Raw genomic sequence first — 64,589 nt, forward strand, 5'->3', positions numbered from 1 at the left:
GGGAATCGGACGGGGGGTCTGGTCACTGTTCACACCTGTCACGGGGAATCGGACGAGGGGTCTGGTCACTGTTCACAGCTCCGTCACGGGGAATCGGACGGGAGGTCTGGTCACTGTTCACACCTGTCACAGGGAATCGGACGGGAGGTCTGGTCACTGTTCACACCTGTCACGGGGAATCGGACGGGAGGTCTGGTCACTGTTCACACCTGTCACAGGGAATCGGACGGGAGGTCTGCTCACTGTTCATACCTCCGTCACAGGGAATCGGACGGGGGGTCTGGTCACTGTTCACACCTGTCACAGGGAATCGGACGGGAGGTCTGGTCACTGTTCACACCTCCGTCACGGGGTATCGGACGGGAGGTCTGGTCACTGTTCACACCTGTCACGGGGAATCGGACGGGGGGGTCTGGTCACTGTTCACACCTGTCACGGGGAATCGGACGGGAGGTCTGGTCACTGTTCACACCTGTCACGGGGAATCGGACGGGAGGTCTGGTCACTGTTCACACCTGTCACAGGGAATCGGACGGGAGGTCTGGTCACTGTTCACACCTGTCACGGGGAATCGGACGGGAGGTCTGGTCACTGTTCACACCTGTCACGGGGAATCGGACGGGGGGGCTGGTCACTGTTCACACCTGTCACAGGGAATCGGACGGGAGGTCTGGTCACTGTTCACACCTGTCACAGGGAATCGGACGGGAGGTCTGGTCACTGTTCACACCTCCGTCACAGGGATTCGGACGGGAGGTCTGGTCACTGTTCACACATCCGTCACGGGGAATCGGACGGGGGCTCTGGTCACTGTTCACACCTGTCACGGGGAATCGGACGGGGAGGTCTGGTCACTGTTCACACCTGTCACGGGGAATCGGACGGGAGGTCTGGTCACTGTTCACACCTCCGTCACGGGGAATCGGACGGGAGGTCTGGTCACTGTTCACACCTGTCACAGGGAATCGGACGGGAGGTCTGGTCACTGTTCACACCTGTCACGGGGAATCGGACGGGGGGGTCTGGTCACTGTTCACACCTGTCACGGGGAATCGGACGGGAGGTCTGGTCACTGTTCACACCTGTCACGGGGAATCGGACGGGGGGGGTCTGGTCACTGTTCACACCTGTCACGGGGAATCGGACGGGGGCTCTGGTCACTGTTCACACCTGTCACAGGGAATCGGACGGGAGGTCTGGTCACTGTTCACACCTGTCACGGGGAATCGGACGGGAGGTCTGGTCACTGTTCACACCTCCGTCACGGGGAATCAGACGAGAGGTCTGGTCACTGTTCACACCTGTCACGGGGAATCGGACGGGAGGTCTGGTCACCATTCACACCTCCGTCACGGGGAATCGGACGGGAGGTCTGGTCACTGTTCACACCTGTCATGGGGAATCGGACGGGAGGTCTGGTCACTGTTCACACCTCCGTCACGGGGAATCGGACGGGAGGTCTGGTCACTGTTCACACCTCCGTCACGGGGTATCGGACGGGAAGTCTGATCACTGTTCACACCTGTCACAGGGAATCGGACGGGGCCTCTGGTCACTGTTCACACCTGTCACGGGGAATCGGACGGGGGGGTCTGGTCACTGTTCACACCTGTCACGGGGAATCGGACGGGAGGTCTGGTCACTGTTCACACCTCCGTCACGGGGAATCGGACGGGAGGTCTGGTCACTGTTCACACCTCCGTCACGGGGAATCGGACGGGGGGTCTGGTCACTGTTCACACCTCTGTCACAGGGAATCGGACGGGAGGTCTGGTCACTGTTCACACCTGTCACAGGGAATCGGACGGGAGGTCTGGTCACTGTTCACACCTGTCACAGGGAATCGGACGGGAGGTCTGGTCACTGTTCACACCTGTCACGGGGAATCGGACGGGAGGTCTGGTCACTGTTCACACCTCCGTCACGGGGAATCGGACGGGAGGTCTGGTCACTGTTCACACCTGTCACAGGGAATCGGACGGGAGGTCTGGTCACTGTTCACACCTGTCACGGGGAATCGGACGGGAGGTCTGGTCACTGTTCACACCTCCGTCACAGGGAATCGGACGGGGGGTCTGGTCACTGTTCACACATCCGTCACAGGGAATCGGACAAAGGGCAGGAGATCTGGTCACTGTTCACACCTCCGTCACAGGGAATCGGACGGGGGGTCTGGTCACTGTTCACACCTGTCACGGGGAATCGGACGGGAGGTCTGGTCACTGTTCACACCTGTCACGGGGAATCGGACGGGAGGTCTGGTCACTGTTCACACCTCCATCACTGGGAATCGGACAAAGGGCAGGAGATCTGGTCACTGTTCACACCTGTCACGGGGAATCGGACGGGAGGTCTGGTCACTGTTCACACCTCCGTCACGGGGAATCAGACGGGAGGTCTGGTCACTGTTCACACCTGTCACGGGGAATCGGACGGGGGGTCTGGTCACTGTTCACACCTGTCACAGGGAATCGGACGGGAGGTCTGGTCACTGTTCACACCTCCGTCACGGGGAATCGGACGGTGGGAGGGTTGCTATCCCCTTGTTCTGCGACAGACGGGCTCCACCCCTCTGCCAGCTCCTTGTCCAGATACACGGGGTTCGAATCTCCTTCACATACTCGCCGAGAAATAAAGAAAGAAATGAAAGACTGCGGGAGGGAAGTGAAGTACCATCTGCCTTGACCAAATCCACCTGCGATCCTCCATCCCGCTGTGGGAGAAGCTCTGAGATCAGAAGACAAGCAGCCTGACGAGAGCCAATGACCCAGGGGGTAGATCCCTACCTTGGTACAGGGGCCTCCGAGGTCAGTCCGTCCCAGCTTGGGGTCCGAGCCCCGTCCGGAACTCTTACAGAGATACAGAGCCGGTCTGAGCCTGGTCCGCTGCTCGATCCCAGGGAGAAACCTCACCCACCCTCAGCAGGGGGGTCTCTGCAGGGCCGTTTAAATAAACCACTCCTTGTGCTTTTTTTAAAAACTATACTCGTGTATAAAAAGAAACCAATTCGTCTTCTGGTTTGAAACTGCGATTCTTTTTTCTCTCTCTTGCTCTCTGTGTCTCTCAGTCGATGTCGACATGTTGTGACCCTATCACAGCATGGTGTCAGCAGTACAGCCACCGCCCAGCGAGGATCGGAAAGCCTGAAGCTGGGAAACTCCATGCAGGTGAACGACAGCAGCAGCTACGACCAACACGTGGAAAATCTGGTGAGAGTGGAACTGAAACAGAAAAGACAGGAGAAATGATAGAGGGACCTGTCACACTGTGCATTACACACTCAGTATGAGTGAGAGAGGACCTGTCACACTGTGCATTACACACTCAGTACTAGTGAGAGAGGACCTGTCACACTGTGCATTACACACTGAGTACTAGTGAGAGACGACCTGTCACACAGTGCATTACACACTCAGTATGAGTGAGAGACGACCTGTCACACAGTGCATTACACACTCAGTATGAGTGAGAGACGACCTGTCACACTGTGCATTACACACTCAGTATGAGTGAGAGACGACCTGTCACACTGTGCATTACACACTCAGTATGAGTGAGAGAGGACCTGTCACACTGTGCATTACACACTCAGTATGAGTGAGAGACGACCTGTCACACTGTGCATTACACACTCAGTATGAGTGAGAGAGGACCTGTCACACTGTGCATTACACACTCAGTATGAGTGAGAGACGACCTGTCACACTGTGCATTACACACTCAGTACTAGTGAGAGAGGACCTGTCACACTGTGCATTACACACTCAGTACTAGTGAGAGAGGACCTGTCACACTGTGCATTACACACTCAGTATGAGTGAGAGACGACCTGTCACACAGTGCATTACACACTCAGTATGAGTGAGAGAGGACCTGTCACACTGTGCATTACACACTCAGTACTAGTGAGAGAGGACCTGTCACACTGTGCATTACACACTCAGTATGAGTGAGAGAGGACCTGTCACACTGTGCATTACACACTCAGTACTAGTGAGAGAGGACCTGTCACACTGTGCATTACACACTCAGTATGAGTGAGAGACGACCTGTCACACTGTGCATTACACACTCAGTATGAGTGAGAGACGACCTGTCACACTGTGCATTACACACTCAGTATGAGTGAGAGACGACCTGTCACACAGTGCATTACACACTCAGTATGAGTGAGTGAGGACCTGTCACACTGTGCATTACACACTCAGTACTAGTGAGAGAGGACCTGTCGCACTGTGCATTACACACTCAGTATGAGTGAGAGAGGACCTGTCACACTGTGCATTACACACTCAGTATGAGTGAGTGAGGACCTGTCACACTGTGCATTACACACTCAGTACTAGTGAGAGAGGACCTGTCACACAGTGCATTACACACTCAGTATGAGTGAGAGAGGACCTGTCACACTGTGCATTACACACTCAGTATGAGTGAGAGACGACCTGTCACACAGTGCATTACACACTCAGTATGAGTGAGAGACGACCTGTCACACTGTGCATTACACACTCAGTATGAGTGAGAGACGACCTGCCGCACTGTGCATTACACGCTCAGTATGAGTGAGAGAGGACCTGTCACACAGTGCATTACACACTCAGTACTAGTGAGAGAGGACCTGACACACAGTGCATTACACACTCAGTACTAGTGAGAGACGACCTGACACACAGTGCATTACACACTCAGTATGAGTGAGAGAGGACCTGTCACACAGTGCATTACACACTCAGTATGAGTGAGAGAGGACCTGTCACACTGTGCATTACACACTCAGTACTAGTGAGAGAGGACCTGACACACAGTGCATTACACACTCAGTACTAGTGAGAGAGGACCTGTCGCACTGTGCATTACACACTCAGTACTAGTGAGAGGGACCTGTCACACTGTGCATTACACACTCAGTACTAGTGAGAGAGGACCTGTCACACTGTGCATTACACACTCGGTACAAGTGAGAGAGGACCTGTCACACTGTGCATTACACACTCTACTAGTGAGAGAGGACCTGTCACACTGTGCATTACACACTCAGTACTAGTGAGAGGACCTGTCACACTGTGCATTACACACTCAGTACTAGTGAGAGAGGACCTGTCACACTGTGCATTACACACTCAGTACTAGTGAGAGAGGACCTGTCACACTGTGCATTACACACTCAGTACTAGTGAGAGAGGACCTGTCGCACTGTGCATTACACACTCAGTACTAGTGAGAGGGACCTGTCACACTGTGCATTACACACTCAGTACTAGTGAGAGAGGACCTGTCACACTGTGCATTACACACTCAGTACTAGTGAGAGAGGACCTGTCACACTGTGCATTACACACTCAGTACTAGTGAGAGAGGACCTGTCACACTGTGCATTACACACTCAGTACTAGTGAGAGAGGACCTGTCGCACTGTGCATTACACACTCAGTACTAGTGAGAGGGACCTGTCACACTGTGCATTACACACTCAGTACTAGTGAGAGAGGACCTGTCACACTGTGCATTACACACTCAGTACTAGTGAGAGAAGACCTGTTGCACTGTGCATTACACACTCAGTACTAGTGAGAGAGGACCTGTCGCACTGTGCATTGCACACTCAGTACTAGTGAGAGGGACCTGTCACACTGTGCATTACACACTCAGTACTAGTGAGAGAAGACCTGTCGCACTGTGCATTACACACTCAGTACTAGTGAGAGTGACCTGTCACACTGTGCATTACACACTCAGTGCTAGTGAGAGAGGACCTGTCAAACTGTGCATTACACACTCAGTACTAGTGAGAGAGGCCAGTCACACTTGCATTACACACTCAGCACTAGTGAGAGGGACCTGTCACCCCGTGCATTAAACACTCAGTACAGTGTGCAATACACTAGGGAGAGAGGACCTGTCGCATGGTGCATTACACACTCGGTACCAGTGTCAGTAATAGTGAGAGGGGACAGTCTCCCTGTGCATTAAACACTCAGTACTAATGTCAGTAATATTGAGAGGGGATCAGTCACCCTGTGCACTAAACACTCGGTACTAGTGTCAGTAATAGTGAGAGGGGATCAGTCACTGTGCATTAAACACTTGGTACTAGTGTTAGTAATTGTGAGAGGGGAATGGTCACACTGTGCATTAAACACTCAGTACTAGAGTTGGAATAGTGAAAGGGGATCAGTCGCCCTGTGCATTAGACACTCAGTTCTAGTGTCAGTAATAGTGAGAGGGAATCAGTCATACTGTGCATTAACACTCGGTACTAGTGTCAATAATAGTGAGACGGGATCAGTCACCCTGTGCATTAAACACTCGCTACGAGTGTCAGTACTAGTGAGGGGGATCAGTCACACTCTGCATTAAACTCTCGGTACTAGTGTCAGTAATAGTGAGAGGGGACAAGTCACCCTGTGCATTAAACACTCAGTACTAGTGTTAGTAATAGTGAGAGGGGATCAGTCACCCTGTGCATTAAACACTCAGTACTAGTGTCACTAATAGTGAGAGGGGAACAGTCATGCTGGGCATTAAACACTCAGTACTAGTGTCAGTAATAGTGAGAGGGGAACAGTCACCCTGTGCACTAAACACTCGGTACTAGTGTCAGTAATAGTGAGAGGGGATCAGTCACCCTGTGCATTAAACACTCAGTACTAGTGTCAGTAATAGTGAGAGGGCAATAGTCACCCTGTGCATTAAATACTCAGTACTAGTGTTAGTAATAGTGAGAGGAGATCAGTCATACTGTGCATTAAACACTCAGTACAAGTGTTAGTAATAGTGAGAGGGGATCAGTCACCCTGTGCATTAAACACTCAGTACTAGTGTCAGTAATAGTGTGAGGGGATCGATCACACTGTGCATTAAACAAACGGTACTAGTGTTAGTAATAGTGAGAGGGGACAGTCACCCTGTGTATTAAACACTCGGTACTAGTGTTAGTAATAGTGAGAGGGGATCAGTCATATTGTGCATTAAACACTCAGTACTAGTGTCAGTAATAGTGAGAGGGGAACAGTCATACTGGGCATTAACCACTCAGTACTAGTGTCAGTAATAGTGAGAGGGGACAGTCACCCTGTGCATTAAACACTCAGTACTAATGTTAGTAATAGTGAGAGGGGATCAGTCACCCTGTGCATTAAACACTCGGTACTAGTGTCAGTAATAGTGAGAGGGGAACAGTCACCCTGTGCATTAAACACTCGGTACTAGTGTCAGTAATAGTGAGAGGGGAACAGTCACCCTGTGCATTAAACACTCGGTACTAGTGTCAGTAATAGTGAGAGGGGAACAGTCATACTGGGCATTAAACACTCAGTACCAGTGTCAGTAGTAGTGAGAGGGGAACAGTCACCCTGTGCATTAAACACTCGGTACTAGTGTCAGTAATAGTGAGAGGGGATCGATCACACTGTGCATTAAACACTCAGTACTAGTGTCAGTAATAGTGAGAGGGGATCAGTCACCCTGTGTATTAAACACTCGGTACTAGTGTCAATAATAGTGAGAACGGATCCTACAGTGCACACAGTGACATCCACCTCTGATGAACGGTCCCACTCCAACCACAGAACCACAACCATCACCTACCCCAGGGTTAAAGCACAGATGGTACAGGACCTACCCAGATATCGCACTTCCCCGGGAAAAAGCGCTCTGGGATGCGAGCAGCATAAAGGGCAACTCCCAGGATGTACAGAATCGCCATGAGAAATAACCAGCCCATCTGGCCAACAGTAGCAGCTTTAATGAATCCTTCTGCAATCATGAAATGAAGGGTGGGGACGAGCCCACTTAGTCCCAGGCCCAGGAACACACCTACAGAATGAAGGAATATGGTCAGGTTTACTGCTCCCAATATCCCATTCCCACATTCCCCAATATCCCATCCACAAATCCCCCAATATCCCATTCCCACATCCCCCAATATCCCATTCCCACATCCCCCAATATCCCATTCCCACATCCCCCAATATCCCATCCTCACATCCCCCAATATCCCATCCACAAATCCCCCAATATCCCATTCCCACATCCCCCAATATCCCATTCCCACATCCCCCAATATCCCATTCCCACATTCCCCAATATCCCATCCTCACATCCCCCAATATCCCATTCCCACATCCCCCAATATCCCATCCTCACATCCCTCAATATCCCATCCTCACATCCCCCAATATCCCATCCTCACATCCCCCAATATCCCATTCCCACATCCCCCAATATCCCATCCTCACATCCCCCAATATCCCATTCCCACATCCCCCAATATCCCATTCCCACATCCCCCAATATCCCATCCTCACATCCCCCAATATCCCATCCTCACATCCCCCAATATCCCATCCACACATCCCCCAATATCCCATCCTCACATCCCCCAATATCCCATCCTCACATCCCCCAATATCCCATCCTCACATCCCTCAATATCCCATCCTCACATCCCCCAATATCCCATTCCCACATCCCCCAATATCCCATTCCCACATCCCCCAATATCCCATTCACACATCCCCCAATATCCCATCCACACATCCCCCAATATCCCATTCACACATCCCCCAATATCCCATCCACACATCCCCCAATATCCCATTCACACATCCCCCAATATCCCATCCACACATCCCCCAATATCCCATTCCCACATCCTCCAATATCCCATCCACACATCCCCCAATATCCCATTCCCTCATCCCCCAATATCCCATTCCCACATCCCCCAATATCCCATTCCCACATCCCCCAATATCCCATCCTCACATCCCCCAATATCCCATTCCCACATCCCCCAATATCCCATCCTCACATCCCTCAATATCCCATCCTCACATCCCCCAATATCCCATCCTCACATCCCCCAATATCCCATTCCCACATCCCCCAATATCCCATCCTCACATCCCCCAATATCCCATCCTCACATCCCTCAATATCCCATTCACACATCCCCCAATATCCCATCCACACATCCCCCAATATCCCATTCACACATCCCCCAATATCCCATCCACACATCCCCCAATATCCCATTCCCACATCCTCCAATATCCCATCCACACATCCCCCAATATCCCATTCCCTCATCCCCCAATATCCCATTCCCACATCCCCCAATATCCCATCCTCACATCCCCCAATATCCCATTCCCACATCCCCCAATATCCCATCCTCACATCCCTCAATATCCCAACCTCACATCCCCCAATATCCCATCCTCACATCCCCCAATATCCCATTCCCACATCCCCCAATATCCCATCCTCACATCCCCCAATATCCCATTCCCTCATCCCCCAATATCCCATTCCCACATCCCCCAATATCCCATTCCCACATCCCCCAATATCCCATTCCCACATCCCCCAATATCCCATCCTCACATCCCCCAATATCCCATTCCCACATCCCCCAATATCCCATCCTCACATCCCTCAATATCCCATCCTCACATCCCCCAATATCCCATCCTCACATCCCCCAATATCCCATTCCCACATCCCCCAATATCCCATTCCCACATCCCCCAATATCCCATTCCCACATCCCCCAATATCCCATCCTCACATCCCCCAATATCCCATTCCCACATCCCCCAATATCCCATTCCCACATCCCCCAATATCCCATTCCCACATCCCCCAATATCCCATCCTCACATCCCCCAATATCCCATTCCCACATCCCCCAATATCCCATCCTCACATCCCCCAATATCCCATCCTCACATCCCCCAATATCCCATTCCCACATCCCCCAATATCCCATCCACACATCCCCCAATATCCCATTCCCACATCCCCCAAAGCCCATTCCCACATCCCCCAATATCCCATTCCCACATCCCCCAATATCCCATCCTCACATCCCCCAATATCCCATTCCCACATCCCCCAATATCCCATTCCCACATCCCCCAATATCCCATTCCCACATCCCCCAATATCCCATCCACAAATCCCCCAATATCCCATTCCCACATCCCCCAATATCCCATTCCCACATCCCCCAATATCCCATTCCCACATCCCCCAATATCCCATCCTCACATCCCCCAATATCCCATCCTCACATCCCCCAATATCCCATTCCCACATCCCCCAATATCCCATTCCCACATCCCCCAATATCCCATTCCCACATCCCCCAATATCCCATCCACAAATCCCCCAATATCCCATTCCCACATCCCCCAATATCCCATCCTCACATCCCCCAATATCCCATCCTCACATCCCCCAATATCCCATTCCCACATCCCCCAATATCCCATCCTCACTTCCCCCAATATCCCATTCCCACATCCCCCAATATCCCATCCTCACATCCCCCAATATCCCATTCCCACATCCCCCAATATCCCATTCCCACATCCCCCAATATCCCATCCTCACATCCCCCAATATCCCATCCTCACATCCCCCAATATCCCATTCCCACATCCCCCAATATCCCATCCTCACATCCCCCAATATCCCATTCCCACATCTCCTAATTTCTTCCTGTTCCGACCTCTGAACCCGTCTCTTCCCCTACCCGCACTGACTGACCTCTGAACCCATCTCTTCCCAGTACTCCCCGCCCTGTACTACCACCGTTACTCTGTACCCAGTACTCCCCGCCCTGTACTACCACCGTTACTCTGTGCCCAGTACTCCCCGCCCTGTACCACCACCGTTACTCTGTGCCCAGTACTCCCCGCCCTGTACTACCACCGTTACTCTGTGCCCAGTACTCCCCGCCCTGTACCACCACCGTTACTCTGTGCCCAGTACTCCCCGCCCTGTACTACCACCGTTACTCTGTGCCCAGTACTCCCCGCCCTGTACTACCACCGTTACTCTGTGCCCAGTACTCCCCGCCCTGTACCACCACCGTTACTCTGTGCCCAGTACTCCCCGCCCTGTACCACCACCGTTACTCTGTGCCCAGTACTCCCCGCCCTGTACCACCACCGTTACTCTGTGCCCAGTACTCCCCGCCCTGTACTACCACCGTTACTCTGTGCCCAGTACTCCCCGCCCTGTACTACCACCGTTACTCTGTGCCCAGTACTCCCCGCCCTGTACCACCACCGTTACTCTGTGCCCAGTACTCCCCGCCCTGTACTACCACCGTTACTCTGTGCCCAGTACTCCCCGCCCTGTACCACCACCGTGACTCTGTGCCCAGTACTCCCCGCCCTGTGCTACCACCGTTACTCTGTGCCCAGTACTCCCCGCCCTGTACCACCACCGTTACTCTGTGCCCAGTACTCCCCGCCCTGTACTACCACCGTTACTCTGTGCCCAGTACTCCCCGCCCTGTACTACCACCGTTACTCTGTACCCAGTACTCCCCGCCCTGTACTACCACCGTTACTCTGTACCCAGTACTCCCCGCCCTGTACTACCACCGTTACTCTGTGCCCAGTACTCCCCGCCCTGTACTACCACCGTTACTCTGTGCCCAGTACTCCCCGCCCTGTACTACCACCGTTACTCTGTGCCCAGTACTCCCCGCCCTGTACCACCACCGTTACTCTGTGCCCAGTACTCCCCGCCCTGTACTACCACCGTTACTCTGTGCCCAGTACTCCCCGCCCTGTACTACCACCGTTACTCTGTGCCCAGTACTCCCCGCCCTGTACCACCACCGTTACTCTGTGCCCAGTACTCCCCGCCCTGTACTACCACCGTTACTCTGTGCCCAGTACTCCCCGCCCTGTACTAGCACCGTTACTCTGTACCCAGTACTCCCCGCCCTGTACTACCACCGTTACTCTGTACCCAGTACTCCCCGCCCTGTACCACCACCGTTACTCTGTACCCAGTACTCCCCGCCCTGTGCTACCACCGTTACTCTGTACCCAGTACTCCCCGCCCTGTGCTACCACCGTTACTCTGTACCCAGTACTCCCCGCCCTGGACCACCACCGTTACTCTGTACCCAGTACTCCCCGCCCTGTACTACCACCGTTACTCTGTACCCAGTACTCCCCGCCCTGTACTACCACCGTTACTCTGTGCCCAGTACTCCCCGCCCTGTACTACCACCGTTACTCTGTACCCAGTACTCCCCGCCCTGTACTACCACCGTTACTCTGTACCCAGTACTCCCCGCCCTGTACTACCACCGTTACTCTGTGCCCAGTACTCCCCGCCCTGTACTACCACCGTTACTCTGTGCCCAGTACTCCCCGCCCTGTACTACCACCGTTACTCTGTACCCAGTACTCCCCGCCCTGTACTACCATCGTTACTCTGTGCCCAGTACTCCCCGCCCTGTACTACCACCGTTACTCTGTGCCCAGTACTCCCCGCCCTGTACTACCACCGTTACTCTGTGCCCAGTACTCCCCGCCCTGTACTACCACCGTTACTCTGTGCCCAGTACTCCCCGCCCTGTACTACCACCGTTACTCTGTGCCCAGTACTCCCCGCCCTGTACTACCACCGTTACTCTGTGCCCAGTACTCCCCGCCCTGTACTACCACCGTTACTCTGTGCCCAGTACTCCCCGCCCTGTACTACCACCGTTACTCTGTGCCCAGTACTCCCCGCACTGTACTACCACCGTTACTCTGTACCCAGTACTCCCCGCCCTGTACTACCACCGTTACTCTGTACCCAGTACTCCCCGCCCTGTACTACCACCGTTACTCTGTGCCCAGTTCTCCCCGCCCTGTACTACCACCGTTACTCTGTGCCCAGTACTCCCCGCCCTGTACTACCACCGTTACTCTGTGCCCAGTACTCCCCGCCCTGTACTACCACCGTTACTCTGTGCCCAGTACTCCCCGCCCTGTACTACCACCGTTACTCTGTACCCAGTACTCCCCGCCCTGTACTACCACCGTTACTCTGTGCCCAGTACTCCCCGCCCTGTACTACCACCGTTACTCTGTGCCCAGTACTCCCCGCCCTGTACTACCACCGTTACTCTGTGCCCAGTACTCCCCGCCCTGTACTACCACCGTTACTCTGTGCCCAGTACTCCCCGCCCTGTACTACCACCGTTACTCTGTGCCCAGTACTCCCCGCCCTGTACTACCACCGTTACTCTGTGCCCAGTACTCCCCGCCCTGTACTACCACCGTTACTCTGTACCCAGTACTCCCCGCCCTGTACTACCACCGTTACTCTGTACCCAGTACTCCCCGCCCTGTACGACCACCGTTACTCTGTACCCAGTACTCCCCGCCCTGTACTACCACCGTTACTCTGTGCCCAGTACTCCCCGCCCTGTACTACCACCGTTACTCTGTGCCCAGTACTCCCCGCCCTGTACTACCACCGTTACTCTGTACCCAGTACTCCCCGCCCTGTACTACCACCGTTACTCTGTACCCAGTACTCCCCGCCCTGTACTACCACCGTTACTCTGTGCCCAGTACTCCCCGCCCTGTACTACCACCGTTACTCTGTACCCAGTACTCCCCGCCCTGTACTACCACCGTTACTCTGTGCCCAGTACTCCCCGCCCTGTACTACCACCGTTACTCTGTGCCCAGTACTCCCCGCCCTGTACTACCACCGTTACTCTGTGCCCAGTACTCCCCGCCCTGTACTACCACCATTACTCTGTACCCAGTACTCCCCGCCCTGTACTACCACCGTTACTCTGTACCCAGTACTCCCCGCCCTGTACTACCACCGTTACTCTGTGCCCAGTACTCCCCGCCCTGTACTACCACCGTTACTCTGTACCCAGTACTCCCCGCCCTGTACTACCACCGTTACTCTGTACCCAGTACTCCCCGCCCTGTACTACCACCGTTACTCTGTGCCCAGTACTCCCCGCCCTGTACTACCACCGTTACTCTGTACCCAGTACTCCCCGCCCTGTACTACCACCGTTACTCTGTACCCAGTACTCCCCGCCCTGTACTACCACCGTTACTCTGTGCCCAGTACTCCCCGCCCTGGACCACCACCGTTACTCTGTGCCCAGTACTCCCCGCCCTGTACTACCACCGTTACTCTGTACCCAGTACTCCCCGCCCTGTACTACCACCGTTACTCTGTACCCAGTACTCCCAGCCCTGGACCACCACCGTTACTCTGTACCCAGTACTCCCCGCCCTGTACCACCACCGTTACTCTGTGCCCAGTACTCCCCGCCCTGTACCACCACCGTTACTCTGTGCCCAGTACTCCCCGCCCTGTACCACCACCGTTACTCTGTGCCCAGTACTCCCCGCCCTGTACTACCACCGTTACTCTGTACCCAGTACTCCCCGCCCTGTACTACCACCGTTACTCTGTGCCCAGTACTCCCCGCCCTGTACTACCACCGTTACTCTGTGCCCAGTACTCCCCGCCCTGTACTACCACCGTTACTCTGTACCCAGTACTCCCCGCCCTGTACTACCACCGTTACTCTGTACCCAGTACTCCCCGCCCTGTACTACCACCGTTACTCTGTGCCCAGTACTCCCCGCCCTGTACTACCACCGTTACTCTGTACCCAGTACTCCACACCCTGTACTACCACCGTTACTCTGTGCCCAGTACTCCCCGCCCTGTACTACCACCGTTACTCTGTGCCCAGTACTCCCCGCCCTGTACTACCACCGTTACTCTGTGGCCAGTACTCCCCGCCCTGTACTACCACCGTTACTCTGTGCCCAGTACTCCCCGCCCTGTACTACCACCGTTACTCTGTGCCCAGTACTCCCCGCACTGTACTACCACCGTTACTCTGTACCCAGTACTCCCCGCCCTGTACTACCACCGTTACTCTGTACCCAGTACTCCCCGCCCTGTACTACCACCGTTACTCTGTGCCCAGTTCTCCCCGCCCTGTACTACCACCGTTACTCTGTGCCCAGTACTCCCCGCCCTGTATTACCATCGTTACTCTGTACCCAGTACTCCCCGCCCTGTACTACCACCGTTACTCTGTACCCAGTACTCCCCGCCCTGTACTACCACCGTTACTCTGTGCCCAGTTCTCCCCGCCCTGTACTACCACCGTTACTCTGTACCCAGTACTCCCCGCCCTGTACGACCACCGTTACTCTGTACCCAGTACTCCCCGCCCTGTACTACCACCGTTACTCTGTACCCAGTACTCCCCGCCCTGTACTACCACCGTTACTCTGTGCCCAGTACTCCCCGCCCTGTACTACCACCGTTACTCTGTACCCAGTACTCCCCGCCCTGTACTACCACCGTTACTCTGTGCCCAGTACTCCCCGCCCTGTACTACCACCGTTACTCTGTGCCCAGTACTCCCCGCCCTGTACTACCACCGTTACTCTGTGCCCAGTACTCCCCGCCCTGTACTACCACCGTTACTCTGTGCCCAGTACTCCCCGCCCTGTACGACCACCGTTACTCTGTACCCAGTACTCCCCGCCCTGTACTACCAACGTTACTCTGTGCCCAGTACTCCCCGCCCTGTACTACCACCGTGACTGTGCCCAGTACTCCCCGCCCTGTACTACCACCGTTACTCTGTGCCCAGTACTCCCCGCCCTGTACTACCACCGTTACTCTGTGCCCAGTACTCCCCGCCCTGTACCACCACCGTTACTCTGTGCCCAGTACTCCCCGCCCTGTACCACCACCGTGACTCTGTACCCAGTACTCCCCGCCCTGTACTACCACCGTTACTCTGTACCCAGTACTCCCCGCCCTGTACTACCACCGTTACTCTGTGCCCAGTACTCCCCGCCCTGTACCACCACCGTTACTCTGTGCCCAGTACTCCCCGCCCTGTACTACCACCGTTACTCTGTGCCCAGTACTCCCCGCCCTGTACTACCACCGTTACTCTGTACCCAGTACTCCCCGCCCTGTACTACCACCGTTACTCTGTACCCAGTACTCCCCGCCCTGGACCACCACCGTTACTCTGTACCCAGTACTCCCCGCCCTGTACCACCACCGTTACTCTGTGCCCAGTACTCCCCGCCCTGTACCACCACCGTTACTCTGTGCCCAGTACTCCCCGCCCTGTACCACCACCGTTACTCTGTACCCAGTACTCCCCGCCCTGTACTACCACCGTTACTCTGTGCCCAGTACTCCCCGCCCTGTACTACCACCGTTACTCTGTACCCAGTACTCCCCGCCCTGTACTACCACCGTTACTCTGTACCCAGTACTCCCCGCCCTGTACTACCACCGTTACTCTGTGCCCAGTACTCCCCGCCCTGTACTACCACCGTTACTCTGTACCCAGTACTCCCCGCCCTGTACTACCACCGTTAGTCTGTGCCCAGTACTCCCCGCCCTGTACTACCACCGTTACTCTGTGCCCAGTACTCCCCGCCCTGTACTACCACCGTTACTCTGTGGCCAGTACTCCCCGCCCTGTACTACCACCGTTACTCTGTGCCCAGTACTCCCCGCCCTGTACTACCACCGTTACTCTGTGCCCAGTACTCCCCGCCCTGTACTACCACCGTTACTCTGTACCCAGTACTCCCCGCCCTGTACTACCACCGTTACTCTGTGCCCAGTACTCCCCGCCCTGTACTACCACCGTTACTCTGTGCCCAGTACTCCCCGCCCTGTACTACCACCGTTACTCTGTGCCCAGTACTCCCCGCACTGTACTACCACCGTTACTCTGTGCCCAGTACTCCCCGCCCTGTACTACCACCGTTACTCTGTGCCCAGTACTCCCCGCCCTGTACTACCACCGTTACTCTGTGCCCAGTACTCCCCGCACTGTACTACCACCGTTACTCTGTACCCAGTACTCCCCGCCCTGTACCACCACCATTACTCTGTGCCCAGTACTCCCCGCCCTGTACTACCACCGTTACTCTGTACCCAGTACTCCCCGCCCTGTACTACCACCGTTACTCTGTACCCAGTACTCCCCGCCCTGTACTACCACCGTTACTCTGTACCCAGTACTCCCCGCCCTGTACTACCACCGTTACTCTGTGCCCAGTTCTCCCCGCCCTGTACTACCACCGTTACTCTGTGCCCAGTACTCCCCGCCCTGTACTACCACCGTTACTCTGTACCCAGTACTCCCCGCCCTGTACTACCACCGTTACTCTGTACCCAGTACTCCCCGCCCTGTACTACCACCGTTACTCTGTGCCCAGTTCTCCCCGCCCTGTACTACCACCGTTACTCTGTACCCAGTACTCCCCGCCCTGTACTACCACCGTTACTCTGTACCCAGTACTCCCCGCCCTGTACTACCACCGTTACTCTGTACCCAGTACTCCCCGCCCTGTACTACCACCGTTACTCTGTGCCCAGTACTCCCCGCCCTGTACTACCACCGTTACTCTGTACCCAGTACTCCCCGCCCTGTACTACCACCGTTACTCTGTGCCCAGTACTCCCCGCCCTGTACTACCACCGTTACTCTGTGCCCAGTACTCCCCGCCCTGTACTACCACCGTTACTCTGTGCCCAGTACTCCCCGCCCTGTACTACCACCGTTACTCTGTACCCAGTACTCCCCGCCCTGTACTACCACCGTTACTCTGTACCCAGTACTCCCCGCCCTGTACTACCACCGTTACTCTGTACCCAGTACTCCCCGCCCTGTACTACCACCGTTACTCTGTACCCAGTACTCCCCGCCCTGTACTACCACCATTACTCTGTGCCCAGTACTCCCCGCCCTGTACTACCACCGTTACTCTGTGCCCAGTACTCCCCGCCCTGTACTACCACCGTTACTCTGTGCCCAGTACTCCCCGCCCTGTACTACCACCGTTACTCTGTGCCCAGTACTCCCCGCCCTGTACTACCACCGTTACTCTGTGCCCAGTACTCCCCGCCCTGTACTACCACCGTTACTCTGTACCCAGTACTCCCCGCCCTGTACTACCACCGTTACTCTGTACCCAGTACTCCCCGCCCTGTACTACCACCGTTACTCTGTGCCCAGTACTCCCCGCCCTGTACTACCACCGTTACTCTGTACCCAGTACTCCCCGCCCTGTACTACCACCGTTACTCTGTACCCAGTACTCCCCGCCCTGTACTACCACCGTTACTCTGTACCCAGTACTCCCCGCCCTGTACTACCACCGTTACTCTGTGCCCAGTACTCCCCGCCCTGTACTACCACCGTTACTCTGTGCCCAGTACTCCCCGCCCTGTACTACCACCGTTACTCTGTACCCAGTACTCCCCGCCCTGTACTACCACCGTTACTCTGTGCCCAGTACTCCCCACCCTGTACTACCACCGTTACTCTGTGCCCAGTACTCCCCGCCCTGTACTACCACCGTTACTCTGTGCCCAGTACTCCCCGCCCTGTACTACCACCGTTACTCTGTACCCAGTACTCCCCGCCCTGTACTACCACCGTTACTCTGTACCCAGTACTCCCCATCCTGTACTACCACCGTTACTCTGTGCCCAGTACTCCCCGCCCTGTACTACCACCGTTACTCTGTGCCCAGTACTCCCCGCCCTGTACTACCACCGTTACTCTGTACCCAGTACTCCCCGCCCTGTACTACCACCGTGACTCTGTACCCAGTACTCCCCGCCCTGTACTACCACCGTTACTCTGTACCCAGTACTCCCCGCCCTGTACTACCACCGTTACTCTGTACCCAGTACTCCCCGCCCTGTACTACCACCGTTACTCTGTGCCCAGTACTCCCCGCCCTGTACTACCACCGTTACTCTGTACCCAGTACTCCCCGCCCTGTACTACCACCGTTACTCTGTGCCCAGTACTCCCCGCCCTGTACCACCACCGTTACTCTGTGCCCAGTACTCCCCGCCCTGTACCACCACCGTTACTCTGTACCCAGTACTCCCCGCCCTGTACCACCACCGTTACTCTGTACCCAGTACTCCCCGCCCTGTACCACCACCGTTACTCTGTACCCAGTACTCCCCGCCCTGTACTACCACCGTTACTCTGTACCCAGTACTCCCCGCCCTGTACTACCACCGTTACTCTGTACCCAGTACTCCCCACCCTGTACTACCACCGTTACTCTGTGCCCAGTACTCCCCGCCCTGTACTACCACCATTACTCTGTGCCCAGTACTCCCCGCCCTGTACTACCACCGTTACTCTGTGCCCAGTACTCCCCGCCCTGTACTACCACCGTTACTCTGTGCCCAGTACTCCCCGCCCTGTACTACCACCGTTACTCTGTACCCAGTACTCCCCGCCCTGTACCACCACCGTTACTCTGTGCCCAGTACTCCCCGCCCTGTACTACCACCGTTACTCTGTGCCCAGTACTCCCCGCCCTGTACTACCACCGTTACTCTGTGCCCAGTACTCCCCGCCCTGTACCACCACCGTTACTCTGTGCCCAGTGCTCCCCGCCCTGTACTACCACCGTTACTCTGTGCCCAGTACTTACCAGCACGAACTGCCCTGTACTGTGGCGTGGCAAACCGGTCCCACTGCGATACCACGATCGCCGTTATTCCCAGCACACAAATGATGACGAGGTAGATGAGTCTGGGCTGCGGAGAGCAGTAGAAGGAGTAGTATAGCCATGGCACAAAGCTACCCATAATCAGCAGAGCAATTCCAGAATAATCTAACCTGGAGACCGAAACACAATCAGAAGAGTGATTCCAGAGTAATCTAAACTGGAGACAGAGAGTGATTCCAGAGTAATCAAACCTAGAGACACTCAGTGATTCCAGAGTAATCTAACCTGGGGACAGAGAGTGATTCCAGAGTAATCTAAACTGGAGACAGAGAGTGATTCCAGAGTAATCAAACCTAGAGACACTCAGTGATTCCAGAGTAATCTAACCTGGGGACAGAGAGTGATTCCAGAGTAATCTAACCTGTAGACAGAGAGTGGTTCCAGAGTATTCTAACCTGGAGACACACAGTGATTCCAGAGTAAACTAACCTGGAGACACACAGTGATTCCAGAGTAAACTAACCTGGAGACACACAGTGATTCCAGACTAATCTAATCTGGTGACAGACAGTGATTCCAGAGTAATCTAAACTGGAGACAGAGAGTGATTCCAGAGTAATCAAACCGAGAGACACTCAGTGATTCCAGAGTAATCTAACCTGGGGACAGAGAGTGATTCCAGAGTAATCTAACCTGTAGACAGAGAGTGGTTCCAGAGTATTCTAACCTGGAGACACACAGTGATTCCAGACTAATCTATCCTGGGGACAGAGAGTGATTCCAGAGTAATCTAAACTGGAAACAGAGAGTGGTTCCAGAGTAATTTAACCTGGTGACAGGAATCGATTCCAGAGTAATCTAACCTGGAGACAGAGAGTGATTCCAGAGTAATCTAAACTGGAAACAGAGAGTGGTTCCAGACAAATCTAACCTGGTGACAGGAATCGATTCCAGAGTAATCTAACCTGGAGACAGAGAGTGATTCCAGAGTAATCTAAACTGGAAACAGAGAGTGATTCCAGACAAATCTAACCTGGTGACAGAGAGTGATTCCAGAGTAATCTAACCTGGGGACACACAGTGATTCCAGAGTAATCCTGCCTGGAGACACACAGTGATTCCAGAGTAATCCTGCCTGAGACACACAGTGATTCCAGAGTAATCTAACCTGGAGACAGAGAGTGACTCCAGAGTAATCTAACCTGGAGACACACAATGATTCCAGAGTAATCCAACCTGAGACAGAGAGTGATTCCAGAGTAATCTAACTTGGAGACAGAGAGTGATTCCAGAGTAATCTAACCTGGAGACAGAGAGTGACTCCAGAGTAATCGAACCTGGAGATTAGATTCCAGCCTGCAGCTCACTCCCGGGTATCTGTTATTCTATATATAAACCCCACCGAACCCCTCGATTAGATTCCAGCCTGTAACTCACTCCCAGTTATCTGTTATTCTATATATAAACCCCCCCGAACCCCTCGATTAGATTCCAGTCTGTAACTCACTCCCAGTTATCTGTTATTCTATATATAAACCCCCCGAACCCCTCGATTAGATTCCAGTCTGTAACTCACTCCCGGGTATCTGTTATTCTATATATAAACCCCCCCGAACCCCTCGATTAGATTCCAGTCTGTAACTCACTCCCAGTTATCTGTTATTCTATATATAAACCCCACCGAACCCCTCGATTAGATTCCAGTCTGTAACTCACTCCCGGGTATCTGTTATTCTATATATAAACCCCCCGAACCCCTCGATTAGATTCCAGCCTGTAACTCACTCCCGGGTATCTGTTATTCTATATATAAACCCCCCGAACCCCTCGATTAGATTCCAGTCTGTAACTCACTCCCGGGTATCTGTTATTCTATATATAAACCCCCCCGAACCCCTCGATTAGATTCCAGTCTGTAACTCACTCCCGGGTATCTGTTATTCTATATATAAACCCCCCCGAACCCCTCGATTAGATTCCAGTCTGTAACTCACTCCCAGGTATCTGTTATTCTATATATAAACCCCCCGAACCCCTCGATTAGATTCCAGCCTGTAACTCACTCCCGGGTATCTGTTATTCTATATATACCCCTCACCCGAACCCCTCAATTAGATTTCAACCTGTAACTCATTCCCAGATATCTGTTATTCTATATATAAACCCCCCGAGCCCCTCGATTAGATTCCAGTCTGTAACTCACTCCCGGGTATCTGTTATTCTATATATAAACCCCCCGAACCCCTCGATTAGATTCCAGTCTGTAACTCACTCCCGGGTATTTGTTATTCTATATATAAACCCCCCGAACCCCTCGATTAGATTCCAGTCTGTAACTCACTCCCGGGTATTTGTTATTCTATATATAAACCCCCCGAACCCCTCGATTAGATTCCAGTCTGTAACGCACTCCCGGGTATCTGTTATTCTATATATAAACACCCCCCGAACCCCTCGATTAGATTCCAGTCTGTAACTCACTCCCGGGTATCTGTTATTCTATATATAAACCCCCCGAACCCCTCGATTAGATTCCAGTCTGTAACTCACTCCCGGGTATCTGTTATTCTATATATAAACCCCCCGAACCCCTCAATTAGATTCCAGTCTGTAACTCACTCCCGGGTATCTGTCATTCTATATATAAACCCCCCGAACTCCTCGATGAGATTCCAGCTTGTAACTCACTCCCAGTTATCTGGTACTCGATATATATACCCCTCACCTGAACCCCTCGATTAGATTCCAGTCTGTAACTCACTCCCAGGTATCAGATATTCTATATAAAACACCACCGAACCCCTCGATTAGATTCCAGCCTGTAACTCACTCCCGGGTATCGCTTATTCCATATATAAATCCCCCGAACCCCTCGATTACATTCCAGTCTGTAACTCACTCCCGGGTATCGGTTATTCTATATATAAATCCCCCCGAACCCCTCGATTAGATTCCAGTCTGTAACTCACTCCTGAGTATCTCACTATTCCCACCCCTGTCTGTAACTCACTCCCAGGTATCTCACTATTCCCACCCCTGTCTGTAAGTCACTCCCGAGTATCTCACTATTCCCACCCCTGTCTGTAAATCACTCCCGAGTATCTCACTATTCCCACTCCTGTCTGTAAGTCACTCCCGAGTATCTCACTATTCCCACCCCTGTCTGTAACTCACTCCCGAGTATCTCACTATTCCCACCCCTGTCTGTAACTCACTCCCGAGTATCTCACTATTCCCACCCCTGTCCGTAACTCACTCCCAGGTATCTCACTATTCCCACCCCTGTCTGTAACTCACTCCCAGGTATCTCACTATTCCCACCCCTGTCTGTAACTCACTCCCGGGTATCTCACTATTCCCACCCCTGTCTGTAACTCACTCCTGAGTATCTCACTATTCCCACCCCTGTCTGTAACTCACTCCCAAGTATCTCACTATTCCCACCCCTGTCTGTAACTCACTCCCGAGTATCTCACTATTCCCACCCCTGTCTGTAACTCACTCCCGAGTATCTCACTATTCCCACCCCTGTCTGTAACTCACTCCCGAGTATCTCACTATTCCCACCCCTGTCTGTAACTCACTCCCGGGTATCTCACTATTCCCACCCCTGTCTGTAACTCACTCCCGAGTATCTCACTATTCCCACCCCTGTCTGTAACTCACTCCCGGGTATCTCACTATTCCCACCCCTGTCTGTAACTCACTCCCGGGTATCTCACTATTCCCACCCCTGTCTGTAACTCACTCCCGAGTATCTCACTATTCCCACCCGTCTGTAACTCTCTCCCGAGTATCTCACTATTCCCACCCCTGTCTGTAACTCACTCCCGAGTATCTCACTATTCCCACCCCTGTCTGTAACTCACTCCCGGGTATCTCACTATTCCCACCCCTGTCTGTAACTCACTCCCGAGTATCTCACTATTCCCACCCCTGTCCGTAACTCACTCCCGAGTATCTCACTATTCCCACCCCTGTCTGTAACTCACTCCCGAGTATCTCACTATTCCCACCCCTGTCTGTAACTCACTCCCGAGTATCTCACTATTCCCACCCCTGTCTGTAACTCACTCCCGAGTATCTCACTATTCCCACCCCTGTCTGTAACTCACTCCCGGGTATCTCACTATTCCCACCCCTGTCTGTAACTCACTCCCGAGTATCTCACTATTCCCACCCCTGTCTGTAACTCACTCCCGGGTATCTCACTATTCCCACCCCTGTCTGTAACTCACTCCCGGGTATCTCACTATTCCCACCCCTGTCTGTAACTCACTCCCGAGTATCTCACTATTCCCACCCGTCTGTAACTCTCTCCCGAGTATCTCACTATTCCCACCCCTGTCTGTAACTCACTCCCGAGTATCTCACTATTCCCACCCCTGTCTGTAACTCACTCCCGGGTATCTCACTATTCCCACCCCTGTCTGTAACTCACTCCCAGGTATCTCACTATTCCCACCCCTGTCTGTAACTCACTCCCGAGTATCTCACTATTCCCACCCCTGTCTGTAACTCACTCCTGAGTATCTCACTATTCCCACCCCTGTCTGTAACTCACTCCCAGGTATCTCACTATTCCCACCCCTGTCTGTAACTCACTCCCGGGTATCTCACTATTCCCACCCCTGTCTGTAACTCACTCCTGAGTATCTCACTATTCCCACCCCTGTCTGTAACTCACTCCCAAGTATCTCACTATTCCCACCCCTGTCTGTAACTCACTCCCGAGTATCTCACTATTCCCACCCCTGTCTGTAACTCACTCCCGAGTATCTCACTATTCCCACCCCTGTCTGTAAGTCACTCCCGAGTATCTCACTATTCCCACCCCTGTCTGTAACTCACTCCCAAGTATCTCACTATTCCCACCCCTGTCTGTAACTCACTCCCGAGTATCTCACTATTCCCACCCCTGTCTGTAACTCACTCCCAAGTATCTCACTATTCCCACCCCTGTCTGTAACTCACTCCCGAGTATCTCACTATTCCCACCCCTGTCTGTAACTCACTCCCGGGTATCTCACTATTCCCACCCCTGTCTGTAACTCACTCCCAGGTATCTCACTATTCCCACCCCTGTCTGTAACTCACTCCCGAGTATCTCACTATTCCCACCCCTGTCTGTAACTCACTCCCGGGTATCTCACTATTCCCACCCCTGTCTGTAACTCACTCCCGAGTATCTCACTATTCCCACCCCTGTCTGTAACTCACTCCCGAGTATCTCACTATTCCCACCCCTGTCTGTAACTCACTCCCGGGTATCTCACTATTCCCACCCCTGTCTGTAACTCTCTCCCGAGTATCTCACTATTCCCACCCCTGTCTGTAACTCACTCCCGAGTATCTCACTATTCCCACCCCTGTCTGTAACTCACTCCTGAGTATCTCACTATTCCCACCCCTGTCTGTAACTCACTCCCAGGTATCTCACTATTCCCACCCCTGTCTGTAACTCACTCCCGAGTATCTCACTATTCCCACCCCTGTCTGTAACTCACTCCCGGGTATCTCACTATTCCCACCCCTGTCTGTAACTCACTCCCGGGTATCTCACTATTCCCACCCCTGTCTGTAACTCACTCCCGAGTATCTCACTATTCCCACCCCTGTCTGTAACTCACTCCTGAGTATCTCACTATTCCCACCCCTGTCTGTAACTCACTCCTGAGTATCTCACTATTCCCACCCCTGTCCGTAACTCACTCCCGGGTATCTCACTATTCGACCCCTGTCTGTAACTCACTCCCGAGTATCTCACTATTCCCACCCCTGTCTGTAACTCACTCCCGAGTATCTCACTATTCCCACCCCTGTCTGTAACTCACTCCCAAGTATCTCACTATTCCCACCCCTGTCTGTAACTCACTCCCGGGTATCTCACTATTCCCACCCCTGTCTGTAACTCACTCCCGGGTATCTCACTATTCCCACCCCTGTCCGTAACTCACTCCCAGGTATCTCACTATTCCCACCCCTGTCCGTAACTCACTCCCGAGTATCTCACTATTCCCACCCCTGTATGTAACTCACTCCCAAGTATCTCACTATTCCCACCCCTGTCTGTAACTCACTCCCGAGTATCTCACTATTCCCACCCCTGTCTGTAACTCACTCCCAGGTATCTCACTATTCCCACCCCTGTCCGTAACTCACTCCCGGGTATCTCACTATTCCCACCCCTGTCTGTAACTCACTCCCAGGTATCTCACTATTCCCACCCCTGTCTGTAACTCACTCCCAGGTATCTCACTATTCCCACCCCTGTCTGTAACTCACTCCCAGGTATCTCACTATTCCCACCACTGTCTGTAACTCACTCCCGGGTATCTCACTATTCCCACCCCTGTCTGTAACTCACTCCCGGGTATCTCACTATTCCCACCCCTGTCTGTAACTCACTCCCAGGTATCTCACTATTCCCACCCCTGTCTGTAACTCACTCCCGGGTATCTCACTATTCCCACCCCTGTCTGTAACTCACTCCCGGGTATCTCACTATTCCCACCACTGTCTGTAACTCACTCCCGGGTATCTCACTATTCCCACCCCTGTCTGTAAGTCACTCCCGAGTATCTCGTTATTCCCACCCCTGTCTGTAACTCACTCCCAGGTATCTCACTATTCCCACCCTTCTCTCTCACGGCCCTGACTGGAGAAACAGACTTACTTGGAGAATGTGCGAGAGACTTTCTCAGAGTGGCAGTAGACAGTGTGAAAGAGCCAGGAGAAGCAGAGGCATAAGACAGCTCCCAGAAAGAACATTGCGAAGACGACCTTCTCCTGGACGGGGGCCACGAAGTTAATGTTTGGTCTGAACATGTAGACAACTCCGAGGATCAGGAAAAACAGGAAACCTGGGAGAGGAGCACAAGACAAAGTGGGCAAGGAACGGACATTTCTCACCCGCTGCGCTGAGTTCTGAGCTCACAGTAAGAGGGCTGGTAGCAGAGGATTAATATATTTCAATGTCTAACGCCCATTTATTTAGATAGCATCACACATCATATCAAATCAGCTCCAAAAAGAGTTACTGTTCAGGTACAGGGGTAAGTCAGCTGGTGATGCAGATGTGGAAGCGGGTACCTATTAAGTGTGTCCAGATGTTGCCGGTCTCGGTGTGTAATCTGAAGATGCTGCGGAAACAAGCTCGGAAGGAGGGCATGGGAGGCCGGTGTCCGTGCAGGAGGAAGTCATTGTCCTTCAGCCAGTCGGGCAGCACATCGTGAGGGATGACCCGCCACCTCCCTTCCCAAACCTGGGGAGAGAGAGCGAATCAATCAAATCAAAGACAGCCAGAGCCCCAGGGGGTCTCCGTGGCCCCCTCAGTCACTGAGCTCATTTCTGCGATGGGTTGGTGGGGCTGGGGGGGAATGCCCATTTCGGAGGCAAGGGGTGATCGGAGAGAAGTCGAGATGGAGAGAGAAAGATGGAGGGCCGCGAATCTCCCGTTCCTCGGTCTGTGTCGCACAGTGGGCATGGTGGAGGTCGATGCCCGGCCTGCACTGAGGGAGCCAATGTCAATTGTGGCAGCACTTGCGGGGAGGAGGTGGGGGCTCCAATCCGACTGAGTGCCCCTGGGCTGGAGAGGGGAGATTTGTTTTTTTTTTTAAAAATGAGCCAGCGTTCCTGCTTCTGATCCCTGCCCGGCAACTCCTGCGGGAAAGCGAGTGCTTGTGGGCATCGGGTGAGGACAGGGCCGTGATGCCCCCCGCAGTCCAATATCCCGCTCATTTTCTGGGCTCACACATTGAAGAGTGGGGGCGAGCAGCACCTGTTGAACCCGTACCCCAGTCTTCAGGAGGGGAGGGGGAAAATTGGTGAAAAGAGAAGATTTGGGAGCCCTGCTGGGATGAGGCTGCAGCCTGAAATGCCAGTTATTGTCACAGCCCTCTTCAGACACTGCACTGCACTCACTCTGTACCTTGTGCAAACCTGTTAATAGCACCGTACTGGCTTTCTTCCTCAGTCTGACGGTAGACCCCTGTCCCTCACTCTCTGCGAGCTCACCACCTTCGTCACTCCCTCTGTAACATTGCACCCGGCGTTGGGAACTCAAGCATTGCTCTGTACACACACAAAGTCACACCATCAAAACCCCAAAGCTCAATCTCAATCCCATCAAAGTGTCGTCTCAATCAGCATCGAGGGCATCTGTCGGTCGCTCCGTCTCCGTCCTGTGTGGATGCTGCACTGTCCACCTGCCTGTGTACAATGTGTACACCTATCAGTGTCCCTCTCTCACTGTGTACACCTATCAGTGTCCCTCTCTCACTGTGTACACCGATCAGTGTCCCTCTCTCACAGTGTACACCTATCAGTGTCCCTCTCTCACTCTGTACACCTATCAGTGTCCCTCTCTCACTGTGTACACCTATCAGTGTCCCTCTCTCACTGTGTGCACCTATCAGTGTCCCTCTCTCACTGTGTACACCTATCAGTGTCCCTCTCTCACTGTGTACACCTATCAGTGTCCCTCTCTCACTGTGTACACCTATCAGTGTCCCTCTCTCACTGTGTACACCTATCAGTGTCCCTCTCTCACAGTGTACACCTATCAGTGTCCCTCTCTCACTGTGTGCACCTATCAGTGTCCCACTCTCACTGTGTACACCTATCAGTGTCCCTCTTTCACTGTGTACACCTATCAGTGTCCCTCTCTCACTGTGTACACCTATCAGTGTCCCTCTCTCACTGTGTACACCGATCAGTGTCCCACTCGCACTGTGTACACCTATCAGTGTCCCTCTCTCACTGTGTGCACCTATCAGTGTCCCTCTCTCACTGTGTACACCTATCAGTGTCCCTCTCTCACAGTGTACACCTATCAGTGTCTCTCTCTCACTGTGTACACCTATCAGTGTCCCTCTCTCACAGTGTACACCTATCAGTGACCCTCTCTCACTGTGTACACCTATCAGTGTCCCTCTCTCACTGTGTGCACCGATCAGTGTCCCTCTCTCACTGTGTACACCTATCAGTGTCCCACTCTCACTGTGTACACCTATCAGTGTCCCTCTCTCACTGTGTGCACCTATCAGTGTCCCACTCTCACTGTGTACACCTATCAGTGTCCCTCTCTCACTGTGTACACCTATCAGTGTCCCTCTCTCACTGTGTACACCTATCAGTGTCCCTCTCTCACTGTGTACACCTATCAGTGTCCCTCTCTCACTGTGTACACCTATCAGTGTCCCTCTCTCACTGTGTACACCTATCAGTGTCCCTCTCTCACTGTGTACACCTATCAGTGTCCCTCTCTCACTGTGTACACCTATCAGTGTCCCTCTCTCACAGTGTACACCTATCAGTGACCCTCTCTCACTGTGTACACCTATCAGTGTCCCTCTCTCACTGTGTGCACCTATCAGTGTCCCTCTCTCACTGTGTGCACCTATCAGTGTCCCTCTCTCACTGTGTGCACCTATCAGTGTCCCTCTCTCACTGTGTACACCTATCAGTGTCCCTCTCTCACAGTGTACACCTATCAGTGTCTCTCTCTCACTGTGTACACCTATCAGTGTCCCTCTCTCACAGTGTACACCTATCAGTGACCCTCTCTCACTGTGTACACCTATCAGTGTCCCTCTCTCACTGTGTGCACCGATCAGTGTCCCTCTCTCACTGTGTACACCTATCAGTGTCCCACTCTCACTGTGTACACCTATCAGTGTCCCTCTCTCACTGTGTGCACCTATCAGTGTCCCACTCTCACTGTGTACACCTATCAGTGTCCCTCTCTCACTGTGTACACCTATCAGTGTCCCTCTCTCACTGTGTACACCTATCAGTGTCCCTCTCTCACTGTGTACACCTATCAGTGTCCCTCTCTCACTGTGTACACCTATCAGTGTCCCTCTCTCACTGTGTACACCTATCAGTGTCCCTCTCTCACTGTGTACACCTATCAGTGTCCCTCTCTCACTGTGTACACCTATCAGTGTCCCTCTCTCACAGTGTACACCTATCAGTGACCCTCTCTCACTGTGTACACCTATCAGTGTCCCTCTCTCACTGTGTGCACCTATCAGTGTCCCTCTCTCACTGTGTGCACCTATCAGTGTCCCTCTCTCACTGTGTGCACCTATCAGTGTCCCTCTCTCACTGTGTACACCTATCAGTGTCCCTCTCTCACAGTGTACACCTATCAGTGTCTCTCTCTCACTGTGTACACCTATCAGTGTCCCTCTCTCACTGTGTACACCTATCAGTGTCCCTCTCTCACTGTGTACACCTATCAGTGTCCCTCTCTCACTGTGTACACCTATCAGTGTCCCTCTCTCACTGTGTACACCTATCAGTGTCCCTCTCTCACTGTGTACACCTATCAGTGTCCCTCTCTCACTGTGTACACCTATCAGTGTCCCTCTTTCACTGTGTACACCTATCAGTGTCCCTCTCTCACTGTGTACACCTATCAGTGTCCCTCTCTCACTCTGTACACCTATCAGTGTCCCTCTCTCACTGTGTACACCTATCAGTGTCCCTCTCTCACTGTGTACACCTATCAGTGTCCCTCTCTCACTGTGTACACCTATCAGTGTCCCTCTCTCACTGTGTACACCTATCAGTGTCCCTCTCTCACTGTGTACACCTATCAGTGTCCCTCTCTCACTGTGTGCACCTATCAGTGTCCCTCGCTCACTGTGTACACCTATCAGTGTCCCACTCTCACTGTGTGCACCTATCAGTGTCCCTCTCTCACTGTGTACACCTATCAGTGTCCCTCTCTCACTGTGTACACCTATCAGTGTCCCTCTCTCACTGTGTACACCTATCAGTGTCCCTCTCTCACTGTGTACACCTATCAGTGTCCCTCTCTCACTGTGTACACCTATCAGTGACCCTCTCTCACTGTGTACACCTATCAGTGTCCCTCTCTCACTGTGTGCACCTATCAGTGTCCCTCTCTCACTGTGTGCACCTATCAGTGTCCCTCTCTCACTGTGTGCACCTATCAGTGTCCCTCTCTCACTGTGTACACCTATCAGTGTCCCTCTCTCACAGTGTACACCTATCAGTGTCTCTCTCTCACTGTGTACACCTATCAGTGTCCCTCTCTCACTGTGTACACCTATCAGTGTCCCTCTCTCACTGTGTACACCTATCAGTGTCCCTCTCTCACTGTGTACACCTATCAGTGTCCCTCTCTCACTGTGTACACCTATCAGTGTCCCTCTCTCACTGTGTACACCTATCAGTGTCCCTCTCTCACTGTGTACACCTATCAGTGTCCCTCTTTCACTGTGTACACCTATCAGTGTCCCTCTCTCACTGTGTACACCTATCAGTGTCCCTCTCTCACTCTGTACACCTATCAGTGTCCCTCTCTCACTGTGTACACCTATCAGTGTCCCTCTCTCACTGTGTACACCTATCAGTGTCCCACTCTCACTGTGTGCACCTATCAGTGTCCCTCTCTCACTGTGTACACCTATCAGTGTCCCTCTCTCACTGTGTACACCTATCAGTGTCCCTCTCTCACTGTGTACACCTATCAGTGTCCCTCTCTCACTGTGTACACCTATCAGTGTCCCTCTCTCACTGTGTACACCTATCAGTGTCCCTCTCTCACTGTGTACACCTATCAGTGTCCCTCTCTCACTCTGTACACCTATCAGTGTCCCTCTCTCACTGTGTACACCGATCAGTGTCCCTCTCTCACTCTGTACACCTATCAGTGTCCCTCTCTCACTGTGTACACCTATCAGTGTCCCTCTCTCACTCTGTACACCTATCAGTGTCCCTCTCTCACTGTGTACACCTATCAGTGTCCCTCTCTCACTGTGTACACCTATCAGTGTCCCTCTCTCACTGTGTACACCTATCAGTGTCCCTCTCTCACTGTGTACACCTATCAGTGTCCCTCTCTCACTGTGTACACCTATCAGTGTCCCTCTCTCACTGTGTACACCTATCAGTGTCCCTCTCTCACTGTGTACACCTATCAGTGTCCCTCTCTCACTGTGTACACCTATCAGTGTCCCACTCTCACTGTGTACACCTATCAGTGTCCCTCTCTCACTGTGTACACCTATCAGTGTCCCTCTCTCACTGTGTACACCTATCAGTGTCCCTCTCTCACTGTGTACACCTATCAGTGTCCCTCTCTCACTGTGTACACCTATCAGTGTCGCACTCTCACTGTGTACACCTATCAGTGTCCCTCTCTCACTGTGTACACCTATCAGTGTCCCACTCTCACTGTGTACACCTATCAGTGTCGCACTCTCACTGTGTACACCTATCAGTGTCCCTCTCTCACTCTGTACACCTATCAGTGTCCCTCTCTCACTGTGTGCACCTATCAGTGTCCCACTCTCACTGTGTACACCTATCAGTGTCCCTCTCTCACTGTGTACACCTATCAGTGTCCCTCTCTCACTGTGTACACCTATCAGTGTCCCTCTCTCACTGTGTACACCTATCAGTGTCCCTCTCTCACTGTGTACACCTATCAGTGTCCCTCTCTCACTGTGTGCACCTATCAGTGTCCCTCTCTCACTGTGTACACCTATCAGTGTCCCTCTCTCACTCTGTACACCTATCAGTGTCCCTCTCTCACTGTGTACACCTATCAGTGTCCCTCTCTCACTGTGTGCACCTATCAGTGTCCCTCTCTCACAGTGTACACCTATCAGTGTCCCTCTCTCACTGTGTACACCTATCAGTGTCCCTCTCTCACTGTGTGCACCTATCAGTGTCCCTCTCTCACAGTGTACACCTATCAGTGTCCCTCTCTCACTGTGTACACCTATCAGTGTCCCTCTCTCACTGTGTACACCTATCAGTGTCCCTCTCTCACTGTGTACACCTATCAGTGTCCCTCTCTCACTGTGTACACCTATCAGTGTCCCTCTCTCACAGTGTACACCTATCAGTGTCCCTCTCTCACTGTGTACACCTATCAGTGTCCCTCTCTCACTGTGTGCACCTATCAGTGTCCCTCTCTCACTGTGTACACCTATCAGTGTCCCTCTCTCACTGTGTGCACCTATCAGTGTCCCTCTCTCACAGTGTACACCTATCAGTGTCCCACTCTCACTGTGTACACCTATCAGTGTCCCTCTCTCACTGTGTGCACCTATCAGTGTCCCTCTCTCACAGTGTACACCTATCAGTGTCCCTCTCTCACTGTGTACACCTATCAGTGTCCCTCTCTCACTGTGTACACCTATCAGTGTCCCTCTCTCACTGTGTACACCTATCAGTGTCCCTCTCTCACTGTGTGCACCTATCAGTGTCCCTCTCTCACTGTGTGCACCTATCAGTGTCCCTCTCTCACTCTGTACACCTATCAGTGTCCCTCTCTCACTGTGTACACCTATCAGTGTCCCTCTCTCACTGTGTACACCTATCAGTGTCCCTCTCTCACTGTGTGCACCTATCAGTGTCCCTCTCTCACTGTGTGCACCTATCAGTGTCCCTCTCTCACTGTGTACACCTATCAGTGTCCCTCTCTCACTGTGTACACCTATCAGTGTCCCTCTTTCACTGTGTACACCTATCAGTGTCCCTCTCTCACTGTGTACACCAATCAGTGTCCCTCTCTCACTGTGTACACCTATCAGTGTCCCACTCTCACTGTGTACACCTATCAGTGTCCCACTCTCACTGTGTACACCTATCAGTGTCCCTCTCTCACTGTGTACACCTATCAGTGTCCCTCTCTCACTGTGTACACCAATCGGTGTCCCTCTCTCACTGTGTACACCTATCAGTGTCCCACTCTCACTGTGTACACCTATCAGTGTCCCTCTCTCACTGTGTACACCTATCAGTGTCCCTCTCTCACTGTGTGCACCTATCAGTGTCGCACTCTCACTGTGTACACCTATCAGTGTCCCTCTCTCACTGTGTACACCTATCAGTGTCCCTCTCTCACTGTGTGCACCTATCAGTGTCCCTCTCTCACTGTGTACACCAATCGGTGTCCCTCTCTCACTGTGTACACCTATCAGTGTCCCTCTCTCACTGTGTACACCTATCAGTGTCCCTCTCCCACTGTGTACACCTATCAGTGTCCCTCTCTCACTGTGTGCACCTATCAGTGTCGCACTCTCACTGTGTACACCTATCAGTGTCCCTCTCTCACTGTGTACACCTATCAGTGTCCCACTCTCACTGTGTACACCTATCAGTGTCCCTCTCTCACTGTGTACACCTATCAGTGTCCCACTCTCACTGTGTACACCTATCAGTGTCCCACTCTCACTGTGTACACCTATCAGTGTCCCTCTCTCACTGTGTGCACCTATCAGTGTCCCACTCTCACTGTGTACACCTATCAGTGTCCCTCTCTCACTGTGTACACCTATCAGTGTCCCTTTCGGGTACCCCAGGGCGTGAGTAATTGGAACTGTACACACCCAGGATTAGCACCTTCTGGTACCCCAGGATATCAGTACATGGAAGTGTACACACCCAGAGTCAGCACGTTCTGGTACCCCAGGGTATCAGTACATGGAAGTGTACACACCCAGAGTCAGCACCTTCTGGTACCCCAGGATATCAGTACATGGAAGTGTACACACCCAGAGTCAGCACGTTCTGGTACCCCAGGGTATCAGTACATGGAACTGTACACACCCAGAGTCAGCACGTTCTGGAATCCCAGGGTATCAGTACATGGAAGTGTACACACCCAGAGTCAGCACATTCTGGTACCCCAGGATATCAGTACATGGAAATGTACACACCCAGAGTCAGCACCTTCTGGTATCCCAGGATATCAGTACATGGAAGTGTACACACCCAGAGTCAGCACGTTCTGGTACCCCAGGATATCAGTACATGGAAGTGTACACACCCAGAGTCAGCACGTTCTGGTATCCCAGGGTATCAGTACATGGAAGTGTACACACCCAGAGTCAGCACCTTCAGGTATCCCAGGGTGTGAGTACATGGAAGTGTACACACCCAGAGTCAGCACCTTCTGGTATCCCAGGATATCAGTACATGGAAGTGTACACACCCAGAGTCAGCACCTTCTGGTATCCCAGGATATCAGTACATGGAAGTGTACACACCCAGAGTCAGCACGTTCTGGTATCCCAGGATATCAGTACATGGAAGTGTACACACCCAGAGTCAGCACCTTCTGGTATCCCAGGATATCAGTACATGGAAGTGTACACACCCAGAGTCAGCACCTTCTGGTATCCCAGGGTATCAGTACATGGAAGTGTACACACCCAGAGTCAGCACCTTCAGGTATCCCAGGGTGTGAGTACATGGAAGTGTACACACCCAGAGTCAGCACCTTCTGGTATCCCAGGATATCAGTACATGGAAGTGTACACACCCAGAGTCAGCACCTTCTGGTATCCCAGGATATCAGTACATGGAAGTGTACACACCCAGAGTCAGCACCTTCTGGTATCCCAGGATATCAGTACATGGAAGTGTACACACCCAGAGTCAGCACCTTCTGGTATCCCAGGATATCAGTACATGGAAGTGTACACACCCAGAGTCAGCACCTTCTGGTATCCCAGGATATCAGTACATGGAAGTGTACACACCCAGAGTCAGCTCCTTCAGGTATCCCAGGGTGTGAGTACATGGAAGTGTACACACCCAGAGTCAGCACCTTCTGGTATCCCAGGATATCAGTACATGGAAGTGTACACACCCAGAATCAGCACCTTCTGGTATCCCAGGATATCAGTACATGGAAGTGTACACACCCAGAGTCAGCACGTTCTGGTACCCCAGCCTGTACCCATTGTACCTGATCTTTGCCACAGTCAGCACCTTGAGGAGAGGAGAAGAATCAGATCAAACCCTACAAACCTCTCCTTCATCCTGCCCTGCTCTCCCTCAGCCCGCCTCAATGCGGGACCCGGGAAAGCTGGAATCATGTCTTCCAATCCATACACACAGCACTAACCTGGGGCTGCCTGCAACATCGCCAGGCTGTGGGTATCTGCCAGCATGCAGTAACCCACCTCCAGTCTGTATTGGTCAGTTTAAATACACAGCATGGCAAGGGCATCAGTTGTGATGTAATAAAGGTGTCAAGACAAAGTGAACCAGATCAGGCAGGTGCAGAGATAGGAGTGAGTAAACACGTACACAGAATGGTACACACACCGACACACACACACACACACAATGGTACACACACCGACACAGAATGGTATACACACACACACACACACACACAGAATGGTACACACACCGACACACACACACACACACACACACACACACACACAGAATGGTACACACACCGACACACACACACACACACACACACACACACACAGAATGGTACACACACCGACACACACACACACACACACAATGGTACACACACCGACACAGAATGGTATATACACACACACACACACACACACACAGAATGGTACACACACCGACACAGAATGGTATATATATACACACACACACAGAATGGTACACACACCGACACAGAATGGTATATATATACACACACACACACAGAGAATGGTACACACACCGACACAGAATGGTATATATACACACACACACACACACAGAGAATGGGACACACACTGACACAGAATGGTATATATATATATATACACACACACACACACACACACACACACAATGGTACACACACCGACACAGAATGGTATACACACACACACACACACACACACAGAATGGTACACACACCGACACACACACACACACACACAGAACGGTACACACACACACACACACACACAGAATGGTACACACACACACACACACACACACACAGAATGGTACACACACACACAGAATGGCAGACACACACACAGAATGGTACACACACACACACACACACAATGGTTCACACAACTACACAGAATGGTATACACACACACACCTACACAGAATGGTACACACACCTACACAGAATGGTGTACACACACACACACAGAATGGTACACACACACCTACACAGAATGGTATATACACACACACACACATATACACAGAATGGTACACACACACAGAGAATGGTACACACACACCTACAGAGAATGGTACACATACACACACATATATACATAATGGTACACACACACATACACACAGAATGGTACACGCGCACAGAATGGTACACGCGCACGCAGAATGGTACACACGCACGCACACACACACACACTCGGTCCCTTCATCCATATCATTAATATAGATTGTAAATAGCTGAGGCCCAAGCACTGATCCCTGTGGTACCCCACTAGTTACAGCCTGTCAACCTGAGAATGACCCATTTATCCCTACTCTCTGTTTTCTGTCCGTTAACAAATCCTCTATCCATGTTAATATATTACCCCAAGCCCATGAGCCCTAATCTTGTGTTAAAAACCTTTTCATAGAATTATAGAAAGTTAGGGCACAGAAGGAGGCCATTTACCCATCCTGCCCGCCACCTCTTGTGTGGCACTTTATCGAATGCCTTTTGAAAATCCAAATATACTCCATCCATGCGTTCGCCTATAATTCGATGTGGTCTAACCAGGGCTTTGTATAGTTCGATCCAAACCTCCCCCTTTCCTGCCCTTTATAGTCTACTCCCCCAGATATAAAGGCGAACGTTCCATCACCCTTTCTGGTTATTTCTTGTACCTGATCTTTACAGTTCAGTGATCTGTCCACGTGGGCCCCTAAATCTCTCTGGACCTCCACCGTTTCGAGCTTCTCACCATTTAAAAAATACTCTGATCGATCCTTCTTTAGTCCAAAATGGACGACCTCACACTTACCTGTGTTGAACTCCATCTGCCACAGTTTTGCCCACTCACTTAATCTGTCAATGGTCCGTCACCCCCCCTCCCTCGGTCCGTCACCCCCCCTCCCTCGGTCCGTCACCCCCCCTCCCTCGGTCCGTCACACCCCCCTCCCTCGGTCCGTCACACCCCCCCTCCCTCGGTCCGTCACCCCCCCTCCCTCGGTCCGTCACACCCCCCCTCCCTCGGTCCGTCACACCCCCCCTCCCTCGGTCCGTCACCCCCCCTCCCTCGGTCCGTCACCCCCCCTCCCTCGGTCCGTCACCCCCCCTCCCTCGGTCCGTCACCCCCCCTCCCTCGGTCCGTCACCCCCCCTCCCTCGGTCCGTCACACCCCCCCTCCCTCGGTCCGTCACACCCCCCCTCCCTCGGTCCGTCACCCCCCCTCCCTCGGTCCGTCACCCCCCCTCCCTCGGTCCGTCACACCTCCCCTCCCCTCGGTCCGTCACACCCCCCCTCCCTCGGTCCGTCACCCGCCCCCTCCCTCGGTCCGTCACACCCCCTCCCTCGGTCCGTCACACCCCCTCCCTCGGTCCGTCACACCCCCTCCCTCGGTCCGTCACCCCCCCTCCCTCGGTCCGTCACCCCCCCTCCCTCGGTCCGTCACCCGCCCCCTCGGTCCGTCACCCGCCCCCTCGGTCCGTCACACCCCCTCCCTCGGTCCGTCACCCCCTCCCTCGGTCCGTCACACCCCCCCTCCCTCGGTCCGTCACACACCCCCTCCCCTCGGTCCGTCACACCCCCCCTCCCTCGGTCCGTCACACCCCCCCTCCCTCGGTCCGTCACACACCCCCTCCCCTCGGTCCGTCACACCCCCCCTCCCTCGGTCCGTCACACCCCCCCTCCCTCGGTCCGTCACACCCCCCTCCCTCGGTCCGTCACCCCCTCCCTCGGTCCGTCACACCCCCCCTCCCTCGGTCCGTCACACACCCCCTCCCCTCGGTCCGTCACACCCCCCCTCCCTCGGTCCGTCACCCCCCCCTTCCCTCGGTCCGTCACACCCCCCCTCCCTCGGTCCGTCACCCCCCCCTCCCTCGGTCCGTCACCCCCCCCTCCCTCGGTCCGTCACACCCCCCCTCCCTCGGTCCGTCACCCCCCCCTCGGTCCGTCACACCCCCCTCCCTCGGTCCGTCACCCCCCCTCCCTCGGTCCGTCACCCCCCCCTCCCTCGGTCCGTCACACCCCCCCTCCCTCGGTCCGTCACACCCCCCCTCCCTCGGTCCGTCACCCCCCCCTCGGTCCGTCACACCCCCCCCCCTCGGTCCGTCACACCCCCCCTCCCCTCGGTCCGTCACACCCCCCTCGGTCCGTCACCCCCCCCTCGGTCCGTCACACCCCCCCCCCTCGGTCCGTCACCCCCCCCCTCGGTCCGTCACCCCCTCCCTCGGTCCGTCACCCCCCCTCCCTCGGTCCGTCACACCCCCTCCCTCGGTCCGTCACCCCCCCCCTCGGTCCGTCACACCCCCCTCCCTCGGTCCGTCACCCCCCCCCTCGGTCCGTCACACCCCCCTCCCTCGGTCCGTCACCCCCCCTCCCTCGGTCCGTCACACCCCCCTCGGTCCGTCACACCCCCTCCCTCGGTCCGTCACCCCCCCCTCGGTCCGTCACACCCCCCCCCCTCGGTCCGTCACCCCCCCCTCCCTCGGTCCGTCACCCCCCCCCTCCCTCGGTCCGTCACACCCCCCCTCCCTCGGTCCGTCACACCCCCCCTCCCTCGGTCCGTCACACCCCCTCCCTCGGTCCGTCACACCCCCCCCTCCCTCGGTCCGTCACCCCCCCCTCCCTCGGTCCGTCACACCCCCTCCCCTCGGTCCGTCACCCCCTCCCTCGGTCCGTCACACCCCCCCCTCCCTCGGTCCGTCACCCCCCCCTCCCTCGGTCCGTCACACCCCCCCTCCCTCGGTCCGTCACACCCCCCCTCCCTCGGTCCGTCACACCCCCTCCCTCGGTCCGTCACACCCCCCCCTCCCTCGGTCCGTCACCCCCCCCTCCCTCGGTCCGTCACACCCCCTCCCCTCGGTCCGTCACCCCCCCCTCCCTCGGTCCGTCACACCCTCACCCCTCGGTCCGTCACACCCCCTCCCCTCGGTCCGTCACCCCCCCCTCCCTCGGTCCGTCACACCCTCACCCCTCGGTCCGTCACACCCTCACCCCTCGGTCCGTCACACCCTCACCCCTCGGTCCGTCACACCCCCTCCCCTCGGTCCGTCACAGCCCCTCCCCTCGGTCCGTCACCCCCCCCTCCCCTCGGTCCGTCACACCCCCTCCCTCGGTCCGTCACACCCCCCTCCCTCGGTCCGTCACACCCCCCCTCCCCTCGGTCCGTCACCCCCCCTCCCCTCGGTCCGTCACACCACCCTCCCCTCGGTCCGTCACAGCCCCTCCCCTCGGTCCGTCACACCCCCCCTCCCTCGGTCCGTCACCCGCCCCCTCGGTCCGTCACACCCCCCTCCCTCGGTCCGTCACACCCCCCCTCCCCTCGGTCCGTCACACCCCCCCTCCCTCGGTCCGTCACCCGCCCCCTCGGTCCGTCACACCCCCCTCCCTCGGTCCGTCACACCCCCCCTCCCCTCGGTCCGTCACACCCCCCCTCCCTCGGTCCGTCACCCGCCCCCTCGGTCCGTCACACCCCCCCTCCCTCGGTCCGTCACACCCCCTCCCTCGGTCCGTCACACCCCCCCTCCCTCGGTCCGTCACACCCCCTCCCTCGGTCCGTCACACCCCCCCTCCCCTCGGTCCGTCACACCCCCCTCCCTCGGTCCGTCACACCCCCCCTCCCTCGGTCCGTCACACCCCTCCCCTCGGTCCGTCACACCCCCCCCCCTCGGTCCGTCACACCCCCCACTCCCTCGGTCCGTCACACCCCCTCCCTCGGTCCGTCACCCCCCCCTCCCTCGGTCCGTCACCCCCCCTCCCTCGGTCCGTCACACCCCCCCTCCCTCGGTCCGTCACCCCCCCCCCCCTCGGTCCGTCACACCCCCCCTCCCTCGGTCCGTCACAGCCCCTCCCCTCGGTCCGTCACACCCCCTCCCCTCGGTCCGTCACACCCCCCTCCCTCGGTCCGTCACAGCCCCTCCCCTCGGTCCGTCACACCCCCTCCCCTCGGTCCGTCACACCCCCTCCCCTCGGTCCGTCACACCCCCTCCCCTCGGTCCGTCACACCCCCCCTCCCCTCCTCAATACAGGCACAATGCAAGTGTCAGTTCTGACTGGCAATCACTGTGGATTCTGCAGGGATATCCCCACGGAGTATCATAGAGTCATAGAGTTATACAGCACGGAGAGAGGCCCTTCGGCCCATCGTGTCCGCGCCGGCCATCAGCCCTGTCTACTCTAATCCCATATTCCAGCATTTGGTCCGTAGCCTTGTATGCTATGGCATTTCAAGTGCTCATCCAAATGCTTCTTGAATGTTGTGAGGGTTCCTGCCTCCACAACCCTTTCAGGCAGTGAGTTCCAGACTCCAACCACCCTCTGGGTGAAAAAGTTCTTTCTCAAATCCCCTCTAAACCTCCTGCCTTTTACCTTGAATCTATGCCCCCTTGTTATAGAACCCTCAACGAAGGGAAAAAGCTCCTTAGTATCCATCCTATCTGTGCCCCTCATAATTTTGTACACCTCAATCATGTCCCCCCTCAGCCTCCTCTGCTCCAAGGAAAACAAACCCAATCTTCCCAGTCTCTCTTCATAGCTGAAGCGCTCCAGCCCTGGTAACATCCTGGTGAATCTCCTCTGCACCCTCTCCAAAGCGATCACATCCTTCCTGTAGTGTGGCGACCAGAACTGCACACAGTACTCCAGCTGTGGCCTAACCAGTGTTTTATACAGCTCCATCATAACCTCCTTGCTCTTATATTCTATGCCTCGGCTAATAAAGGCAAGTATCCCATATGCCTTCTTTACCACCTTATCTACCTGTTCCGCCGCCTTCAGGGATCTGTGAACTTGCACTCCAAGATCCCTCTGACCCTCTGTCTTGCCTAGGGTCCTCCCATTCATTGTGTATTCCCTTGCCTTGTTAGTCCCTCCAAAGTGCATCACCTCGCACTTTTCCGGGTTAAATTCCATTTGCCACTGTTCCGCCCATCTGACCAACCCATCTATATCGTCCTGCAGACTGAGGCTATCCTCCTCGCTATTTACCACCCTACCAATTTTTGTATCATCAGCGAACTTACTGATCATACCTTTTACATTCATATCCAAGTCGTTAATGTAGACCACAAACGGCAAGGGACCCAGCACCGATCCCTGTGGTACCCCACTGGCCACAGGCTTCCAGTCACAAAAACAACCTTCGACCATCACCCTCTGCCTTCTGCCACTAAGCCAGTTTTGTATCCAAAGTGCCAAGGCACCCTGGATTCCATGGGCTCGTACCTTCTTGACCAGTCTCCTGTGGGGGACTTTATCGAAGGCCTTACTGAAATCCATGTATACCACATCCACTGCGTTACCCTCATCCACACGCCTAGTCACCCCCTCAAAAAATTCAATCAAATTAGTCAGACATGATCTTCCCTTGACAAAGCCATGTTGACTATCCCTGATTAATCCTTGCTTCTCCAAGTGGAGACTAATTTTGTCCTTCAGAATTTTTTCCAATAATTTTCCTACCACTGATGTTAGGCTCACTGGCCTGTAGTTCCCCAGTTTTTCCCTACTCCCCTTCTTGAATAATGGTATTACATTAGCGGTTCTCCAGTCCTCTGGCACATCCCCTGTGGCCAGAGAGGTTCTGAATATATGTGTCAGAGCCCCCGCAATCTCCTCCTTTGCCTCACACAGTAGCCTGGGATACATTTCGTCCGGGCCTGGGGATTTATCCATTTTTAGGCCTGCTAAAACCGCCAATACCTCCTCCCGCTCGATGTTAATATGTTCGAGTATATCACAGTCCCCCTGCCGTATTTCTATGTCTACATCGTCCTTCTCCATAGTGAAAACAGATGCAAAAAATTCATTTAGAACCCCTCCTACATCTGCCGGCTCCACACACAGATTGCCATTTTTGTCCCTAATGGGCCCTATTTTTTCCCTAGTCATCCTCTTACCCTTAATATACTTATAAAACATCTTAGGATTTTCCTTTATTTTGCTCGCCAGTGTTATTTCATGGCCCCTCCTTGATCTCCTAATTTCTTTTTTAAGTATCCCCCTGCACTTTTTGTACTCCTCTAGGGCTTCCTCCGTCTTCAGCCTTTTGTATCAGGAAGCTGTGAGTGAGTCTGGGGCCCTGTTTTCCAGCAGTGTGGCTCAGAGTTTAATAACTGTGAGAACACTCCAGAGACAAGTGCTCACCTTGAACACAAACTCCTCCATCTTCTCCATAGCGTGATGAGCCTGCAGGGGTAGTGTCAGCACTCGAATGTGATCCACCTCCACTTCCTCCTCCCTCTCTCCGTACACAGCCTGATCCTCTGCACTCTCTCTACCATCCTGTGGAGTGAGAGGAGAGGAGGGAAGGTCAGCCTCTGCCCAACAACTGAACCATTTCATCTCCTGGGTTGTACCAGTCAGCACTCGCACTACAGGAGTGAGTGGAGACAGAAGCTTCCCACAGACTTATTACACCATGCAATATCTTACCAGATGGGGGCTACTGTAGCAAAGGCAATCACAATAAGGGAGGAAACATCTGTATAGTATACACAGTGTAACATCTGGACCGCACTGTATACACGGGAGCAACATCTGGACCGCACTGTATACACGGGAGCAACATCTGGACCGCACTGCATACACGGGAGCAACATCTGGACCGTACTGTATACACGGGAGCAACATCTGGACCGCACTGTATACACGGGAGCAACATCTGGACCATACTGTATACACGGGAGCAACATCTGGTCCGTACTGTATACACGGGAGCAACATCTGGACCGTACTGTATACACGGGAGCAACATCTGGACCGTACTGTATACACGGGAGCAACATTACGTACCACACTGTATACACAACATCTGTACAGCACTGTATAAACAGGGAGAAGCATCTGTATAGTACGGGTGACCCGTCCCCGTACGGTGCTGGACGCGGGTGACCCGTCCCCGTACGGTGCTGGACGCGGGTGACCCGTCCCCGTACGGTGCTGGACGCGGGTGACCCGTCCCCGTACGGTGCTGGACGCGGGTGACCCGTCCCCGTACGGTGCTGGACGCGGGTGACCCGTCCCCGTACGGTGCTGGACGCGGGTGACCCGTCCCCGTACGGTGCTGGACGCGGGTGACCCGTCCCCGTACGGTGCTGTACGCGGGTGACCCGTCCCCGTGTGGTGCTGTACGCGGGTGACCCGTCCCCGTGTGGTGCTGTACGCGGGTGACCCGTCCCCGTACGGTGCTGTACGCGGGTGACCCGTCCCCGTACGGTGCTGTACGCGGGTGACCCGTCCCCGTACGGTGCTGTACGCGGGTGACCCGTCCCCGTGTGGTGCTGGACGCGGGTGACCCGTCCCCGTGTGGTGCTGGACGCGGGTGACCCGTCCCCGTACGGTGCTGGACGCGGGTGACCCGTCCCCGTACTGTGCTGGACGCGGGTGACCCGTCCCCGTACTGTGCTGGACGCGGGTGACCCGTCCCCGTACTGTGCTGGACGCGGGTGACCCGTCCCCGTACTGTGCTGGACGCGGGTGACCCGTCCCCGTACGGTGCTGTACGCGGGTGACCCGTCCCCGTACGGTGCTGTACGCGGGTGACCCGTCCCCGTGTGGTGCTGTACGCGGGTGACCCGTCCCCGTACGGTGCTGGACGCGGGTGACCCGTCCCCGTACGGTGCTGGACGCGGGTGACCCGTCCCCGTACGGTGCTGTACGCGGGTGACCCGTCCCCGTGTGGTGCTGTACGCGGGTGACCCGTCCCCGTACGGTGCTGGACGCGGGTGACCCGTCCCCGTGTGGTGCTGTACGCGGGTGACCCGTCCCCGTGTGGTGCTGTACGCGGGTGACCCGTCCCCGTACGGTGCTGGACGCGGGTGACCCGTCCCCGTACGGTGCTGGACGCGGGTAACCCATCCCCGTACGGTGCTGTACGCGGGTGACCCGTCCCCGTGCGGTGCTGTACGCGGGTGACCCGTCCCCGTACGGTGCTGTACGCGGGTGACCCGTCCCCGTGTGGTGCTGGACGCGGGTGACCCGTCCCCGTGTGGTGCTGGACGCGGGTGACCCGTCCCCGTGTGGTGCTGGACGCGGGTGACCCGTCCCCGTACGGTGCTGTACGCGGGTGACCCGTCCCCGTGCGGTGCTGTACGCGGGTGACCCGTCCCCGTACGGTGCTGGACGCGGGTGACCCGTCCCCGTACGGTGCTGGACGCGGGTGACCCGTCCCCGTGTGGTGCTGTACGCGGGTGACCCGTCCCCGTACTGTGCTGGACGCGGGTGACCCGTCCCCCTGCGGTGCTGTACGCGGGTGACCCGTCCCCGTACGGTGCTGTACGCGGGTGACCCGTCCCCGTGCGGTGCTGGACGCGGGTGACCCGTCCCCGTGCGGTGCTGTACGCGGGTGACCCGTCCCCGTACGGTGCTGGACGCGGGTGACCCGTCCCCCTGCGGTGCTGGACGCGGGTAACTCGGTTTGTGACACTACCGCACTCTGCGTTGTGTTAGACAGACTGGCCCGGCCAGCCTATCTATACGGTACAGTAACAGGGGGCCGTGTGCACCTCTGGACACACACACAGCACACACAGGGCCCTGGAACAGGTACCGGGCCAGGAAGATGGACTGGAAACAAGTTACTCACACATTTCAGACTCTCCTTGCCATCTTCTAACAGGCTCCGTGCTGCACATTCTGCGTCCATGCTGCTCCTTCTGTCAGCGCTGTTAGAGACTGGCCATCGACCCAAGGTGGCCGAGCTCACAGAGAACATTGTGGGAGAGGGGAGAGGGGAGAGGGGAGAGGGGAGGGGGGAGAGGGGAGAGGGGAGGGGGGAGAGGGGAGAGGGGAGAGGGGAGAGGGGAGAGGGGGGCAGGAGGTGCTGGGACCCCAGTGCTGGGCTCTACTCTTCAAACAGGCATCCACACCTCATCCTGTCGTCTGTAAGAGGGAAGCAATCGGCAGTCAGAGTGTCAGTCAGCAGGCTGTGGGCAGCCTCGGTTACACACTCACTCCGTCACTTACACACTCACACTGTCAGCACTTACACACTCACTCCATCAGTTACACACTCACTCCATCAGTTACACACTCACACTGTCAGCAGTTACACACTCACTCCATCAGTTACACACTCCCACCATCAGTTACACACTCATAGTCAGCAGTTACACACTCACTCCATCAGTTACACACTCACACCATCAGTTACACACTCCATCAGTTACACACTCACTCCATCAGTTACACACTCACACTGTCAGCAGTTACACACTCACTCCATCACTTACACACTCACACTGTCAGCACTTACACACTCCATCAGTTACACACTCCCACCATCAGTTACACACTCACACTGTCAGCAGTTACACACTCCCACCATCAGCTACACACTCACACTGTCATCAGTTACACACTCACTCCGTCACTTACACACTCACACTGTCAGCACTTACACACTCCATCAGTTACACACTCACACTGTCAGCAGTTACACACTCACTCCGTCACTTACACACTCACACTGTCAGCAGTTACACACTCCATCAGTTACACACTCACACTGTCAGCAGTTACACACTCCCACCATCAGTTACACACTCACTCCATCAGTTACACACTCCCACCATCAGTTACACACTCACACTGTCAGCAGTTACACACTCATTCCATCAGTTACTCACTCCCACCATCAGTTACACACTCACACTGTCAGCAGTTACACACTCCCACCACCAGTTACACACTCACACTGTCAGCAGTTACACACTCACTCCGTCACTTACACACTCACACTGTCAGCACTTACACACTCCATCAGTTACACACTCACTCCATCAGTTACACACTCACACTGTCAGCAGTTACACACTCCCACCATCAGTTACACACTCACACTGCCAGCAGTTACACACTCCCACCATCAGTTACACACTCACACTGTCAGCAGTTACACACTCACTCCGTCACTTACACACTCACACTGTTAGCAGTTACACACTCCCACCATCAGTTACACACTCACTCCATCAGTTACACACTCACACTGTCAGCAGTTACACACTCATTCCATCAGTTACACACTCCCACCATCAGTTACACACTCACACTGTCACCAGTTAGACACTCACACTGTCATCAGTTACACACTCACTCCATCAGTTACACACTCACACTGTCATCAGTTACACACTCATTCCATCAGTTACACACTCCCACCATCAGTTACACACTCACACTGTCACCAGTTAGACACTCACACTGTCATCAGTTACACACTCACTCCATCAGTTACACACTCACACTGTCACCAGTTACACACTCACTCCATCAGTTACACACTCACACTGTCATCAGTTACACACTCACTCCATCAGTTACACACTCACACTGTCACCAGTTACACACTCACACTGTCATCAGTTACACACTCACACTGTCACCAGTTACACACTCACTCCATCAGTTACACACTCCCACCATCAGTTACACACTCACACTGTCACCAGTTACACACTCACTCCATCGGTTACACACTCCCACCATCAGTTACACACTCACACTGTCAGGAGTTACACACTCCCACCATCAGTTACACACTCCCACCATCAGTTACACACTCACACTGTCACCAGTTACACACTCATTCCATCAGTTACACACTCACTCCATCAGTTACACACTCACACTGTCACCAGTTACACACTCACACTGTCATCAGTTACACACTCACACTGTCATCAGTTACACACTCACACTGTCACCAGTTCGGGACTAGTTGCCCAACGACCTTCTGCGGCTGCATTTCCCGGACAGCTCAGCATCTGCTGAAAAACTGGGCTCAGAACAACACCATCCCCCCGTGAGAATCAGCGGTGTCGAGGATCCCCCCAAACACCATCCCCGTGTGAGAATCAGCGGTGTCGAGGATCCCCCCAAACACTGCTCCCCCCCGTGAGAATCAGCGGTGTCGAGGATCCCCCCAAACACCATCCCCGTGTGAGAATCAGCGGTGTCGAGGATCCCCCCAAACACCATCCCCGTGTGAGAATCAGCGGTGTCGAGGATCCCCAAACACCATCCCCGTGTGAGAATCAGCGGTGTCGAGGATCCCCAAACACCATCCCCGTGTGAGAATCAGCGGTGTCGAGGATCCCCCCAAACACTGCTCCCCCTGTGAGAATCAGCGGTGTCGAGGATCCCCCCAAACACTGCTCCCCCTGTGAGAATCAGCGGTGTCGAGGATCCCCCCAAACACCATCCCCGTGTGAGAATCAGCGGTGTCGAGGATCCCCAAACACTGCTCCCCCTGTGAGAATCAGCGGTGTCGAGGATCCCCCCAAACACTGCTCCCCCTGTGAGAATCAGCGGTGTCGAGGATCCCCCCAAACACCATCCCCCTGTGAGAATCAGCGGTGTCGAGGATCCCCCAAACACTGCTCCCCCTGTGAGAATCAGCGGTGTCGAGGATCCCCAAACACTGCTCCCCCTGTGAGAATCAGCGGTGTCGAGGATCCCCCCAAACACTGCTCCCCCTGTGAGAATCAGCGGTGTCGAGGATCCCCCCAAACACTGCTCCCCCTGTGAGAATCAGTGGTGTCGAGGATCCCCCCAAACACTGCTCCCCATGTGAGAATCAGTGGTGTCGAGGATCCCCCCAAACACTGCTCCCCCTGTGAGAATCAGTGGTGTCGAGGATCCCCCCAAACACTGCTCCCCCTGTGAGAATCAGCGGTGTCGAGGATCCCCAAACACTGCTCCCCCTGTGAGAATCAGCGGTGTCGAGGATCCCCAAACACTGCTCCCCCTGTGAGAATCAGCGGTGTCGAGGATCCCCCCAAACACTGCTCCCCCTGTGAGAATCAGCGGTGTCGAGGATCCCCCCAAACACTGCTCCCCCTGTGAGAATCAGTGGTGTCGAGGATCCCCCCAAACACTGCTCCCCCTGTGAGAATCAGCGGTGTCGAGGATCCCCCCAAACACTGCTCCCCCTGTGAGAATCAGTGGTGTCGAGGATCCCCCCAAACACTGCTCCCCCTGTGAGAATCAGTGGTGTCGAGGATCCCCCCAAACACTGCTCCCCCTGTGAGAATCAGTGGTGTCGAGGATCCCCCCAAACACTGCTCCCCCTGTGAGAATCAGTGGTGTCGAGGATCCCCCCAAACACTGCTCCCCATGTGAGAATCAGTGGTGTCGAGGATCCCCCCAAACACTGCTCCCCCTGTGAGAATCAGCGGTGTCGAGGATCCCCAAACACTGCTCCCCCCGTGAGAATCAGCGGTGTCGAGGATCCCCAAACACTGCTCCCCCCCCCGTGAGAATCAGCGGTGTCGAGGATCCCCAAACACTGCTCCCCCCGTGAGAATCAGTGGTGTCGAGGATCCCCCCAAACACTGCTCCCCTGTGAGAATCAGTGGTGTCGAGGATCCCCAAACACTGCTCCCCCCCCCCGTGAGAATCAGCGGTGTCGAGGATCCCCAAACACTGCTCCCCCCGTGAGAATCAGTGGTGTCGAGGATCCCCCCAAACACTGCTCCCCCTGTGAGAATCAGCGGTGTCGAGGATCCCCCCAAACACTGCTCCCCCTGTGAGAATCAGTGGTGTCGAGGATCCCCCCAAACACTGCTCCCCCTGTGAGAATCAGCGGTGTCGAGGATCCCCCCAAACACCATCCCCCTGTGAGAATCAGTGGTGTCGAGGATCCCCCCAAACACTGCTCCCCCTGTGAGAATCAGCGGTGTCGAGGATCCCCAAACACTGCTCCCCCTGTGAGAATCAGCGGTGTCGAGGATCCCCAAACACTGCTCCCCCTGTGAGAATCAGCGGTGTCGAGGATCCCCAAACACTGCACCCCCTGTGAGAATCAGCGGTGTCGAGGATCCCCCCAAACACTGCTCCCCCCTGTGAGAATCAGTGGTGTCGAGGATCCCCCCAAACACTGCTCCCCCTGTGAGAATCAGCGGTGTCGAGGATCCCCCCAAACACTGCTCCCCCTGTGAGAATCAGCGGTGTCGAGGATCCCCAAACACTGCTCCCCCTGTGAGAATCAGTGGTGTCGAGGATCCCCAAACACTGCTCCCCCTGCCAGGCAACAACCACATCCACATCCCCACGGACCTCACCTGATGCCCCTCCCCCAGGTGACCTTACCCGATGCCCCTCCCCCAGGTGACCTTACCTGATGCCACTCTCCCAGGTGACCTCACCTGATGCCCCTCCCCCAGGTGACCTTACCCGATGCCCCTCCCCCAGGTGACCTTACCTGGTGCCCCTCCCCCAGACCTTACCTGATGCCCGTCTCCCAGGTGACCTTACTTGATGCCCCTCTCCCGGGTGACCTTACCTGATGCCCCTCTCCCAGGTGACCTCACCTGATGCCCCTCCCCCAGGTGACCTTACCTGATGCCCCTCCCCCAGGTGACCTTACCTGATGCCCCTCTCCCACAGACCTTACTTGATGCCCCTCTCCTGGGTGACCTTACCTGATGCCCCTCTCCCAGGTGACCTTACCTGATGCCCCCTTTCCCAGGTGACGTTACCTGATGCCCCCTTTCCCAGGTGACGTTACCTGATGCCCCCTTTCCGAGGTGACCTTACCTGATGCCTGATGCCCCCTCTCCCGGGTGACCTTACCTAATGCCTGATGCCCCCTTTCCCAGGTGACCTTACCTGATGCCCCCTCTCCCAGGTGACCTCACCTGATGCCCCCTCTCCCAGGTGACCTTACCTGATGCCCCTCTCCCACAGACCTTACCTGATGCCCCTCTCCCAGGTGACCTCACCTGATGCCCCTCTCCCACAGACCTTACCTGATGCCCCTCTCCCAGGTGACCTTACCTGATGCCCCTCTCCCACAGACCTTACCTGATGCCCCTCTCCCGGGTGACCTTACCTGATGCCCCTCTCCCAGGTGACCTTACCTGATGCCCCTCTCCCAGGTGACCTTACCTGATGCCCCTCTCCCAGGTGACCTTACCTGATGCCCCTCCCCCAGGTGACCTTACCTGATGCCCCTCTCCCAGGTGACCTAACCTGATGCCCCCTCTCCCGGGTGACCTTTCCTGATGCTCCCTCCCCCAGGTGATCTTACCTGATGCCCCCTCTCCCGGGTGACCTTTCCTGATGCCCCTCTCCCAGGTGATCTTACCTGATGCCCCTCTCCCAGGTGATCTTACCTGATGCCCCTCTCCCGGGTGACCTTACCTGATGCCCCTCTCCCAGGTGACCTCATTTGATGCCCCCTCCCCCAGGTGACCTTATCTGATGCCCCCTCTCCTGGTGACCTTACCTGATGCCCCTCCCCCAGTTGAGCTTATCTGATGCCCCTCCCCCAGGTGACCTCACCTGATGCCCCTCCCCCAGGTGACCTCACCTGATGCCCCTTCCCCAGGTGACCTCACCTGATGCCCCCTCCCCCAGGTGACCTTACCCGATGCCCCTCCCCCAGGTGACCTTACCTGATGCCACTCTCCCAGGTGACCTCACCTGATGCCACTCTCCCAGGTGACCTCACCTGATGCCCCTCCCCCAGGTGACCTTACCTGATGCCCCTCCCCCAGGTGACCTTACCTGGTGCCCCTCCCCCAGGTGACCTTACCTGATGCCCGTCTCCCAGGTGACCTTACCTGATGCCCCTCTCCCGGGTGACCTTACCTGATGCCCCTCCCCCAGGTGACCTTACCTGATGCCCCTCTCCCACAGACCTTACTTGATGCCCCTCTCCCACAGACCTTACCTGATGCCCCTCTCCCGGGTGACCTTACCTGATGCCCCTCTCCCAGGTGACCTTACCTGATGCCCCCTTTCCCAGGTGACGTTACCTGATGCCCCCTTTCCCGGGTGACCTTACCTGATGCCTGATGCCCCCTCTCCCGGGTGACCTTACCTAATGCCTGATGCCCCCTTTCCCAGGTGACCTTACCTGATGCCCCCTCTCCCAGGTGACCTCACCTGATGCCCCCTCTCCCAGGTGACCTCACCTGATGCCCCTCTCCCACAGACCTTACCTGATGCCCCTCCCCCAGGTGACCTTACCTGATGCCCCTCTCCCAGGTGACCTTACCTGATGCCCCCTCTCCCGGGTGACCTTTCCTGATGCCCCCTCCCCCAGGTGATCTTACCTGATGCCCCCTCTCCCGGGTGACCTTTCCTGATGCCCCTCTCCCAGGTGATCTTACCTGATGCCCCTCTCCCAGGTGATCTTACCTGATGCCCCTCTCCCGGGTGACCTTACCTGATGCCCCTCTCCCAGGTGACCTCATTTGATGCCCCCTCCCCCAGGTGACCTTATCTGATGCCCCCTCTCCTGGTGACCTTACCTGATGCCCCTCCCCCAGTTGAGCTTATCTGATGCCCCTCCCCACAGGTGACCTCACCTGATGCCCCTCCCCCAGGTGACCTCACCTGATGCCCCTCCCCCAGGTGACCTCACCTGATGCCCCTCCCCCAGGTGACCTTACCTGATGCCCCTCCCCCAGGTGACCTCACCTGGTGCCCCCTCTCCCAGATGTGCCCACCTCCTGGTGACCTTACCTGATGCCCCTCCCCCAGTTGACCTTATCTGATGCCCCTCCCCCAGGTGACCTTAACAGATGCCCCTCCCCCAGGTGACCTTACCTGATGCCCCTCCCCCAGGTGACCTCACCTGATGCCCCTCCCCCAGGTAACCTCACCTGATGCCCCCTCCCCCAGGTGACCTCACCTGATGCCCCCTCCCCCAGGTGACCTCACCTGGTGCCCCCTCCCCCAGGTGACCTCACCTGGTGCCCCTCCCCCAGGTGACCTCACCTGGTGCCCCCTCCCCCAGGTGACCTCACCTGGTGCCCCCTCCCCCAGGTGACCTCACCTGGTGCCCCCTCCCCCAGGTGACCTCACCTGGTGCCCCTCCCCCAGGTGACCTCACCTGATGCCCCTCCCCCAGGTGACCTCACCTGATGCCCCTCCCCCAGGTGACCTCACCTGATGCCCCTCCCCCAGGTGACCTCACCTGATGCCCCTCCCCCAGGTGACCTCACCTGATGCCCCTCCCCCAGGTGACCTCACCTGGTGCCCCCTCCCCCAGGTGACCTCACCTGATGCCCCTCCCCCAGGTGACCTCACCTGGTGCCCCTCCCCCAGGTGACCTCACCTGATGCCCCTCCCCCAGGTGACCTCACCTGATGCCCCTCCCCCAGGTGACCTCACCTGGTGCCCCCTCCCCCAGGTGACCTCACCTGGTGCCCCCTCCCCCAGGTGACCTCACCTGGTGCCCCCTCCCCCAGGTGACCTCACCTGGTGCCCCCTCCCCCAGGTGACCTCACCTGATGCCCCCTCCCCCAGGTGACCTCACCTGGTGCCCCCTCCCCCAGGTGACCTCACCTGGTGCCCCCTCCCCCAGGTGACCTCACCTGGTGCCCCCTCCCCCAGGTGACCTCACCTGGTGCCCCTCCCCCAGGTGACCTCACCTGATGCCCCTCCCCCAGGTGACCTCACCTGATGCCCCTCCCCCAGGTGACCTCACCTGATGCCCCTCCCCCAGGTGACCTCACCTGATGCCCCTCCCCCAGGTGACCTCACCTGATGCCCCTCCCCCAGGTGACCTCACCTGGTGCCCCCTCCCCCAGGTGACCTCACCTGGTGCCCCCTCCCCCAGGTGACCTCACCTGGTGCCCCTCCCCCAGGTGACCTCACCTGATGCCCCTCCCCCAGGTGACCTCACCTGATGCCCCTCCCCCAGGTGACCTCACCTGATGCCCCTCCCCCAGGTGACCTCACCTGGTGCCCACCTCCAGCTGTTGACTATTTTCCGCCTGGCGAAGGCCTCAGTCGAGCCCCGCCCTCTCCCCGGCCCCGCCCCCTTCTCTCTCTATTGGCTGTTTCACTCCAAGTCCCGCCTCTCGCCACCCACCGCCGGACCCTGATTGGACCGCGCGACTGTCGATCATCCGGCAATCACATTTACATATTAATAAGCCGGATTTAAATATTTAAATCAGCGGCGGGGGCGTGGGGTGGGGGGGAACCGGAGCCCGCAACTTACCGCGGCCCGCGGCTCAAAACACGGAGCCCGGAGCTCCAAACACGGAGCCCGGAGCACAAACTGCGGAGCTGACGGCCCAAAACCCGGAATCCGGAGCCCGGAGCCGGCTGCAAACACGCACCTCAACCCGCGCCAGAGCGGCTCAGACCAATCACCGAGCGGCACGGGCGGGGCTTCCCCTTGACGGACACCGTGCGAACCAATCGATAGACAGCTCCTCCTAATGACAGGCGTATCATCCAATAGACGCGAGCGAGGGGCGGGGCTTCGGGACCCTTGTCAAAACCTGTTCTGGACTATGGGGGGGGCGGGGACCGGGGTGGACGGAGCAAGCAAACTGAGCAGCTGCCAATCAGAAGCGAAGAGGGCGGGAGATAACCTGATAGACAAGCGCCTCCACCAATCGCTAGTGGAGATGGGGGGCGGGACCGATCCTCTGGTTGGGCAGAAAAAGACAGAGGCCGTCTTGTGACGTCAGTCCAATCAAGTTTTAAAGAAAACAATAGCGGGCGGGGCGTGGTGTTATTGACAGGCATTTCAGCCAATGGGAGGAAAAGCAGCCTGGATGAAGGGCAACAATTGGCGAGAGAAGCACAAAAGGGCCACGTGGGCCATCCCCCCCGCCCCGGGCGGCGGCCCCGCCCCCTGAGGCGCGCGGGAGAGAGGGGGGCGGGATTTGAATTTGAATGTCAGCCTGCCTCACGTGCCACCAACTGCCAACCGCCAGGATGGCGCCAATGGCCGACATTCCCCCCAGATTGCCCTTATAGTCGGGAGAACACGCATCGTCTTTGGCCGCTGGATCGTGTTTACCTCAGCTTTAGGCTTCGCCCACCCCGTGGCTCCCCCCCACCCCCCCCCCCCCCCCCGGTAGCCGCCGTGAGGACCGCGGCCGCTGGCCGGCGGCCGCCCTCGCCGCGCCTCAGTCTGCCCTTCGCCTCGGCCCCTCTGCCGGAAGACGCCAAGCAACGAGCGACGGCTTACCGGTGGGGTGGTCCTCGGCTCCGCGGGGCTGGAAAGGCCCGGACCTGCTGGAAGTGTACGGGGGCGTGCTTCTGGCAGGCAGCATGTCAGACGCCATGAGGAAAGGCATCATCGCCCTCATCTACAAGCGGAAGGGGGAGAGGGAAGAAATCAAAAATTGGCGTCCCCATCTCGCTACTTAGCGTGGACCTTGAAATCCTGTCCAAGGTCATCGCCAATCGGGTCAAGTCCGCCCCGATCAGACCTGCGCCGTACCCGGCAGGAAGATCCCCGATAGCCTGGCGCTACTCAGGGATACGATCGTCTACGTGCAGGACAGGGGGGGTGAACACCTGCCTCATCAGCCTGGACCAGGAGAAGGCCTTTGACAGGATATCCCACACGTACATGATGGACGTGCTCTCCAAAATGGGGTTTGGGGAGGGAATCCGCAATTGGATCCAACTGCTCCACACGAACATCAGTAGCGCCGTTTCAATCAACGGGTGGGAATCAGAAAGCTTTCCGATCAAATCTGGAGTCGGGCAGGGATGTCCTCTCTCCTCCGTCTTGCTCATGTGTTGCATCGAACCCTTTGCCCAGTCCATCAGGAGGGATGCGGGCATAAGAGGGGTGACGATCCCAGGCAGCGGAGGCACTCAGGTCAAGGCCTCCCTGTACATGGACCATGTCGCCGTCTTCTGCTCGGATCAGCTGTCGATCCGCAGATTGATGAGCATCTGAGAGCTGTTCGAAGTGGCCTCGGGGGCCAGGGTAAATCGCACCCAAGAGCGAGGCCACGTTCTTTGGGAAGTGGACCGACCGATCCTTTGTCCCCTTCACCGTCAGGTCGGATTACCTGAAGGTGCTGGGGATCTGGCTCGGGGGGTCCGGGGCGTGCACCAGAAACTGGGAGGAGCGTATTGCCAAGGTGAAGCAGAAACTGGGACTGTGGGACCGACGATCCCTCTCAATCGTGGGCAAGAACCTGGTCATCAGGTACGAGGTGCTCTCGGTGTTGCTGTACGTGGCGCAGGTCTGGCCCATACCTCGCTCCTGCACCGCGACAGTCACCCGAGCCATCTTCCACTTTATCTGGAGATCAAAAATGGACCGTGTCCGCAGGGTCACGATGTACAAATCTCCAGAGAAAGGGGGGAAAGGCGTGCCCAACGTGGCCCTCATCCTGATGGCCACCTTTGTGTGCGGCTGCATCAAGCTGTGCGTAGTCCCTCGGTACACAAACACAAAGTGTCACTACGTGCTGAGGTTCTACCTGTCCCCGGTGTTGAGAAGGATGGGCCTGGCCACGCTGCCACCGAACACTCCGTCCAGTTGGACCGTTCCGCCCCACCTGTCCTTCGTGGAAAGGTTTGTGCAGGAAAACACCTTTGACCACAAGGCGATCAGTAAGTGGTCCGCACGTAACGTCCTCGAGACCCTGAGGGAAAAGGAGATGGTGAATCCTGTCTGTTGGTTCCCCGAGCAGACTGTCAATGTCATTTGGCAGAACGCCTCATCGCCAGAGCTTTCAAACAAGCACCAAGACCTAGCTTGGCTGGTGGTGAGAAGGGCCCTTCCCGTCAGATCCTTCATGCACTCCCGGACTCTCAGCGCCACCGCGCGCTGTCCCCGAGGAGGCTGCGGTGGAGACTAGACCGTCACCCATCTCCTTATGGAATGTGCCTTTGCAAAGACGGTCTGGAGAGAGATGCAGTGGTATCTGTCCAGGTTCGTCCCGAGCAGTTCCGTAACACAGGACTCTGTGCTCTACGGGCTGTTCCCGGGGACACACACTGAGACGGACATCAACTGCTGCTGGAAGACCATCAACTCGGTGAAAGACGCCCTTTGGTCTGCCCGAAACTTGCTGGTCTTCCAGTGCAAGGAGCTGTCCTCGACCGAGTGTTGCAGACTGGCACATTCCAAGGTCCAGGACTACGTGCTCAGGGACGGACTGAGGATGGGTGCGGCCGCCGCATAGGCTCTGTGGGGAAAGGCAACCGTATAGAGCCTTCCCGCCATTGTAGACCGAGGGGCTGCAATCAGGGGAAAACCCCCTCGGGCAGAATGTAAAATGCAAATTGATGTAATGTACCTGTAATGGATCTGTAACGTACCTGTATTGAATCTGTAACGTAGCCGTAATGAATCTGTAACGTAGCCGTAATGAATCTGTAACGTAGCCGTAATGAATCTGTAACGTACCTGAAATCAAGAATCTGTATTGAGTGTAATGCAGTGAGGCACCCTGGAGTGTGATGAACTGTAATTCTGTCCAATGTGTTCATTGAACTGTACTTGATGGAACCTGCAAATTGTATAATCTGGATTGTCTGGATTGTTGCAAATTTTATGAATAAAGTATATTTTTTGAAAAAACAACAATCCTCGGCCGAGGCGCCCCTTGCTCAGGCCCCCCACCTCCATCGCCGTCTCAACCAAAGGGGCATCAGTTGGCACCGAAAAGTGGCACCAGGCTCCGCGCATGCCCGGCTCCCGGCGTGCCCGGCTCCGCGCATGCCCAGCTCCCCGCGTGCCCGGCTCCCCGTGTGCCCGGCTCCCCGCGTGCCCAACTCCGCGCGTGCCCGGCTCCACGCGTGCCCGGCTCCCCGCGTGCCCGGCTCCATGCGTGCCCGGCTCCCCGCGTGCCCGGCTCCCCGCGTGCCCAACTCCGCGCGTGCCCGGCTCCACGCGTGCCCAACTCCCCGCGTGCCCGGCTCCCCGCTTGCCCGACTCCCCGCGTGCCCGGCTCCCCGCGTGCCCGGCTCCCCGCGTGCCCGACTCCGCGCGTGCCCGGCTCCCCGTGTGCCCGGCTCCCCGCGTGCCCGGCTCCCCGCGTGCCCGACTCCACGCGTGCCCAGCTCCCTGCGTGCCCGACTCCGCGCGTGCCCGGCTCCCCGCGTGCCCGGCTCCCCGCATGCCCGACTCCGCGCGTGCCCGGCTCCCCGCGTGCCCGGCTCCCCGCGTGCCCGGCTCCCCGCGTGCCCGGCTCCCCGCGTGCCCGGCTCCCCGCGTGCCCGGCTCCCCGCGTGCGCGACTCCACGCGTGCCCAGCTCCATGCGTGCCCGACTCCGCGCGTGCCCGGCTCCCCGCGTGCCCGACTCCCCGCGTGCCCGACTCCGCGCGTGCCCGGCTCCCCGCGTGCCCGACTCCCCGCGTGCCCGACTCCGCGCGTGCCCGGCTCCCCGTGTGCCCGGCTCCCCGCGTGCCCGGCTCCCCGCGTGCGCGACTCCACGCGTGCCCAGCTCCCTGCGTGCCCGACTCCGCGCGTGCCCGGCTCCCCGCGTGCCCGACTCCCCGCGTGCCCGACTCCGCGCGTGCCCGGCTCCCCGTGTGCCCGGCTCCCCGCGTGCCCGGCTCCCCGCGTGCGCGACTCCACGCGTGCCCAGCTCCCTGCGTGCCCGACTCCGCGCGTGCCCGGCTCCCCGCGTGCCCGACTCCCCGCGTGCCCGACTCCGCGCGTGCCCGGCTCCCCGTGTGCCCGGCTCCCCGCGTGCCCGGCTCCCCGCGTGCGCGACTCCACGCGTGCCCAGCTCCCCGTGTGCCCGGCTCCCCGCGTGCCCGGCTCCCCGCGTGCGCGACTCCACGCGTGCCCAGCTCCCAACGTGCCCGACTCCGCGCGTGCCCGGCTCCCCGCATACCCGACTCCCCGCGTGCCCAGCTACCCGCGTGCCCGGCTCCCCGCGTGCGCGACTCCACGCGTGCCCAGCTCCCAACGTGCCCGACTCCGCGCGTGCCCGGCTCCCCGCGTACCCGACTCCCCGCGTGCCCAGCTCCCCGCGTGCCCGACTCCCCGCGTGCCCAACTCCCCGCGTGCCCAGCTCCCCGCGTGCCCAACTCCCCACGTGCCCAACTCCCCGCGTGCCCAACTCCCCGTGTGCCCGGCTCCCCGCGTGCCCAACTCCCCGCGTGCTCAGCTCCCCGCGTGCCCAACTCCCCGCATGCCCAACTCCGCGCGTGCCCAACTCCGCGCGTGCCCAACTCCCCGCGTGCCTGGCTCCCCGCGTGCCCGACTCCGCGCGTGCCCGGCTCCCCGCGTGCCCAGCTCCCCGCGTGCCCGACTCCACGCATGCTCGGCTCCTCGCCTGCCCGGCTCCGCGCGTGCCCGACTCCCCGCGTGCCCAACTCCGCGCGTGCCTGGCTCTGCGCGTGCCCGACTCCCCGCGTGCCCAACTCCACGCGTGCCCGACTCCCCGCGTGCCCAACTCCACGCGTGCCCGACTCCCCACGTGCCCAACTCCCCGCGTGCTCAGCTCCCCGCGTGCCCAACTCCCCGCGTGCCCAACTCCGCGCGTGCCCAACTCCCCGCGTGCCTGGCTCCCCGCGTGCCCGACTCTGCGCGTGCCCGGCTCCCCGCGTGCCCAGCTCCCCGCGTGCCCGACTCCCCGCGTGCCCGACTCCACGCATGCTCGGCTCCTCGCGTGCCCGGCTCCGCGCGTGCCCGACTCCCCGCGTGCCCAACTCCGCGCGTGCCCGGATCTGCACGTGCCCGACTCCGCGTGTGCCCAACTCCGCGCGTGCCCGACTCCCCGCGTGCCCGGCTCCCCGCGTGCCCAACTCCGCGCGTGCCCGGCTCTGCGCGTGCCCGACTCCCCGCGTGCCCAACTCCACGCGTGCCCGACTCCCCGCGTGCCCAACTCCACGCGTGCCCGGCTCCCCGCGTGCCCAACTCCGCGCGTGCCCGGCTCTGCGCGTGCCCGGCTCCCCGCGTGCCCAACTCCGCGCGTGCCCGGCTCTGCGCGTGCCCGACTCCCCGCGTGCCCAACTCCACGCGTGCCCGACTCCCCGCGTGCCCAACTCCACGCGTGCCCGGCTCCCCGCGTGCCCAACTCCGCGCGTGCCCGGCTCTGCGCGTGCCCGACTCCCCGCGTGCCCAACTCCACGCGTGCCCGACTCCCCGCGTGCCCAACTCCACGCGTGCCCGACTCCCCGCGTGCCCAACTCCGCGCGTGCCCGGCTCTGCGGTGGCTGAAAACACGGATGTTGCCTCGTGTCAGCGCTGTCGGCCGCAAGGACTGCAGCGGTTCAAGGAGAAGGCTCACCGCCTCTCCCCATGTCGGCACCATTTTTACAGGATCATAGAATCACACTGCACAGGAGGAGGCCACTCGGCCCATCATACCTGTTCCTGTGCCAGTTCTTTGAAAGAACTATCCAATTAATCCCACTCCCCTGCTCTTTCCCCAGAGCCCTGTAAATTTTTCCCCTTCAAGTATTTATCCAATTCCCTTTTGAAAGTTATTATTGAATCTGCTTCCACCGCCCTTTCAGGCAGTGAATTCCAGATCAGAACAACTCGCTGCGTAAAAAACATTCTCCTCATCTCCCCCTCTGGTTCTTTTACCAATCACCTTAAATCTGTGTCCTCTGGTTCCCGACCCTCCTGCCACTGGAAACAGTTTCTCCTTATTTACTCTATCAAAACCCTTCCTGATTTTGAACCCCTCGATTAAATCTCCCCTTAACCCTCTCTGCTCCAAGGAGAACAATCCCAGCTTCTCCAGTCTCTCCACATCACTGGAGTCCCTCATCCCTGGGACCATTCCAGTAAATCTCCTCTGCACCCTCTCCAAGGCCTTCACATCCTTCCTAAAGTGTGGTGTCCAGAACTGGACACAATACTCCAGCTGGGACCTAACCAGTGATTTATAAAGGTTTAACATAACCTTGCATTTGTACTCTACGCCTCTATCAACAACGCCCAGGATCCCACATTCTCAACTTGTCCTGCCACCTTCTAAGACTTGTGTACGTACACCACAAGGTCTCTCTGTTCTTGCACCCCCTGTAAAATTGTACTGTTTAGTTTAAACTCTTTCACAATAAACTCAATGTACAGAGCAGAGGTGACGATCAGGCTGCGTTAATTCATACAGTACAACTTCTTTTAATGTAATCATATAAAACAAAAAAAATGCCACTCTTCCCCACATCATTGTACTTGACAAAGACCAGATAATCTCTGCCCATTCCCTCTGGCACTCCAACCTTCTCACAGCCCCTTGTTTTCCGATTGCCTCACATCATTCCGGTTCAAAACCACCCTTTAACTGTCGATCTCGTTGTTTGAAGCCAGAAGGAGAAACCCTACCAGCTCTCCTGTCGAGTGCCCAGGACCAGTGACTCCGTGTGTGAGCTGTTTATCAATTGCCAATCGTTACCTCCACTATCATCCTCTCTGACCATTTTATTAAAACTTACATGTCTAAGTGTATGGATGCGGTGCTGGCTCCCTGCAGCCACAGGGTGTGGTGGGTGTGAGCAGAGGCCAGAGCCCATGTTATGGGGACACTTGTTTAGATTATAGATTCTTACAGAACAGAAGGAGGCCATTTGGCCCATCGTGCCTCTGCCGGCTCTTTGAAAGAACTATCCCATTAATCCCATTCCCCCCTGCTCTTTCCCCGTACCCTGCAAATTTTTCCCCTTCGACTATTTCTCCAATTCCCTTTTGAAATTTATTATTGAATCTGCTTCCACCGCCCTTTCAGGCAGTGAATTCCAGATCAGAACAACTCGCTGCGTAAAAAACATTCTCCTCATCTCCCCCTCTGGCTTTTTTTGTTAAATCTGTGTCCCCTGGTTATTAACCCTTCCATCACTGGAAACAGTTTCTCCCCGTCTACTCCATCAAAACCCCTCATGATTGTGAACGCCTCTATTAAATCTCCCCTTAACCCTCTGGGTGTAGTGTCAGTACCCCTCCTGTTGGTATCTCCGTCAGTACCTCTGCCTCTCCCTCAGTTCCCATATGGTCTAGCCGTTAGGATTCCTGGTTTTCACCCAGACTCCCGGTGTGGGAATGGTCAGCTTTTAGAACTCCACTTTCCTGCCGTTCCCCATTTCCCCCGATTCCCTTAGTGTCCAGAAATCTGGGTGAAAAACCGCGAGGGCAGGTGACACCCGCAGGAAATTAACTGAGACTGAGAGCCACACAAATACGATAGAGTCAGAGCCACCTGTACTCACTATCCCATCCCAGGGCGAACACCACTTTAGATTTTATTCCACTCCTCCACATGGCTTAATCTGGAGGATCAGAATGATTGGTGACTACATACCCCCATCTATCACACAAAGCTCGAGCTCCAAGGATTTCGGATGAGGTGAATGGACAGTGAGGGATGGGTGATGCGCACAGTGTGTGTCCGATACAGATGTGGTGCTCGCTCCCAGTGAGTGAGAGAGACCCCAGTGGGAAGTGTTGGGACACTCACACAATACGCCACCGTCACGGCCCTCGGACTGACCATCCAGGCCAGGGCCGGATCCGCAGGGGCCGAGGCCGGAGAGCAGCTGGAAGGGACGGACTGTCCGACCCAGAGTCCGATTCCCCGGGATGTTTCTGGGCCTGGGGAGGGGGATTGTCGGGCTGGTCACCAGTGGAGGGAAAGAAGCAGATGTGCACAGCTGTGCTTGCCAGGGGTTCGGGAGGCGGTGAAGTGAGACAGATGGGTGTCTGGTGTGGATGCGGTGCTGGCTGCCTCCAGCCACAGGGGGTGGTGTGTGTGGAACTGCAGTGTGAGCAGAGCTCGGGCCCGGGCCCATGTCGATTGTGGGTGTAGTCCCAGTACCCTTCCTGCTCCTCTCTCCGTCACTTCCCATATGGTCTAGCGGTCAGGATTCCTGGTTTTCACCCAGGCGGCCCGGGTTCGACTCCCGGTGTGGGAATCACAAGCTTTTAATCTCAGCCTCCCAATTTGCCTGCAGTGCGATCCAAGCCTGCTCCTTCCTCCCCCGCTGCTGGATCAGCCCCACAATCACGCTGAGAAACGAGGCAGACCACAGCTCTTAAAGGGACAGTGCACCCAAAACCCAGTCCCACGAGCTGAAGGGAAGCAAGTAACAATGTCCCAGCTGGCCAGTCAGCAGCTCACGGCCACCTCTCTGACCACCATCCTTTTTATCATTTCCTGCTGGCCAGGACACGGGGAGGACACCCCATCTGTGTCAGCCCCAGAATCATATTGTGAAATGAAGCAGCCAGCAACTCTTAAAGTGACCCAGCACAAAGCTTGGTCAGAGAGGGAGGTTTTAAGGAGGAGAGAGAGAGAGGCGGAGAGGTTTAGGGAGGGAATTCCAGAGCTTAGGGCCGAGGCAGCTGAAGGCACGGCCGCCAATGGCGGAGCGGTGGACATCGGGGGACGGACAAGAGGCCGGAATTGGAGGAGCGCAGAGATCTGGGAGGGTCGTAGGGGCTGGAGGAGGTTACAGAGATAGGGAGGGGGAAGAGGGGCCACAGAGGGATTAGAACACGAGGACGAGAATTTTAAAATCGAGGGGTTGCTGGAAGTGGCTGAACTGCTCACCCCAGAATGGCGCCATGAATGGGGTGATTAACAGCTCCACCACGAATGGGGACAGATCCTCAGGAATGGGGGGTTCATTACCCCCTCCCCCAGGGGGATTGGGGACCCCCCTCAGGAATGGGGGTTCATTACCCCCTCCCCCAGGGGGATTGGGGACCCCCTCAGGAATGGGGGTTCATTACCCCCTCCCCCCAGTGGGATTGGGCCCCCCTCAGGAATGGGGGTTCATTAACTCCTCCCCCGGGGAATTGGGGACCCCCCCTCAGGAATGGGGGTTCATTACCCCCTCCCCCAGTGGGATTGGGCCCCCCTCAGGAATGGGGGTTCATTAACTCCTCCCCCGGGGGATGGGGACCCCCCCCTCAGGAATGGGGGTTCATTACCCCCTCCCCCCAGTGGGATTGGGCCCCCCTCAGGAATGGGGGTTCATTAACTCCTCCCCCAGGGGGATTGGGGACTCCCCTCAGGAATGGGGGTTCATTAACTCCTCCCCCGGGGGGATCGGGGACCCCCCTCAGGAATGGGGGTTCATTACCCCTCCCCGGGGGGATTGGGGACCCCCCTCAGGAATGGGGGTTCATTACCCCCTCCCCCAGGGGGACTGGGGACCCCCCTCAGGAATGGGGGTTCATTACCCCCTCCCCCGGGGGGATCGGGGACCCCCCTCAGGAATGGGGGTTCATTACCCCTCCCCGGGGGGATTGGGGACCCCCCTCAGGAATGGGGGTTCATTACCCCCTCCCCCAGGGGGACTGGGGACCCCCCTCAGGAATGGGGGTTCATTACCCCTCCCCCGGGGGGATTGGGGACCCCCCCCTCAGGAATGGGGGTTCATTACCCCTCCCACGGGGGGATTGGGGACCCCCCTCAGGAATGGGGGTTCATTACCCCTCCCCCGGGGGGGATTGGGGAACCCCCCTCAGGAATGGGGGTTCATTACCCCTCCCCCGGGGGGATTGGGGACCCCCCTCAGGAATAGGGGTTCATTACCCCTCCCCCGGGGGGATTGGGGACCCCCCTCAGGAATAGGGGTTCATTACCCCTCCCCCGGGGGGATTGGGGACCCCCCTCAGGAATGGGGGTTCATTACCCCTCCCCCTGGGGGGATTGGGGACCCCCCTTAGGAATGGGGGTTCATTACCCCTCCCCCCGGGGGATTGGGGACCCTCCTCAGGAATGGGGGTTCATTACCCCCTCCCCTGGGGGGATCGGGGACCCCCCTCAGGAATGGGGGTTCATTACCCCTCCCCCCAGGGGGATTGGGGACCCCCCTCAGGAATGGGGGTTCATTACCCCTCCCCCCAGGGGGATTGGGGACCCTCCTCAGGAATGGGGGTTCATTACCCCTCCCCCCGGGGGGATTGGGGACCCCCCTCAGGAATAGGGGTTCATTACTCCCTCCCCCGGGGGGATTGGGGACCCCCCCTCAGGAATGGGGGTTCATTACCCCCTCCCCCCGGGGGGATTGGGGACCCCCCTCAGGAATAGGGGTTCATTACTCCCTCCCCCAGGGGGATTTGGGGACCCCCCTTGAATGGGGGTTCATTACCCCTCCCCCGGGGGGATTTGGGGACCCCCCTCAGGAATGGGGGTTCATTACCCCCTCCCCCGGGGGGATTTGGGGACCCTCCTCAGGAATGGGGGTTCATTACCCCCCTCCCCCGGGGGGATTGGGGACCCCCCTCAGGAATAGGGGTTCATTACCCCTCCCCCGGGGGGGATTGGGGACCCCCCTCAGGAATAGGGGTTCATTACCCCCTCCCCCAGGGGGATTGGGGACCCCCCTCAGGAATGGGGGTTCAGCCCCTCAGGCGCATGCTCCGTTTCCCCATTTCGCTTCAGCGCCTCACGCACATGCGCAGTGGCGTCGGACCCGGACCCGCCCCCTTCTCCCCGGCTCCCGCCTTCCGGGCGCTGATTGACGGCGCGGCGAGCCAGTGACGTGCGGCGGAGTGATGATGGACGGTAACGCTGACCAATGGGCGTGAGCCGACGGGCCAACGTTTGTGACTCAAGGGGAGGGGAGGGCGCCTGCGTCATTCGATTGACAGTTTTCGCAGCCAATGGCGTTGCCAGGCTCCGGCCGATTGGCGGCGATGAAA

At 56.5% G+C, this 64,589-nt stretch overlaps 2 protein-coding genes and 1 non-coding gene across 3 annotated transcripts; 1 reads left to right on the top strand and 2 right to left on the bottom strand.

The window, feature by feature from the left end:
* Positions 1–2,678: 2,678 nt before the first annotated feature.
* LOC137306844 (adiponectin receptor protein 1-like) lies at positions 2,679–53,321 on the bottom strand. Its single transcript, XM_067976242.1, has 8 exons — positions 53,213–53,321; positions 44,837–45,132; positions 42,397–42,534; positions 26,415–26,586; positions 25,999–26,185; positions 19,305–19,492; positions 7,625–7,818; positions 2,679–3,221 (listed from the first exon to the last, which is right to left on the bottom strand). Exons 2-8 carry the CDS (start codon positions 44,963–44,965, stop codon positions 3,093–3,095), a joined length of 1,137 nt encoding a protein of 378 aa, XP_067832343.1. The 5' UTR covers positions 44,966–45,132; positions 53,213–53,321; the 3' UTR covers positions 2,679–3,092.
* An 813-nt stretch (positions 53,322–54,134) lies between these two features.
* Positions 54,135–59,244, bottom strand: LOC137306829 (spidroin-1-like). The gene is made up of 3 exons (XM_067976228.1): positions 56,618–59,244; positions 56,296–56,383; positions 54,135–54,317 (listed from the first exon to the last, which is right to left on the bottom strand). The coding sequence occupies exons 1-3, from the start codon at positions 59,242–59,244 to the stop codon at positions 54,135–54,137; spliced, it is 2,898 nt and encodes a 965-aa protein (XP_067832329.1).
* Positions 59,245–61,777: 2,533 nt separating this feature from the next.
* Positions 61,778–61,849, top strand: trnae-uuc (transfer RNA glutamic acid (anticodon UUC)). The gene has a single exon. It is a non-coding gene; the product is annotated as a tRNA-Glu (tRNA).
* The last annotated feature ends 2,740 nt before the right edge of the window (positions 61,850–64,589 follow it).

The sequence above is a fragment of the Heptranchias perlo genome, chromosome 45, assembly GCF_035084215.1.
Source record: "Heptranchias perlo isolate sHepPer1 chromosome 45, sHepPer1.hap1, whole genome shotgun sequence".
Classification (NCBI taxonomy): Eukaryota; Metazoa; Chordata; class Chondrichthyes; order Hexanchiformes; family Hexanchidae; genus Heptranchias; species Heptranchias perlo.

Excerpts from the sequence above, each read along its gene's own strand:
- LOC137306844 (XM_067976242.1), bottom strand. The coding sequence starts at position 44,965 with ATGTTCTCTGTGAGCTCGGCCACCTTGGGTCGATGGCCAGTCTCTAAC. Across the intron at positions 26,186-26,414 it reads CATCTGGACACACTTAATAG|GTTTCCTGTTTTTCCTGATC; the intron begins GTACCCGCTTCC and ends CTCCTCTCCCAG. Across the intron at positions 7,819-19,304 it reads GTACAGGGCAGTTCGTGCTG|GTGTGTTCCTGGGCCTGGGA; the intron begins GTAAGTACTGGG and ends TTCATTCTGTAG.
- LOC137306829 (XM_067976228.1), bottom strand. The coding sequence starts at position 59,244 with ATGGTGCCGACATGGGGAGAGGCGGTGAGCCTTCTCCTTGAACCGCTG. Across the intron at positions 56,384-56,617 it reads TGCCAACTGATGCCCCTTTG|GTACGTTACAGATTCATTAC; the intron begins GTTGAGACGGCG and ends TCTTGATTTCAG. Across the intron at positions 54,318-56,295 it reads ACGTTACAGATTCAATACAG|ATGAGGGCGATGATGCCTTT; the intron begins GTACGTTACAGA and ends TTCCGCTTGTAG.